We start from the raw sequence: 72,089 nt of genomic DNA on the forward strand, positions 1-72,089 counted from the left end.
GGGACCCTGGCAGTGGTGGGCTGCACAGGCTCCCAGGAGGGGAGGTGTGGATCGTGACCTGTGCTTGCACACAGGCTTCTTCGTGGCGGCAGCAGCAGCCTTAGTGTCTCATGCCCGTTTCTGGGGTCCGCGCTGAATCAGCCGTGGCTCGTGCCCGTCTCTGAAACTCCTTTAACCAGCGCTCTTAATCCCCTCTCCTCGAGCACCAGGAAACAAAGAGGCAAGAGAAAGCCTCTTGCCTCTTCAGCAGTTCCAGACTTTTTCCCGGACTCCCTCCTGGCTAGCTGTGGGCACTAGCCCCCTTCAGGCTGTGTTCACGCAGCCAACCCCAGTCCTCTCCCAGAGATCCAACCGAAGCCCGAGCCTCAGCTCCCAGCCTCCACCCGTCCTGGCGGGCGAGCAGACAAGCCTCTTGGGCTGGTGAGTGCTGGTCGGCACCAATCCTCTGTGCGGGAATCTCTCCCCTTTGCCCTCCGCACCCCTGTTGCTGTGCTCTCCTCTGTGGCTCCGAAGCTTCCCCCCTCTGCCACCCGCAGTCTCCGCCCATGAAGGGGCTTCCTAGTGTGTGGAAATCTTTCCTCCTTCACAGCTCCCTCCCACTGGTGCAAGTCCCGTCCCTATTTTGTCTCTCTTTTTTCTTTTGTCCTACCCAGGTACGTGAAGAGTTTCTTGCCTTTTGGGAGGTCTGAGGTCTTCCGCCAGCGTTCAGTAGGTGTTCTGTAGGAGTTGTTCCACAAGTAGTTGTATTTCTGATGTATTTGTGGGGAGGAAGATGATCTCTGCATCTTACTCTTCCGCCATCTTGAAGCTCCTCTCTAGTACAGTGTTGAATAGTATTGAAGATAGTGGCCTCTTACTTTGTTCCTGATCTTAGTAGAAATGTCTCTAGTGTTTCCCCATTATATGATACTAACTTTAAAATTAGGTATATAAGTTTTGTCACGGTAACAAAGTATTCTGCTGTTCCTGTTTTCTTGAACATTTTCATCAGGGCTTGGTGTTGAATTTTGTGAAAGAGTTTGTCAGCATCTATAGAGGTAATCATATGACCTTTTCCTTATATTTATTAATGTGGTGTATGTTATTAATGGATTTTCAAATTTTGAACCCAAAAAATGTTTTTTAATTTAAAAGGAATTCCCTGGTGGTCCAGTGGTTAGGACTCCACACTTTCACCACAGTGGGCCCAGGTTCAATCCCTGCATGGGGAACTATGATCCCACAAGCTGCACAGCACAGCCAAAAAAACAAAATATTGAACCAACCTTGCATTCTTGGAATAAATCTCACTTGTTTTCTTAATGTGGTTAATATGGTATTGGATTCTGATTGTTAATATTTAGTTTAGAATTTTTGCATCAATATTCAGTGGATATGGACATGGGACCATATTCTTTGTATTCTTCTTATCTAATTTAAATATCAGTGTTATACTTCCTTCATACAGGGAGTTGGGAAGTTTCCCTTCCTTTCAGCACTGTGGAATAATTTACAGAGCATTGAGACCATCTTGGTCTTTGAAAGACTGATAGAATTCCTATGTGAAAACATCTGGGCCTGGTGCTTTTTTGTGGAGTAGTTCCTTAACAACTTACACTATTTCTTTTGGGAAACATGGTCTGTTTAAAAGTTCTAACTCTAGAAGAATTAATTTTGGTAATCTGTATCAAAGAAATTATCCATTTCATCTACGTTTTAAAATTTATTTGTATAGAGGTCTGCAAAATTGTCTCCTGGGTTTTTATTTTAATTTCTTCTATTTTAATGTTTTTTTACTCATCTCATTTATTATTTTGTGCATCTGTGCTTTCTTTTTTGTGATAAATTTAGTTAGTTGTTTTCTCAGTATTGGAGGGTTTTTTTTCAATAAAACAGAATTTTAATTCATTATTTTTTTCATTTTTATTTTATATTGGAGTATAGTTGATTAACAATGTTGTGTTAGTTTCAGGTGTACAGCAAAGTGATTCAGTTATACATATACGTGTAACTATTCTTTTTCAAATTCTTTTCCCATTTAGGTTATTACAGAATACTGAGCAGAGTTCCCTCTGCTATACAGTAGGTCCTTGTTGGTTATCTATTTTAACTATAGCAGTGTGTACGTGTCAGTCCCACACTTCCAATCTATCCCTCCCTCCACCCTTCCCTGCTAGTAACCATAAGTTGGTTCTCTAAGTTTGTGAGCCTGTTTCTGTTTTGTGAATACGTTTATTTGTATCATTTTTTTTCAGATTCTACCTATAAGTGATACCACATGATATTTTTCTTTCTCTTTCTGGCTTACTTCACTCAGTATGACAATCTCTAGTTGCATCCACGTTGCTGCAAATGGCATTATTTCATTCTTTTTAATGGCTGAGTAATATTCCATGTTATAATATATACTATATCTTATTTATCCATTCATTTGTCGATGGATATTTAAATTGCTTCCATGTCTTAGCTATTGTAAACAACACTGCAATGAACATCCAAAAGAAAGTCCTTTCTTTTCTTAAAAATGTCTCAAAAAAGCAGAAGTTCTTATTTTGATGAAACACATTTTATCAATTTTTTCTTTTATGGGGCATAATTTTTGTGTCATACTAAGGAATCTATGCCTAGTCCACAATACAAAGATTTCCTTTTTCTCCTACAATTAAGTATAGAACTTTTAAAGTTTTAGAATTTACACTTAGGTCTAGAATACATTTTGAGTTACTTTTTGTAGATTGTGCAAGGTATGAATCAAAGTTTATTTGTTTGCATATGCATATCCAGTTCTAGTATCATTTGTCAAAGAATGTATTTTTCTATCAAATTGCATTTTACACCTTTGTTGATAATCAATAGTCCATTTATATATGGTCTCTCTATTGTTATTTATTATATTTCTCTCTATTATTCCTCTCTATTGCACTTCCAGAAATTTAATAATCCACTGATCTATTTGTCTTTATTGACAATAGTACCACACCATCTTGATTACTATGGCTTTATTATGTGTCTTGAAATCCAGCAGTTTTAGTCTTCCAAATTATTCTTTTTCAAGGTTATTTTAGCCATTCTAAGTCCTTCATATTTCCATATGAATTTAAGAATCATGAATTTCTAACCCCCCCCAAAAGCCTTCTAGGGTTTTGAGTGGGATTGCATTGATTCTATTGATAAATTGACATGTTAATGATATTGAGTCTTCTGACCCATAAATATGCTATAGCTCTCATTTATTTAGGCCTTTCAATTCTCAGCAATGTTTTGTAGTTTTCATTGCACACGTCTTGTACATCTTTTGACAGATGTATTCCTAAGTATGTCATATTTTTAATGCTATTGCAGGTAGTGTTTACTTTTAAGTTCAAATTCTATTGTCTATTCCCTGTACATAGATGTATAATTGATATTTGTATATTGATATTCTATCCTGCAGCATTACTTAACTCATTTATTCTAACACCGCTGCCTTTTAATTGAAATATTTATCCTATTTACATTTAGTGTGAAGATTGATATGGTTGAGTTTATACTTACCATCTTGCTATTTGTTTTCTATTTGCTCCATCTGTTCTTTCTTCCTTTGATCCTCCTTTCCTAAATTCTTTTGGATTAAGTATGTTTAGGTCATTGGCTTTTAAACTATGCCACTTCTTTTTTCTCCTTAATGGTTATACTATGGACTACAATATGCATTCTTAACTATTCATAGTCTATCTTGAATTATTATTATATTCATATATAAACTAAGAACCACCAACATTATAATTCCATTTGTCCTCTTCCATATTTTATGCTGTTTTTATCATACATTTTACTATTACATACTTTATAAATGCTACACTAAAATATTGTATTTTTGCTTTCAGCAATCAATTGTCTGTTAAAGGAATTAGAAAAATATTGTTTTATATTTATCTACTCTTTCTTTCTTTCTTTCTTCTTTCTTTCTAACTATTTCCAATGCTCTTAATTCCTTCCTATAGTTTGAAGTTTCTATTTAATATCATTTTCTTTTGACCTGAAGAACTTTCTTTAGTATTTCTTATAGTGTAGGTTTGCTATTGACAGATTCTCAGTTTGGGGGTTTTTTTAATCAGAAAATATCTCTATTTTGCCTGCATTTTGAAGGAAGTTTTCACTGGCTGTAGAATTCTAGATCGATAATTTTCTTTTTCAGCACTTAAAAGAGTCACCTCATTTTTCCTTGTTTCCATTGTTTCTTATTAAAAGTCAGCCATAATTCTTATCATTGTTTCCCTTCTGGGACTTCAGTTACATATGTATTAGATTGCTTGACATTATTGCATAAATCACTGACACTCTGTTCATTTTTTTTTTAATCTTTTTTTCTTTTTGTCTCTGTTTGTATCATTTCTCTAAATGTTTGAACATGTTTATATCAGTTTTTAGAGTCCTGGTCTGCTAATTACACTGTCTGAAGCATCTGTGGCTCTACTTCTTATTGTTTTTTTCTCTTCTTATTGTTTTTTCTCTTGATCATGCATCATATTTTCCTGCTTCTTTACATGTCTCATAATATATTTTATATGCCAGACATTGTGCATAGAAAAAGGATAGAGACTGAAGTATATTTTGTTCTGTTCCATTTGACTTTTTCCCCAAGAGGGTGAACTCTTTCTATGTCTGGCATCTGAGGTGAAGAACTGATAACTCAAACTTCACAAGAGGTCAAGTTAATCTGTGACTAAGATACAGCTTTAATAAAGATTCATCTCATCTTGCATAGCCCAATGTTCAATCCCCCTGGGCTGCCTCCACTGAGAAACTAATCCTTTTTATCTTATTAGTATTGAGTTTAAAGGGGTATTACCTGCAGTTGCAGCTAATTTCCATTCATCTTTATATTTAGTTACACCGATGTCCTAGGTTCCAGGTATCTCAAGAATGTAAAAGATTATTCAAATTCTTTATTATTTTAAGCCCTGCCTTCACTGTTGCTCTGTCAGCAAAATTTGACTTGGAGGAAGAATTACTATGCCAAGTAAACTAGTAGTGTGTATGGGGATCCTGCAGACTCCAGTCTGCCCCCATCAGCCCTCATTATTGCTGATAGCTTGATTGGTTTCCTCTTGACCCCACAAAATCTCTCCATTTATCATAGACTTTTTTTTTTTTTGCTACTTGCCTTTGAAGGATTCCCTTTTTCTTTTTCTTCCTTTCTTTCCATCTTTCTTTCCATCTTTCTTTCTTTCTTTCTCTTCTTACCTTTGAAATGAATTCATCATGACTACCGTGCATCTACTACTATTTTTATAATTTTAATTTTGTCTGTTTTTTTGTTTTTGCTTCTTACCATGGGACAAAGTATAATGAGGTTTATAATTTAGGAAAATTCCCTAACAGTTGTATGGACCCTGGATTAAAGTGGTGAGTGGAGACAGTGAAACTTATTATAAGGTGATTGTTAAAGTGTGACCTAAAGGTAATAATCTTAATCAAATCTATTAAGAAAGAATGTAGAAGAATGAGCCAATCTGAGAAATCAGGGTTTATACTTATGGCAATGTGGAAAGCCTGTAGAATGGAAATTGTTAATGGAAAATAAGATCACAAGATTGTCTAGGACCAGTTTATGAATCTAACAGGATTTTTTTAAATTCAGCAGGCCTTGAGAATTTTTGAGGAGAGGAGTTTAGAGATTAAAGTAATAATTTTCAAATATTAGTCTAGAAATGGAAAGGAGAAGAGATTAGAGAGGAAAATAAATTTAAGAAAGAGAAAGTCAGATGGGAAGAATATTGGCATAACACACAGGACTTACTAAATCTCTAAACTAGGGTGGTATAGCAGGAATGGAGATGAAAGAATAATAATGAGAAGCAATAATAATCTTAATAAGTTTATTCCTTTTCATATTATGAAGGGTACACCATTAACTCTCAAAGCATTGATTTGAATCTGTGTCACATTTCATCATTTTCAAAGTTACTATGTACTTCTAGCATTTGGTACCATCTTACTAAGTGATTTCTCAATGGACAATAAGAGAATAAAAGGAAAATTAACGAATTTCAATGATTAAATTTCATAGCATCTGACTACAGTTAGAATCCAAGCTAATAAAGCCTCATAAATTCTAAAAAGTGTTCCCTATTAAAAATAATTTAAATGGGAACAGAATTATGGTTTCAATAATGCAAAAGAATAGTGCAATTAAATATACAACTATAAAAGGTAAAGGATTCTAATCCTGATTTTCAGCTATCATGAGAATATTTTTCTAGATATGGTCAAACTGTTTGTAAACAAAGGCTTTCTCCAGTCTGACTATGAATTCTGGATTATCCTGAAATAGAAAACAATAAGACCGCTACATCTTCTCTCTACAGTGGGGTTTGGCAAACCTTTTTCAAAAAGAGCCAGATAATAAAAGTTTTAGGCTTTATGAGCCATACAGTCTCTGCCATAACTTCTCCATTCTGTCATTGCACCATGAAAGTAGCCATGGACAATGTGAAAGTATGAACATGGCTGTATTCCAATAAATATTTATTTACAAAAATAGGTGGTGGGCCAGGCTTGGCTTGTGGATCATAGTTTGCTAGCCCCTGCTCTACAGAGTCTGTCTATATGGGAATATCCTGGAGACTTTACTAGTATATTCTGAAGCAGTGCTCTCCAACAGAAATGTAATATAAGCCACAGAAGACTGCTAAATTTTCTAATTACATTTTTAAAAATTAATTTTAACCATACATTTTTTAACCCAATATATCCAGAATGTAATCATTTCAACATGTTATCAACATGTTAAATTTATTAATGAGATATGTACATTCTTTTTTTCAAACTAAATCTTCAAAATCTGGCATGTATCTTATGCTTACAGTACATCTCAATTCAGAGCAGCCACAATTCAAGTGTGGCTATCAGCTACCATATTAGACATTTCATTTCTGGAGACTTCATAGTTATCCAAGATCTAATTGCTTCTTTTTTATCCTGGAAATTACCCACTGGTAAGACTATTTCTCACCCAGCAAGGTGTTCCTGGTACCCTCTTCCTTCCCTAGCCTCAACTGCATCAGCCTCACCACTAGAAACTATCTCAAGCATTGCTTCTCAAACTTTAATATGCATAAGACTTACTGGGAATCTTATTAAACAGCAGATTCTGTTTCAATAGGTACAGAACAGACCCTGAGATTTTGCGTTTCTGACAAGCTCCCAAGTGGTGCCAATGCTACCTGTCCAAGGACAGTACTCTAAGTAGCAAGGATAGAAAATACCACTCCCAAAAGGGTAGCCATAACTGGAACTGATGTCCTACCTCCCCCTAAGAAGCTATCAGATCTAATCCCAGCATGCCTAATGTCCCTGTTCAGGCCACCACCAGGAATGAAAGTGTTTAAAGCAGAACCGCCCAACAAGAATATAGTGTGAGCTATTTATGTAATTTACAATTTTCTAGTAGCCACATTTATGTTTTTAAAAAGTGAAATTAATTTTAATAACATATTTTTTTTAATTTTTAAAAAATATTTATTTATCTTTTTATTGGCTGCACTGGGTCTTAATTGTGGTATGTGGGATCTTTCATTGCAGCGTGTGTGCTCTTCGTTGCAGTGCACAAGCTTCTCTCTAGTTGTGGTGCACGGGCTCAGCAGTTGCGGCTCACAGGCCTAGTTGCCCTGTGGCATGTGGGATCTTAGTTCCCTGAGCAGGGATCAAACCGGCATTCCCCACATTGCAAGATGGATTCTCAATCACTGGACCACCAGGGAAGTCCCAATAACATATTTTCTTTATTGCAATATGTCCAAAATATTATTTTAACATTTAATCAATATAAATATATTAATGATATATTTTAAATTCTTTTCTTTTTTTTCTTTTTTTTTTGGTATTGAGTCTTCAAAATCCAGTGTGTGTTTTATATTTACAGCACATTTTAGTTCTGACCAGGCACATGTAGCTAGTGGCAACTGCATTGGACAGTGGAACTATAAGGTCATCATCATGACCTGTATGCTTATTCCTATGTGGCTCTTTACCTTCCCAAGCCTGACCCACTTCCCCATCCCTTTCTATTCCCATCAAACCCTCCTACTATATTTTTTGGAACTACTTGTCTGTCATCAGAAAAAAAAAAAAGCCCTCTATTATTAACATCATCTCAAAAATGTTCATTTCACCTCCTTGCTCTAACTATAAATTGGTTATCCCTTAAGATTCTGTTTCTCCTCCTTCCCTTTCAAGTGGTGGCTGCTTTCTTTCACATATCCTCAGGGCTTTGAAGTGGGATAGATGTCCTCCCTCCACTAATATTTTCCTCTATCCTTTCTCAGATACCCACTATACCACTTCCAAAATCTAGATTTAAGAATTGCACTTCAAAAAACATTTCCAGCTCACTCAAACTTCAGTATCTATATGCCAACAATTCTTCAAACCATTGTACCCACCCATCAGTTGATTCAGCCTCATATTCACTTTTCTCATACAATCAATCCTCATATCATCAATATTATATTTGGTCCATTACTGTAATCATTATGCTATATACTGCCTTGCCCCTCTTTTCCTTATTTAACTTGCTGGTAAACCCAATATTGGTAAATCTATCACACCACCTAGTCTCAGTCCTTACCTAAACAGATAAATGTGGTTAGGGAAAACATGATCATGCTGACTGGTCACATTTAAATTTTTTCACTACAAATGTCAAATCATCCTTTATATTACATACTCTTAGTTGATAATTTCATGTCTTATTTCATTGAGAAATTAGAAACTATCAGAAGAGAACTGGTTCCTCCCATAACCAAATCTACTACCTATAACCTCTACCTTCCCTTCTATTACAATGACTGACTTGTCTTTGCTCCTGTCTAAGGCTAAAGCCTTGACTTAAGGATTGAATCCCGTCCCTTCTTTGGTCAAAGTCATGGTTCCTGCAATTATACACTCTCTCTTACACATCATCCTCTTCCTTTTCTGGTAGGATCGTTCTTGATGGTGTACAAACATCCTATGGTTGCCCCCGACTTAAAACCTTCCTTCATCCCAATATAACCCTCCAACTACCACTCCATTTCTTTGCTCTTCTTTCTGAGAAAACTCATCAGTAAAGTTGTCTATATTGCTTACTCGGCATTTTTCACACCCCATTTGTCCATAACTCACTTCAATCGTTTTTGTCCTTATCACTCCACTGAAACTCTTTTGTCAAGGTGAGCAATGATTTCCATCTTGCCACATCAAATAGCCAATTCTCAGTTCTCTCAAACTCCTGGTGGCATTTTATATTATTAATTACTCCCTCCTTTTTCAAACATATTTTTTGTTGTTGTTTTTGTTTTTTGGTGATGTTTTCTGGGTTTTTCTCCTATAACACTGGTTACTCCTTTTCAGTCTCCTTTGATACCTCCTTTTCTTCTTCCTGACCTCTGTTTTTTGGAATTTCCCAAAGCCATCTTTGGGCCTTTTCTCTGTCTAAAGTTAATCCTGTGATGATCTCATCCAGTTACATGGCTTGAAATGATATTTATAAGTTTGTAATTACAAAATGTTTATCTCTCTTAACTCCAGATTTCTTCTATGGGCCCCACACTATCTATTCTTGGATATCTAATGGTCATCTCAAATTTAACCTGGTCAGAATGAAGCTTTTTATTTCATTTTCAATCTGTTCCACTTTACTCTTCTGCCTCTCAGTTTAAAGGAATCACCATTCTCTTCTTCATCCAATTCCTCAACAAGTTCTATAGCTCTGTCTTCAAAATATATCTTGAATCCCACCACCTCCATTACCACCTTAAGTTCAAGACACCGTAATAATTTCTTGTTTAGACTTCTAAGATAACCTTCTATCTGGTTTCCTTGCTTTCATTCTGCTCCCCTATCTCTACCCTTGAATTTATTCTTTGCAAAACAGCAGGAGTCACCTTAAAGCATAAACATATGACCTTTGATCGCTTCCATCATAGTTAGGATAAAATTCAAGCTCCTTATCATGGCCTTTAAGAGTCTACTTCTGGCCACTGCTTATTTGTCCCAGTACTTTCTCCTCTGTCACTCCACTGCAGCCACATGAGCTGTATTTAAATTTTAATTTGCCGACTTGTTTTGGGCTCAAGGCCTTTACATTCTGTCGGAAACACTCATCCCCAAGATCTTCAGAGGGCTTGCTCTTTTACATCATTAATTTCCCTGCTTGAATGTCAGCTCTGTAATAGATCACCCTGTTTCAAATAATTCCCCTTAACACTCTCTATTCTTTTAGATGGCTTCATTTTCCTTCATAGCACTTATAGCTACCTGAAGTTACATTTTTTTTTTTCTTTTCTTTTCTTTTGCGGTACGCGGGCCTCTCACTGCTGTGGCCTCTCCCGTCGCGGAGCACAGGCTCCGGACACGCAGGCCCAGCGGCCATGGTTCACGGGCCCAGCCGCTCCATGACATGTGGGATCCTCCTGGACCAGGGCACAAACCCCGCGTCCCCTGTATTGGCAGGCAGACTCTCAACCACTGTGCCACCAGGGAAGTCCTGAAGTTACATTTTTAATTGTTTACTTTCTGTTTTTTTACTCCTTCAGTAGAAAGTAAGTTCATCCAATGAAGAGATGTCAGTCTACTCACTATTGTATCTCCTGCATCTAGAACAATACCTGGCACACAGTGAGTGCTGAGTAAGTGAGTCTGAAAGATTTCAGGAGACAGATCAGTTGTCTGACCAAATCAGAATTAGCTGCTTCGCTTGTCTTCTAATGCCGACCTGGGTCATATTAAACCAAAGAGATGTCTAAGAATGAAAGGTTCCAGTATAAACGAATTCCTGTAATCTGCTCCATACCGGGGAGCTTGTTCCAATGCTTGTTAGTATTTGGATGCAGAAATTCTCAGTGATCCCTGCTAATCAGCTAATTTGCCTCTTTCTATCAATACTTACTAGCTATTAGTTTCTCCTGGCCAGTTTCCACCTAAATTTCCTTATAAGAGCTTGCTTTTAAATGAGGAATTTTCTTTGCTTGCTTTGCCATCTCCTTGCTTGGCTTTTCTTTCTCTAACAAGCACAACAGCACGCTGCTGCATCTTCAAAGAGTAAATTAATTCCGTCCGCAAAAGGGTCAAGTGCTAGAAAGTGCATAGCCATGCAGTTTGCATGGCAAGATACAGAAGATATGATGCTAATAAGATTCTAAGATGAGAACAGCAGACTGTCTCTGGGGATTCAGATGAAGGGGTCTGTAAATTTTAAAAGGAATAGTCTCCGAAAACTAATGATGTCTGCTTTCCAATTCATTAATAATGTGGAGTGGGGAGATGGGAGTGAGATCCAGGCCATGCTTTGAAATATCAAAATGTAACAAGGAAGAAAACAGTAAGAGCGATCTCAATGGGGTCATAAAGCTGGGAGAAGAAGGCAAACTGTAAGAAGATGTGATGGTGCTGGTTGGAGGGGAGGGAATCAATCCACCCCGTGTGTGTATATTTATGTGCATATAGTACCTTTATCTATACGTGAGTAGATAAAAAGTTCTTCTGCTACAAAAAAAACCACTGCAACATTGATAAGGCTTTTGCAATTTTCATATTTAAGGTGACTGAGAGTATTTCAAGTATTGTAAAAACACATCTAAGCTGTCTGCCTTTCCATATTTACAAATCCTGCCCTTCACCTCTTTGCATTGCATACAAGGAACTGAGTAACACAACCTCAACCTTGTTTGCAGTTAATAGTGGAAGAAAAAAACCCTCAGGCAAAGCCTAATGAACCAAGGGCAATTCTGAGCTCTCGTCTCTAATATCTGCCGAGACAGTGTCTTTCCAAGGGCTTCCTGGACATATTGTGTGACCTTGCTGCTTTACATCATTAAAATTTCCCATTACTGGAATGGTGTTTGCATGGAAGGGCCGTTGTGCAGATATTATGGCTGAGTTTCTCCCTGCTGCATTCGGAGTTTGTGCTAATAGAAAATGCTTCTCTGCTTGAACAGTTCCCTTGAGCTGGGGGGTGTACAGCAGCAGGAGAGTTTAGCTTTGGCTTTTATTTTGACAAAGCTATTACATTTTGCAGATTGAGGTTATGGTCTTTTCTCCTATCTCTGTATTTTATCTGCATGATATTTTCTGATATCCCTTTTAAACCCCCATTAGTTACGATTGAGGCTCTGAGGTGGCAGCCTGCCTTGGAGCCGTGATACCGTCAGCTTTTCTTACAAGCCACTAAATAGACTGACTGATTCAGTAGTGTTCAGTCATGTGTAACCTTTCCAAGGGGACTAGCTTCAGAAAGGAGACACATATGTGCCAGACAGACACTTGTGTGTTTGTGTGTATGTGTGTGTATGGTTACTGCAACACCAAGGGACCAACAGTCTTAAAAATGAAAGTGCATCCTTATTCTCCAGGGCCATAAGTTCCATCGGCCATGTCTTCCTTCTGAGCTTCCCTCTTCTGCAGGTGGCCAACTGCACCATGAAGCTGTGGAGGCTGACAGCATTGATGGCATTTCCAAACTCCAGGCCCCCCCTCAGCCTGCTTTACTACCCTCCTAAGAAGCTGCTGTTCTGGCTGTTCTCTTCTAAACTTTGTTTCATCCACAGTCATAGTGTTACATGTTCATGCAACTCTAATCTTATAATTTTAGCAGAAAGTTTCACAATAATGAGTGATTTTGCCCAGAGGGAGCAGAAATATTTCACAGTACTGATTATACAGCCATAAACTGTTTAGAACCAACTGAAAGGGTGAGATTCCTTGGCCAGCCCTCCCAAATCTCTAAGCAAACCATAGCCGATGGAGAGATTTTGAACCCAAAGTTAGTGCTCTAATTTCTACAGCAAGATAATGTGACCATTTCTTTCCCTATGGCTTTCCTATTTTAAGTAAGCACAGTGAATTCTTCCCAATAAATCCTTCTGAAACTGGGAGCGTAGCACAGCCACATGCCTTAAACACTTCACTTTGTCCACCTTCTCTTGAAAATGTGGGACGTTGTGGTCTAGAGTGGGGAGTGTCACGGAGAGGGGGTTATAGAGGTGAGGAATTTATTTCCCCAGGAAATCTCATTAGCGATGCAGTGCCTGTTTTTCATTTTCATTGAGGTTTCTGCTCTTCGGCTTTGTTTTCAGCTGAGTAACTGAGCCTGAAAGCCGTCTGGTGACTCACAAAAGGTCACACTGAGAGTCGGGGGCACAGACCGGAGCACACTGCCTACCTGTGATTGATGTGTATTAAAGCTGTCTTGAGCCACTCATAAACACAGCAAGAATCCTGTTCTCTTTTCATCAGTGCTCTTGACCAAGACTTGATTTACTGTTTTGAAATCAGCTGCTCCTTCAGTCCTCTACAATAGCTTCTTTAATAGCTTGTCATAACAGTTGATGACAATTTGGAAAAGCTCACATATTCAATATATTTTTTAAATTGACTTTGCGCTATTCTAGGTACCAAGGCTTTATAAACAGTCTAATTGTTCCCTGAGTGTTTGCTGACCAAAAGGAAAGTGTTGATGAATCAGACCCTCCTTTTCTATCTATGAAGGTATTGAGATGTGTATTCAATATCGTAGCAAATCACTGCTGAAAATTGGTTCCATGTCCCTGAGGCTACTTACCTCAAAAGGTGAAACAGCAGAAGTACCTGTTAGACAAAACCGACCAGCTCTGCTATTTCTTTCTTTCTTTCTTTCTTTCTTTTTTTTTTGAGATTTCTTGATGATATTCTTTTAAAGTTTGTCCTGACAAGGGATTGAAATTGGATGAGTGTTATAAGAGACAATACAGTTTTTTTTCTAGTAAAGAATAATAATAATCATTTATACCCATTGAGTGTGTTTGTCAATTTGATACCTATGGCTGTATGATAATGAAGTTTAAGACTGATGTCAATCTGACTGAGAGATTAGTTGTATAATCTCAGAAGAAATGTGTGCACAGCATACGTAAGATTTAACTGAACACAGCAACAATTTAAAACAAATCTCTATTTCTGATCAGTTGGTTACCTTTTGATGGCCTGGGAAAGTTGAACTGATCCCCGACCTCCCAACAGCCACTTCCACAGCGGTATCCAGGAATGCCTGCTGGGGTGATCTTCAGAATATCTAATGACCAATTTGGCAAGTACAGTGACCAATTCAGAATGGATTACCAGTCACACAGAATAGATGCCGGTGCCACTGTTCCAGAACATCCAACTGAACACCAGCTCTGCTCCTTATTCCTCTCCACGTGTACAGATTCTACCTATCCTTAAATTTCATTTCTTACTTGAAGGCTTTTATGTTCCATACAGTTCTATTTCTTGATTCTGAATTCCTACAATATTACAGCCTGTGCGTCCCAAATGTCCCTATACCATGTACTACGTTCTATTGTTAGTCTATTTTGTACTTCCCCACAGCACAGTGTTGTGCACATACATTTCAAAAATATTTTTGAATATAGAATATTCTGATGAAAATACCAGATGAAAATATCAGAATATTCTGATGAGATGATGTTTGAAAGTGCTACATTTGATATAGAACTAATTTGAATTTCCTTTGTGGACTTGAACTTGGTATCCAAGTGTCCCGTTTTCTTTTAGAGGAGCCACCTGAAAAACATTTCAGCAAAGAATTGTAGCATCAAGACACTGTCACCAGTGCCTTTTCCACTGTAAGTTTTATTTTCTTATGTACTCTACCCATTTTCCGGATGTTGAGACACTTTGCTCCATTATGTTGAATTTGGAGTAGAATTGTGGGCACAACTGCTGTAGCAATGGAAGAGTTTAGTTTTCACCAGAACCTATGGAGGTTTGTACACAGAATAGCTGAATTTATATAAATTAGGTCATAGTTTCAGATTCCAGCAGAATATGTCATTCCTCTAAAGAACAGAAAAAATTACATATTCAGATAAATTTATAGAAAGTCCCCAAGTATTTGGCTTTTTGTTGAAAGTTTAGTTTGATTATTTGGAACTAGGAACATTTTTTCCCCACATAAATGATATCAAGAGAGTCAAGGTTTCAAGCTAGCCCTACAGTGAATCATTATTAAACCCTCCAGCAAAGAAGGGGGCCTGAATTCTGCCAAGAGAGTTTTGGAAAGAAAGGTGGAGATGGATTATCTGAGAAAGACTGTGAGCGTAGCACCTCCGAGGTATTGGGTATGTCCCCAGGTGATGGCTAATGTATTTCTTTTGTAAAGCTAGAGTAGGATGTAAGGCCTCAAAAGCAAATGTGAGTAAGTGGAAAATTACGGGTTGCTTCCTGAAAGCAACAGGATAAGCCATGCAGGGCAGTAAAGTGAACATCAGAACAGAATTAGGAGAACTAGTTCTAGTCCTAGCTCTGCTACAACTTCTCTGGTTGACCTTCAATGTATCACTGCCCCTCTCTGGGCCTGTTTCCTCATCTACAAAATGAAGGGCTTCTTGATACAAGGCTTGTTTCAGCTAGCACAAACCATGGCAATCATCTTTCCTGTAATGTCATCTCTACCCAAATCCTTGTTCTGTCCTCTTCATGTGCTTCTGTATCTTCTTGTATTTATTTCATTCTGCTGAATCCAACCAGTCCTTCCACTTAACGCACTTCCTCTCACCTTCCTTTCCCCACAGGCTAACCATAATAAAATAGACAGGGGAGAAAAAACACCTCCTGGTTATCATAGACCATATTCTATTTATTATAAATATGTCCATGCTTATTCTCTCTCTTAATCTGAAAACCCCTTGGGAACAAAGAATATACCTTCTTTTGTTTATTTCTGTAATATATGTTAAAGCACCTGATGGATGTAGAAAATAAGACTATGATGTTGACATGTTGATGTTGACAGTTTTTTTTTAAAGTATATTTGCAAAGAAAAATGAACAGTGATTCCCTGCTAAAATCATTGAAACCAATGAGGCACTTGGGAAAAACAAGTGGGATTTCAGAGGGGAGAAAGAAAAAAATAAGCTAGTTGGCTTGTTCACATTTGAGGTCTGCATGGCATTCTCCCAGATGAAAAACCTGGCTTACCAAGTGAAACACATCAAGTGGAATTTTGATTCACTTCCAAAATGTTGTATTTGGGGATTACCAAGGGGCATGAGAAAACTTTTTGGGGGGTGGAGGGGTGGTGGAAATTTTTGATACCTTGATTCTGATAGCAGCTATGCAACTGTATAAATTTATAGAACTGTACAACTTAAAAGGGTGAATTTTAGTGAATGTAAGCGATGCTTTAATAAACCTGACATAAAATTAAAAGATTATAAAAGATACGTATATCTATGCTAGAAGAAAGGTAACCAAGTAAAGTGATTTGCAGACTTATTTTTTCACTTATTTTAAACTTACAGGAGCAAACTACAAGAAAAGATAAGATATTATATTTTAAAAATTAAACAAATTGACTAGGAAAGAAGTAGTATCCCTTTTTCTATTATTTTAATATTTCTGAAAGCATAACAGAATATTGCTACTTGTGCATACACTTGTCATTAACTCTGTGCTAGTTCTAGTGGATACAGTTGGTACAAACCAATGCTAATTGCTTTTATGACACTGCTAATTAAAGCCACCTGCAACTATTTGGTTTGAGTTATATGATTTCACAGTGAATTGAGAAGCCACTGAGTTTTATGCCAGTGTGTATGTGTGATTATCCTCCCTTACGGAAACATAGATAGCATTATTGATTCAAGTTGGCTGCTTAGACTGTCAATGGTTACTTGAGTCTGATTGTTGTAGCTCAGGTTTTGGTACTTTTGTCTGATAAGAATGCTGGTGGCATCATCCAATATTTAGATGAATATTTTCAAAGCTCAATTTTTTTTCATATAGGTCCCTTAAGGATTATAGAACAACTTCCAGGCTTGCACTTTCATGAGTAACTGATACTCTTAACTTCTCTGTCATTGTATGTGTGAAAGGTTGCAAGTAATGGCTAATCTGTTTTCCAGATCTGTTCTTTTCTTACATCATAATAGAGTTATAGCAAGTGATGTGGCTAGTCACATTTCCCAGCCTCCCTCGCAGTTAGTATGATTAAATGAGTAAGTTCTCTCCAATGGTATGAGTGGGCATGATGCATACCACTTCTAGGGTGGGCCTTTTAAGAAACCAGGTGTGCCTTCTCTGTGCCCACTTTTTCCTTCTACTAGTTGGAAAGAAAGAGTTGGTGTGCATTTCTCTGTTTTAGTGAGCAGTGGGAAAAAATCTTTCCCAATGTGCCTGTAGAAGACTTCCTCTTACATCTGGAGGACATGGCCATACCTAGCTCCAAGACTATCTGGGAAATTGTGTATCTAGCTATTTTAGCCTCTACAGTTGGAAGTAGAAAGGATAAGGGGGTTAGGAATGGGTAGCCAATAAACAATGCCTGAAATAATGCCCTAAGCACACAATACAATAAATTAGAAGAAGAAAAAAAAACAATTTGGATGGAGAAAATTAAAAAGTTAAAAAGCAGAAAATAATAATGTAAGCAAAAAGACTGAAAGGGCTACTTAATAAAACCATTTCCTGGTTCTTTAAAAGTCCAACATAATTGTACAATCTCTGGCAGTTCTGATCAAGAAAAAATAGAGGAGACTAAAATAAACCACAGAAGACAGGTAAGATAAATATAGACATAGAAAAAATTTTCAAGTGTGAAAGAAAGGTAGGTTTGAATTAATGCTAACATATTTGAAATCTAAATTAAAAGGTTGATTTTTCTAGAAAAAAATATATAACAAAAATTGGCTCAACAAAAGATAGAATAAGGTCATAGAAGAAATTTTAAAAGTAGTCAAAGATCTATCCCTTAAAAAAAAACCAGATCAAATGGTATTATGGGTAAATTATATTAAAATTTAAACAGATAATTATTAGGTTAAAAAAATTTTTCCAGAATATAAAAAGATGAAGAGCTTCCCCACTAACTCTATATGGTTAGCATAATCTTGATTATAAATCCATACAAATAACATTAAATAATAACAGAATAAGCCAGTTTAACTATGAACGTACAAATCCTAAATAATGAAAGTCTACACTGCTTTCAAAGAAAATAATATATTTCTAACAGATATAAGATTCATGTTTTTGAATCTTATAACATAATTAAAATTTATGTCTGGAATGCAAGGATAGTTTAACATTAAGAAACATTAATTTAATACATTACATTATCAAATTAAAGTAGAAAATCACATAATCATATTAAAAGATGCCAAAGAACAGTTTAACACCTATTCCTAATTAAAAGCAGTTTTAAAAATCCTTTGGCAAGCTGAGAAAGATAAAAACAAATACCTTAATCCAATAAAGGTATATATCAGAAATCTGTAATAAACATTATAAAACATTATAATTGAAATGTTTGGCAGAGATGGCTAGCTGTACCCTACTACCAGTTCCCCTCATCTTCCTTAGTAATGTAACCCAGATTTTTAGCCAGGGTTGTGGTTTTCTGGAATAAAAACCACATTTCTCAGTTTCCCTGGCTACTAGGTGTAGCCACGTGACTGGATTAGCTAAGTTTGACCAATGGATATAAATAAAATACCATGAGCAATTGTCCTTGTCAACAAAGATGAATTTCAAAAGCCCACAGTATCAAGTTACAAAAGGCTACACATGTTTTGATACCAACTATGTAAATGTTAAAAACACACCAGATAATAAATATAACTTATAGCTGCACATTAAAATCATAAAAATATTTTAAATGTTCTTAAGGGTGAAACACACCAACATCAGAGTGAATGGGAAGGGAAAGGGTTGGTGCTTTAGCTGTGTTTGTAATATTTTATTTCCTTAAAATTAATAAGAACAAAAGCAAAAAAGTCCTGAACCAAATATGGCAAACAAATCGCTATTAAACTTGGGTCATATTAAATGACTCAGCTATTAAATTAAGGTTATATTATTTTATGTGCTTTTCTATGTGCATAATTTTAAAACTTTAGTTGTATAAAACAAAGACTTGAAAAAAAAGGAGGTCAAAATAAAGCAGCAGGGGTGAATATGGAAAGAAGAAGCCCCATTGCTTTGTTCTCAGATTCCAGAGTGATTGAACATATATGAGCCTCAGGGATTGGCCTAATTGCTTCCTCCCTGAGTAAATAAATGTCCCAAAGCGAAAGCTAAAGGTAGTCTCTTTGATTTGTCATATCCCAGAGATTGTTCTGATGAGGGAATCAATTCAGATGCTCTATTGCTAGCAATAAATTATTAAATGACTACAATCAGTGTAAAGCTACCCTTATACCTTTATTTACTTCAGGATTTGGTTTTTTTCTGAATTTATCTAATAATATTAAATCAAGATATTAGAAAATAAAATGTAATACACTCCTTCATAACCAGAAACACAAAAGAAAAAAAGCCTAAGAATAAACTTAACAAGAAATATGCAAGATCTGTGTGGAACAAAACTGTAAAAATGTACTGAAAATCATGAAAGGAAATCTAAACAAATTGAAAGATCTATTCTCTGAATGAGAACACTCAATAATTTACCAACATTAATTCTCCTCAAGTTAATCTATACATTTAAATTAAATCCAATAAAATGGACCTTGCTAAGCTAATTCTCAGATTCATCTGAAATAGAATCTCCAGGAATAGTTTTCAAAAGACAATGAAGAAAAGTGATCCATATCAAGTATCTAAATACACTACAAAGCTTTAATAATTGAAACAGTGTGGTATTGACAGGTAAATAGAAAGCAGAACTGAATAGGCAGTCTAGAAACAGATTAATATATATGAACTTTTAATATAATAAATTTTGTATTTCAAATCAGAAAAGGGAGAAAAAATAATATATATGCATATATTATATATATGATTATACCTTAACTGTGACATTCACAAATGTAAATCCCAAATGGATTAAAGAGCTAAACATAATGAACAACAAATTTATAAAACCGTCAGAAGAAAATATAGGAAAATATTTATTTTATGATAAGGAGGGTCTCCTTAAACTAAAAACAATATAAAGAATTCATAAATAAAATGTACAGGTTGGGTTTCATAAAAATTGAGGCAAATTGGGAGAACATATTTGCAAGACGTATAATTGAAAAAGGCTTAATAAATAATCAGAATATATAAAAATCAATAAGAAAAAATCCAATCAAATGTGAGAAAAAGACATGAAAATACAAATGTAGAATAAGAACAAAAACGGCCAACATACATGTGAAAAGATTCCCCATCTCATTAGTAATCAGGCAGAATGCAATTTGAAAAGAGTGAGATTTGCCAGTAGATTGGCCAGCACTTTAAAGATGAATGTTCCTTGCTGTTAAAAAGAGGCTGGGGAGATGGACACTCTTGTACCTTCATTACCTCTCTCTTCTACTTTCCCCCTTTCTCACTACAGTCCTGCCATACTGGCCTCCTCATTTTTCTTAGTACACACCAGCTTTCTGTCCTCTTCAGTTACTTTTACTTGCTGTTCCCTCTACCTTGATCCTTTTCCCTCAGGTATATGTGTGGCTTGCTCCAGTTCTTTCTTCACGCTTTTCTCAGAGATCACCTTTTTTAGCAAGGTACCTGTACCACCTAACTTAAATATGCACCCTGTCCCTTTCACTCCTAATAACTTTTGACCTGCTTCATTTTCCTCCACGTGTTAGATAGGTGGTGGGTGGGTAGCCGGGAGGTAGATAGATAGGTAAGTCGGGAGGTAAGTAAGTAGCCACTGTACTAATCTTTTTTGAATGGCAGAAAAAATACTGCCAGTGGAGAGAGTGTAAATTTGTACAGATTTTTGGAATATTTTGCACTTAATTAAATACTAAAATATGGGTACTCTCTGACCTAGCAATTCCACTTCTACATATCTGTTCTTAATAAATACATTTGTACACAAAGAAACATGCACAAGGATGAGCATGTACATTCAGTGCAACATTGTTTTTAATAATAAAAAAGAAACAACACAAGTAGCCACCATTGGAAAGAGCTTAAATAAAATGTTGGATATTTATGCAACACAATACAATGCAGCTGTTATAAAGAACAAGATGGGTCTGTACCCATACATAAAGATATTCCAGTGTTATGATGTTATGTGGAAAACAAATCAAAAAAATTGCTAAAGTATAATCTCATTTATGGAAAAATAATCCAATATGTGTGGATATATAGATATAAAGATACAGATAAACACATGCATACATATGAACATGTAAATGCAAATTTAATATATAAAGGATACGCACCAAATGGTTAATAATTTATTAGCTTCTCTCTGTGGAGAGGAGTTTGGGTGTGGGAGAGCTGGTATAGGAGTATATCCTATATATTTCCATATTGCTTAGTCTTTTACAATGAGAATATATTCATGTATTACATTTTTAATTAAAAAATAGAATGTCTCCAAGGTTACCCTCTTTCAATGTCAGTCTTACTCATTTGTATCCTGAAATGCTCTCTTGGGTGGCAGTGAATGAGATGAAGTAATGACCAGTGTGCTGGGAATCGCGTTTAGAAGAGCATTGTGCTAGGCAACGTTAGTCAGCCACGGGTGCCCCCACAGAAAAAAAAGGTTGAGAACTGTGTTCATGCCCCATTGTTTCATTTCCTCCAGCAGCATCTAGAAACAAAAGAGCCTTCATTTTTCCTTTACTGTGGTCATGATGTGTCAAAAGTGCAGAAGCAGGTTTTGTTTTCTTTTTTTTTTTTTTATTTAGACACATTTCATACCTACAGAATAGTTCTTTGTGCTGTATTCTGAGTAATTTTACATAAAGAAATGCTTCCCTGCTAACATCAAATACAGTGAAATAAATTGCAGGGCTCAGGTTGCATAAATGAGTATGCTGGCTGTCCCGTCTTTTAACTCTCATGTGTGGATCAGAAAATATAATATATAGCACTCTGACTCACCTTTGCAGGAATTTTAAAATGTTTCCTTATGTGCAATTATCCTCAGTTGTTTTATTGGTTCTTTCCAGCTTATACACAAGCATGTGTGTGCTAACACATGAGAACACATACACACACCCATGCGTGCACACACAGACACACTCACACAGCCAGAACTGCCTGTCTGAATCCCAGGCTTTTTTCTGGATAAGCATTGCTTGACCTTGCGTCTTTTCACCATCAACATCCTTTTAATGACTACGCAGGGTTACAACTCACTGACCCATGGGCCAGTGACAACCTTCTGGGGCAGCTCTGTTTAAATCAGATCCCCTTCTCTTCCTCCTTTTCTCCTTGATTTGACAGGATAGAATTGAGTTGATAAGGTAGGAGAAGGAGGAAAGTGATTTCCATTGAGATGTATTAATAATGATAGAAATAACCAAAATAATAATAATATTATCGAGCACTTGCTATTTGCTAAGCCCTATTCTAGGCACTTTATGGGTCTCATTTCATCTTCGTGATAACCTACAATCCAGATACTATCATTAGTATTACTATGTCCATTTTACAAATGAAGAAAATAAGGTGTAGATAGATTAAATAACTTGCTTGAAGGTCACACAGCTAGTACAGATATAGTGGCCTATATCCATATCTCCACACATAGTAGATTATTTTTCCACAAATAAGATTATATTTTAGATAGTTTTCCTTGACTTGCTTTTTTCCATCAGGATAGCTTTTCATATGTGTACATACAAACACATCTTATTCTTTATTACAGCTGCACCATATTGTGTTACATAAATATACCATACTATATTTAGCTTCTGGCCATATCCCTCCACTACCATCTCCCTGATGAAATCTGGGGTGTATCTTTCCTTGACTTTTTCCTTATTTATACCAACATAAAGGTGTACGTATACTTACATAGGTGTCTTATTTATGTATGAATTCCCTTCCCTGTATGGTTTTGAGCTAGGATTGGCTACATAGAAATTTGCATGAGATATGAAAGGCAAAAATGAAGCAGCAGGAATGATTAGATTGTGAAGGTTGGTATAGAGTCAGATACTGTAGCAGTTTATACAAATTTTTTGTGGATCTGGTCTCTCACCTTGTTGGCATCAGGTATCAGCTGAGCCCACAGATTCTGCAGCTCCCACAGGATCTCCTCCTTAAGCTTCTCCTGCTCTTAGGTCACCTGTATGTTCCACTCCATGACTAAGGGCATCATTTCTCCAGCAGGTCACCCATGTCATCAAAGTTGGAGGTTTGAAGGAAGTGAAAGAGCCACTTGAGTTTCAGTTTGTCCTCGTAGGTTCCAATTTATCCTTGGAATGGCATGCGACTTCGTGCCCATCTTTCCCTTCCAACTGCCTATCATGAAGACTTCAGACCCAACACTGGACACAGAAGCAAGTCATATATAAACTGCTTAACCAGCTCCAACCTTGACCTCGCATGAGGTCAAATCCCTGTGATAAATTCCTCATTCTATACGACACCTGGAAGTTCTCCTTCTCTGATCAAACTTTAATACAGTGTGTCTGTTTTTATCTAAATAGAATCAAATTATACACATTGATCTTTAACTTGCTTTCTTCACTGATAGGCCATAGAGATTCTTACATGTCGTTACTTCTCTTCCCCCACTCCCATACATTTCTCCATATATATTTACACACAATCACACTAAAATATAAATTTTTTTCACTCTAAGAACCTGATTCTAGAAATATGATTCTAGAACATGAATCTGGAAATCATACATTTTAAGTTTGCATGTTGATTTATTATTTTTCTTTTTGTCTCTTTCTTCTCACCAACTCCTGCCTTAAGTCCCACATCCACCCACTAGACAACTCGCATAACAACTTTATGTATCCTTCTGAATTTTTTTCATGCTCTTAGATCTATATATGAATTAATATACACTATTGCTTATATAAAATATAGTTCCCCCACCAAATTGAGCTACAAATTTTTCATATGTTAAATTCTCATATATATTATGATCTATTTCAGGATTTTCTATTCTGTCAACTTACCTGTTCTCATGCTGATACCATATTGATTTGATTACAAAAGCTGTACAATATGTTCTTATATACAGTAAAGAACCCCACACACATACACTGTTCTTTTTCATCTTAATTATTCTAGAATATTTATTCTTACATATGAATTTTAAAATAATAGGAGCTATTTTTTTAAATTCTCTTAGGATCCTAATTGGAGATATACTTTCTTTTATATTAATTTGGGAGAATCACCACTTTATCACCTATTTTTCCTACCCAAGAACATGAAATGTTTTTCCAATTGCTTAAATCTTGTTTCATACCCTTCAGTAAGATGGTATAGTGTTCTTCATATAATGCTGTGCCTTTCTAGTAATTTTATTCCTAGTTGCTTTATACTTTTTTCAGTGTTGTGAACAAAATACTATTATTTTTATATTTTTATTCCTAGGTCTATATTGCTAAAATACAGAAAATGCTTGTTTTTAGCATTTATCTTGTATCCAGCCCCCTTAACAGATTATTTTATTAATTCTATCAGTCAGAATTTAGTCAGAGAAGCAGAAAAGCTAGTATCATGAAAAGGGGTTTAATTATAGGAACAAGACCTTACATAATTGTGGGAGATGTTAGGAAATAAAGATCTAAAAAAGGAAGTTGGAGAATTAGAGAAAACTCACTACCCAGCCTTTTTAAAGTCTGTGTTAATGGAAATCTGGAAAGCTAGACATATCCAGGTGCCAGAGAGGAAACATGAAAGCAAAGTGGCAGAAAAGTTTCTGGAAATCTGCACCTCCGCATGGCTCCCACTTCTGAAGTCTTCAGTCAAGCATATGCTGGAGGGCCTGGGGCTACTTTTGGTCAGTGGGTCTAGTAGCCAGAAGGTAGAGTTGAACATGGGTAGAGGAAAACAATGACAAACTGGAATTCACTGGGCACCTCTGCATCTGTCCTTCATCATATCTGACTGAAAAGAGCTTAAGAAATAGTGGCTACTACTCCACTTCCACATTCCAAGTCTCATGTGACTTTAGATTTTGGCCAACTCTTGCACGAAACCACAAAGGGAAAGGCTTCTGAAAAACATAGTCCCCTTTGTAATCTTGTTAATATTAGAACAATCCAGCACACCTGTCTTAGTGGGGTTTTTTCCCAATGCTTATGCATATTACTTATTTTCCTGCCTCCTTGCAGTCACTAGAATCTCCAAGACAATGTTAAAATAAGAATTACTGTCAATGGACCTTCCTAAATAGTTCCTAATTTTAATTTAAATGGATTTAGAGTTCTGTTATTTTAGAATGACATTTTCTTTTGGTTTCTGGAAAACCAACTTTATCACACTTAAGTAGTTCCTTCTGCTTATTACTTATTAGGGCTGACTTTTGAATTGTATTAAGTCTTTCAGTATCTACATACTGATATAGTAATTTTGTTTTTCCTTTTGGATTTGGTGACAATGAATTACGTTGATAGATTTTCTGTTATTAAAATACTTTTATTCCTGAAATAAACCCTCTTGGTCATAGTGCATTATTATTGCATTGCTAGATTCCATTTGTTACTCCCTTATAACTTTTGCTTTTGTATTAAAAACTGAGATTACCCTTTTAACTTTTTTAATTTAAAAATGCGCCACCAGGGAAGCCCACATGTGTCTTTTTTATTGAAGTATAGTTGCTGTACAATATTATGTAAGTTGCAGGTGTACAGTATAGTGATTCACAATTTTTAAAGGTTATACTCCATTTATAGTTATTATAAAATATTGGCTATATTCCCCATCCCGTGTTTTACAGTATATCCATGTAGCTTATTTTATAGTTATTATAAAATATAGTTATTTATAGTTATTATAAAATATTGGCTATATTCCCCATCCCGTGTTTTACAGTATATCCATGTAGCTTATTTTATACCTAATAGTTTGTACCTCTTACTCTCCTACCACTATATTGCCCCTCCCCACTTCCCTCTTCCCACTGGTAACCACTAGTTTGTTCTCTGTATCTGTGAGACTGCTTTTTGTTGTTGCTATGCTCACTAGTTTGTTGTATTTTTTAGATTACACATATAAGTGATATCATACAGTACTTGTCCTTCTCTGACTTATTTCACTTCATGTAATGCCCTCCACGTTCATCCATGTGGCTGCAAATGGCGAAATTTCATTCTTTTTTACGGCTGAGTAGTATTCTGTTGTATATATGTACTACATCATCTATATCCATTCCTCTATCGATGGACATTTAGGTTGCTTCTTTATCTTGGCAATTGTAAATAATGCTGCTATGAACATTGGGGTGCATGTATCTTTTCAAATTAGTGTTTTTCTTTCTGGGGGTGATATACACAGGAGTAGAATTGCTGGGTTACATGGTAGTTCCATTTTTAGTTTTTTCAGAAAACTCCATACTGTTTTCCACAGCGACTGCACCAATTTACATTTCCACCAACCAACAAGGTACAAGGGTTTCCTTTTCTCCACATCCTCGCCAACATTTGTTATTTATGTTCTTTTTTATGATAACCATTCTGACAGGTGTGGGGTGGTATCTCATTGTGGTTTTGATTCGCATTTTCCTGATGATTAGTGGTATTGAACATCTTTTCGTGTGCCATCTGCATGTCCTCTTTGGAAATATGTCTATTCAGTTCTTTTACCCATTTTACGTTCAGATTGTTTGTTTTTTTGATGTTGAGTTGTATGAGCTGTTTATATACATTGGATATTCATCCTTTGTCAGTCATATCATTTGCAAATATTTTCTCCCATTCAGTAGGTTGTCTTTTTGTTCTTTCGATGGTTTCCTTTGCTGTGCCAAAGCGTTTAAGTTTAATTAGGTCCCATTTGTTTATTTTTGCTTTTATTTCCTTTACTTTAGGAGACAGATCCAAAAAATATTGCTGCAATTTATGGCAAAGAGTGTTCTGCCTAAGTTTTCCTATAGGAGTTCTATAGTATCCAGTCTTACATTTAGGTATTTAATCCATTTTGAGTTTATTTTTGTATATGGTGTTAGAGAATGTTCTCATTTCATTCTTTTACATGTAGCTGTCCTTATAACTTTTGCTTACATATTAGAAAATGAGATTACCCTTTTTAGATTCATCTGTGTGGATTGTAGAGTATTTTTCTGGGACACTTCACAATGAAGAATCAGTAATTTGAATAGATCATCTGAGGAAATTATAGGTGACAAGCAGGATAGGGAAAGAGGAGGAGGTTCAATGTTCACTCTCATGACAGCTTTCCCGTTGCTTGACCTCTGAGTTCTGAGATAAATTACTCACTGCACAACTGATACGCAGTCTCTCATGTCTTTCTCTTCAGCATGTTTATTATTTCATTACACACTTATTAATGGGAAGGACCATCTGCTATGACGTTTTCATATAACATTTAATTAGTCGTTCATTTGGTGCTGAGAAGATAAAGGAAGGCATTCAATACAAAATGCTTTTCTAACTGTTTTCTCTGATTTCAGTAGGAAATAAGCACTATTTTCTGGTCATCCCCTCAATAAAATTAATATTTATACAATGTTAAAAACATAACTTTGATTCCATAAAGACCTCACTAGGAATCCAAGTTTTTTCATATATGTCAACCACAGTGATTTCAATAAGTTTGTATCAAGTTCATTCCATGAGCCTGATGTTGTCATTCAATAAAAAATCCGATCTGCTACTTCACGTGTCCTCTAAACATGTAGATTTCCTACTTGAACTACTAAAAGATGCAGGGATCCGTGTACATTTATAATGTGTACAGTCTATTTGATATGAGGGAAAAGGAATAGGTTGCCTTAGTTCTTCTTTCTTGCATTTGTATAGGGAACAAGTAGGTACAGGCTTGTGGGGCAAATGCCAGGCTCATGTTGGAAGGACTCAGAAACAGAGCAAGAACTTTTAGGGGTCAAAGAATCCATAAAGGCAAATTGGTCTGCACCTGCCTCAAGCTGTGGTGTTAATATTAGTAGACAGGCTGCTGTAGAAATGAGAGGGAGAAAACTATAAAAAGTGATATTTAAATTGCTGTGAAGCTTGAATTTGAGCCCTTTTCTACTATTCCAGAATCACTACTAATATGAAGGAAGCAGAGAGACCCAAGCCAATGAAAAGCTGTAGGAAGCTGCAGAACACATGAAAATCCCAGCTGGTGAATAAAATCTATCACGTTGGCAAAACAGTGTGAGTGTAAATCTTTTAAACATGCATCAGCTGCAGGGGCTGGATGTTGAGAAATACAAGATTAAGATGATGCTGGGGAAAACTGAGGGTCACTCATGGTCACCCCTCTAAGAAAAGCTTGCCTATGCTGTATTGAGTCACACACCATCAGGGTGATAAGGCAAGCTCAGCTGCTTGAGACACATCTTTCCTATAATGTATATATCGAAAAACACGGCAGAGGTGTTATGGCTCCCTGAATTGAATAATCTCTAAAATGAAGATTTGCTATTAAATACTTCTTTTGCTATATTATTAGAGTTATAACAAACCTAAGTTATAACAAACCTAACCTATAACAAACCTAATTCCTTTAAATATATTGTCCTTCATATTAAGCTGGCAATACCATGAAGATAATAACTCAGGTAGAATATTTAACACATATTTATAGATCACCTACTATGTACAAAACTACAAAGATAAATCAGAGGTGGTCCTGGACTTCCATGAGTAAAAGCTCATGTTCTAGTGAGGGAAATAGACATACATAAATAAATTTAAAACCAAGCCGATTTTAACAAGAATAATAGTAGAGTAGAATTCTATCAGGATGTGTGGGAGGAGGTGGGGGAGGAAGGGTGAATAAAGATGATAGTTTATATCACATTCCGGTGTGATCTAGGAGTTCTCATCCTGACTGCATTACTAACAAGTTGCATGACCTTCAGCAGGTCTCTGGGCCTTCATTTTCTCACCTGTAAAATGAAAGGGTTATTTTATAATGATCTCTCAGGCCCCACTTCAGAACAAAGTCTCTTTAATTTTATTTTCCTATTCACATAGCAGAATGACATGAGTAAAACTGTTCTCCAAAGAAAGCTTAAAAAAAACATTTTGCCATAAAGTAGTTTTGGTAGCAGAGCATTTTACATTTACTTTGTACTGCATGTGTCTTCTTCCTGTACACATGCAAACCTCTCTTAAAGTAGCATATTAGACTCTGAGGTAAGAAATATCAAAATATAGAAAAGAACAAAGAATAATATCTCAATCACTTATATTACACATTAAAAAATTAAATGCTAATCATAAAGGTAAAGTCCCCATAACCACCATCCCTCTGTCCAAATCTATTCTTCGCACTGTCTAGAGGCAACTACTACAATTTGCTTTAAATCTGTGCTTCAGATTCATTTATCATATCTTAACATACATTTCTATGCACAAATCCATAAGCTATACATAGATTTTCTGGTATGTTTTTAAATATATGTAATATACTCTATTATTTTGCTTTTTTTACTACTCAGTATTGTATTTTGGACCTACCTATTTGATAGTTCATTCTTTTTACTGCGATATAAAATTCCATCATATCATTTCCCCCTTTTATGGATTTTGGGGTTATTTTCAAATGTTTGATACTACAGTCATTACAATGCTTCAATGAACATATGTGTATAAGGATCCTTCTGCACATATATGAAAGTTTCTCTCATATATCCTGAAACGGAACAATTTGTTATAGGGGTGTGCATTTCCAAATTTTATTAGGTATTGCCATATGCATTCTGAAGTGGTCGTACCAATTTACAATCCCACCAGAGATGCGTGAAGTTCCCATATTCTTACCAACATTTGGTATTGTCTGACATTTAAATTTCTGACAGTATGGATGAAAATGGTATTGCATTATTGTTTTACTAATGAAACCATATTTCGGTTGTGTGTGTTTGTGTGTGTGTGCCTTCGTGACCATCTTGGTCATTAGTTCAGCTGGTTTTTCTGATAAAACCTGCTTGATATAACTAGATTTTCTTCTTTTTAGTTTATTTTTTATTGAAGTATAATTGATTTACAATGTTGTGTTAATTTCTGCTATACAGCAAAGTGACTCAGTTATACACATATATACTTTCTGTTTTATATTCTTTTCCATTATGGTTTATCCCAGGATATTGAATATAGTTCCCAGTGCTATATAGTAGGACCTTGTTGTTTATCCATTCTATATGTAATAGTTTGCATCTATTAACCCCAGATTCCTAGTCCATCCCTCCCCTCTTCCCCCCCACCCCACCGCTTGGCAACCACAAGTGTGTTCTCTATGCCTGTGAGTCTGTTTCTGTTTTGTAGATAGGTTTATTTGTGCCATGTTTTAGATTCCACATATAACAGATAATCATATGGTATTTGTCTTTCTCTTTCTGACTTAACTTAGTATGATAATCTCTAGTTGCATCCATGTTGTCGCAAATGGCATTATTTGGTTTTTTATATGACTGAGTAGTATTCCATTGTATATATATACCATATCTTCTTTATCCATTTATCTGTCAATGGACATTCAGGTTGTTTCCATGTCTTGGCTATTGTGAATACTGCTGCTATGAACATATGGGTGCATGTATCTTTTTGAATTATAGTTTTGTTTGGATATATGCCCAGGAGAAGGATTGCTGGATCATAAGGTAATTCTATTTTTAGTTTTCTGAGGAGCCTCCATACTGTTTTCCATAGTGGCTGAACCAACTTACATTCCCACCAACAGTGTAGGAGGGTTCCCTTTTCTGCACACCCTCTCCAGCATTTGTTATTTGTAGACTTTTTTAATGATGGCTATTCTGACTGGTGTGAGGTGGTACCTCATTGTAGTTTTGATCTGCATTTCTCTAATAATTAGTGACGTTGAGCATCATTTCATTTGCCTATTGGCCATTGTACATCTTCTTTGGAGAAATGTCTATTTAGGTCTTCTGCCCATTTTTTGATTGGGTTGTTTGTTTTTTTTCTTTTTGCTGTTGAATTGTATGAGCTGTTTGTATATTTTGGCAATTAAATCCTTATTGGTTGCATTGTTTGTAAATATTTTCTCCCATTCCCTAGGTTGTCTTTTCGTTAATTTTTTTTAAGGTTTCCTTTGCTGTGCAAAAGCTTGTAAATTTGATTAGGTCCCATTTGTTTATTTTTGTTTTAATTCCTATTACCTGGGGAGACTGACTTAAGAAAACATTGGTACAATTTATGTCAAAGAATGTTTTGCCTATCATCTCTTCTAGGAGTTTTATGGTGTCTTGTCTTATATTTAAGTTTCTAAGCCATTTTAAGTTTATTTTTGTGCATGGTGTGAGGGTGTGTTCTAACTTCACTGATTTACATGCAGCTGTCCAACTTTCCCAGCACCACTTGCTGAAGAGACTGTCTTTTTCCCATTTATAGTCTTGCCTCCCTTGTCAAAGATTAATTGACCACAGGTGTGTGGGTTTATTTCTGGGCTGTCTATTCTGTTCCATTGATCTGTATGTCTGCTTTTGTGCCAGTGCCACACTGGTTTGATTACTGTAGCATTGTAGTATTGTCTGAAGTCTGGGAGGGTTATGCCTCCTGCTTTGTTCTTTTTCCTTAGGATTGCTTTAGCAATTCTGGGTCTTTTATGGTTCCATATAAATTTTAGGATTATTTGTTCTAGTTCTGTGAAAACTGTCATGGGTAATTTGATAGGGATCACATTAAATCTGTAGATTGCTTTGGGTGGTATTGCCATTTTAACAATATTAATTCTTCCTATCCAACAGCATGGGATATATTTCCATTTCTTTGAATCATCTTTAATTTCCTTTATTAATGTTTTATAGTTCTCAGCATATAAGTCTGAAAGCATATTTTGGAATATACTTATTAGCCAAGCAGATTTACTCTTCTGTGAGCTGATGCTCCATTCCTTTTGCCATTCTTCTAATGGTAGCTTGCTTTTCCCACTCATTGATGTTTAGGAGATCTATACCTATACCTATACTTATAACTGTACCTATTCCTATACCTATATCTGTATCTATATCTATTTTTATTTCTATATCTATATACATACTCTAGTACCAAGCCTTTATCTTTTTATTTATGGTAGAGATATCTTATAGTCTGTCATGGACCTAGTAACTTTAGATTTTTTTTTTGTATAGAAGTTTGGATTTTCAAATTTTCTGGTTTGACCTTATTTTAAAATTCTTCCTTACCTTGAAGTAACTCTAGTAGTTTGAGTTTGTTTTTCTCTTTAGTTCTTCAGTCCATCTGGAAAATATTTTGTGTGGATGTTTAGGTAAAGAATCTATTTTTAGCCTCCTATGGATAGGCAGTTGTCCAAAACTATATACTGAAAAATCTGTTTATTCACTCAAAGATTTGTGAAGTCACTTCCTTCAAACACCGAGTCCCCATAGCTGCTTCAGCCTGTCTGTGGGCTCTTTATACTAATCTGTTGATCTAGCTGACTCAATTATATATATTTTTTCATTCTTTAGGTGATTGATGGTATTTAGTAAAAGGATACTAGGTTAATGAATAGGTCCTTTTTTTTTTTTAAAGGAATAAATGAGCCTTTTTTCTTTTTTTTTCTTTTTTTGGCTGCATTAGGTCTTCGTTGCTGTGCACAGGCTTTCTCTAACTGCGGCAAGCAAGGGCTACTCTTTGTTGCAGTGCACGGGCTTCTCACTGCAGTGGCTTCTCTTGTTGCAGGGCACAGGCTCTAGGCATACGGGCTTCAGTAGTTACAGCACCTGGGCTCTGTAGTTGCATCACGCAGGCCCTAGAGCATGCGGGCTTCAGTAGTTGCAGTGTGTGGGCTCAGTAGTTGTGGCACGTGGGCTCTAGGGCATGCAGGCTTCAGTAGTTGTGGTGTGCTGGCTCAGTAGTTGTGGCTCGTGGGCTCTAGAGTGCAGGTTCAGTAGTTGTGGTACACAGGCTTAGTTGCTCCACGGCATGTGGGATCTTCCCAGACCAGGGATCAAACCCATGTCCCCTGCATTGGCAGATGGATTCTTAACCACTGTGCCACCAGGGAAGTCCTGAATATGTTCATTTCTAATACCTCAGTCCAAGGATTTCCCCCCACTCTGCCCTTCTGGGTATCCAAAGTGTCCTGGGCTACTGTGGAGAGAAGTCCTCATAAAGTAGGCAAATTATGACAGAACAAAGACTGTAGCACAAGTGGGGCATTGGACCCACTTGCAAGGTAGCTAGGTGGCTTGTCAGCAAGTTCAGGCTGGAGATTGGACAATTCGAAGACAAAATTCTGATCTAAGGGAGTTCTGGCAGTTGCAGTGTGCCGCTATTGGGATCCTTCTTTGGTCTTTTCCTGGCAGCTCCTGGGCAGTAGCCCACCCTCAAATCATTCTCCTGGTTAAGGGTCTTTGGGATGGCTTCTCTTTCTTCCTTCATTTTAGTCTCCACTGCTTCCTTGCTATATCACTCTTTTATCCTCTCTCCAAAGGTTCTATTCTCTTCTTTTCTTTCACAATAGTCCTTGAGGGACAGTTAGAAAGACCATCAGAAATAGAGCCTTGAACAGCCAAATCTCTACAATACAACTAGTTTCCCCTTCCTTGAGGATAATAAAGAAATTTCCAGGAACAAAACTGCCTGATCTCCATTCCCTGGGGAGGAGAGAGACAGTGTTTTAACACTTGCTTGCAGGATGGTCTAAGTAACTTCTAATTCACAAAAGAAAAGACCAAAGCAACAAAACTGACACTCAACAAATAGTTTACATATTAAAAAACTAGATTGAAAATTCATTTTCTGCTCCATGTGGTTTAGAAATTTTTCAGGAAGTAGAATGTTTGTTCTGTTGGATATTCTAACATTAATATAGGAAAAACCACTTAATCCTTTTAAGAGAAATTTCTACTCCACTTACACCTCTTACCAAATCCTTTCAAACTCTTGGACCCCACATTTCTGAAAGGGAAAGTATCTTGATTGACTCCCTTTCCATTCAACAATGCACTTCCTAGAGTCACTTCCAAGAAAGCAAGTCCTAATTGTACTGCTCAATACTATATAACAACCTAAATGGGAAAAGAATTTGAAAAAGAATAGATACATGTATATGTATAACTGAATCACTTTGCTGTACACCTGAAACTAACACAGCATTGCTAATCAACTATACTCCAATATAAAATAAAATGTTAAAAAAAAAGATGGAATAAGAAAGTTAAAGTTGTAATGCCTACTAACAGTTGCCGAAAGTTTGTGAAGATCGGCATCCCTGAACAAGTACAACTACAGTAGATTCAACCCCATGCAACATCCAGGGTACACATGAAAATGTTTACACCTGCTCCCATGATGGTAAAGAGCTGGGCATCAAGATTGTAACATACTTTGGACTTATTGAAAAAAATCACAATTAGAAATTAAAGTACTATTATCAATTTCCCAACTTGAATTATTTAATATATACTTTACTACAGGATACCCATTTACTTTGTTTCTGTGAATTACTGATTTTACAATACCACATGAAGATGTAGACTTACCAGCAATGGATTTTTCTTCACTAGTTACAATAATTAAAATAATATTTTCCCTGGAATTGGGAAATATTTTTAAATTGGGAATTGGGAATGGTATATTCTGAATAAATTTTTCATAACTGGGCACCAAATTTGCCATTGCCAGATATGTTTTATTTGTAAAAATAGGTACAAATCACAAACATTTACACTTACTTATTTGAGTCCATTTATACTTATCAGGGTTTTCTTTTAAAAATCATAAATGACAAAACCAAAGACACTTGAGTTAAAATAACATTCCCACCTCTCTCCTTCCAGAGTTCTCTAACTCAGCACAGTGGTGCTTTTCTGTATGAGTTTTCCTGGGGTCTGCTTTAAAATAAGTGTGGTAAAAACATAAGTGTGGCCAGCTTATTGCCTGATGGAAATTTTTCTTCATGATAAACATGTTCCCATTGTTCTAGAATTGGGGCAGTATTATAACTTTCTTTCACTCACCATTTCTTAGACTATTCTTGAATCCACCCTATCTTCCATCTTCTTTTTCTCCTTATTATCCTAATTGGCTTTCTAGAAAACTTACAAGAAGCAATTTGAACTCAACAGAATACACATGCACATAAAAAGTCATTTCAAAGGATTAGAGAAAAGGCATTTTAAGACCTCTGGACAGATTGTTTTTTTCAAAACATACTTTTTTGGTTTCTTTTGCCTTTTTCCCTGTTTGATTTCTAAAACATTTATTGAATTCTTTTTCAGGGCACTTTGCTAAGCAGCGTGGGAGATATTAAGTGAACAAGTTGCATTCTCTACCTTTGAAGAACTTTCCACTTATTGGGGAGGTAAAGCATTATATTCTGGCTTCCATTATCTGTATATTAGTGAACTAAGAGAAGCACAAACCAAAGAAATTTATAAAAAATACAAAACTTCTAATTGGGAAAACAAGGGAACATGTAACTTAAACTGGGTATTAGGGAGTTTTAAAAAGCAGAAATGCTAGAGGAAGAAATGGGATTAGCTAAGATATTGGCAGAATAGAAACAAGGGCTTGCAGGAAACAGGGAATAGGGCATTTTGGAGGGTAGGATTCTGCAGAGCAATAAAGGTTTAAACCATTGGGAGCCCAAGTTCAAGGGAGCCAAGTGTAAATCCACAGAAATTTTAGGCAGGGAATAACAGGTTGGAACTCTGCTGTGGAACAACTGATTGGTAGTGATGCATGAAGTGATATGAAGGGGGTTTGGGGACTTTACTATATCTTTGTGTGAGATAATGAGGGTCAGACAAATGGCAGTGTAAGAACAGGGAAGAGAGAGGAAGACTGAATGGGGATCTGTGCCAAGGTGGTAGAAGTAATAAAGCATAATCCAGTTGCCTGATGGGCAAAAATATTTTTCTGTTATGCCAAATATTTTTTAAAGGTCTCTTTGCTGTGAGTTAAAAATTACATAAATTGTCAGTGAAATGCTATTACTATTTAATACATTTTAGTTGTCATTTTAACTTCTCTAAGTCTGAGTTTCTTGTAAAATGGGAATGATGATTTTACCTTTCTCGTAAGGTTGTTGTGAGGATTGCAATAAGGTGATGCATGTACAGTCTGTTACTGTGCCTGGCATTCAGAAAGTGCTTGATGAATATTTCCTATTATTGTTTAATAATAATAATATAGCATTAATATTAGTAGGCTGTTTTCAATATAAGGTATATTTTTATATTTTCAACAAACAAAACTGATTTATTGAATGTACACCAAGTTACTTTGGACAATGTCTGCAATTGTTGACTTCGTTTGCAGTTTTTAATATTGACTAATATAATTTGATCATTATGGGTGATGTTGACACCAAAGTAGTAATTTTAAGTGTTTTTGATGGTAGATATTGATCTAATCATGTGAACAACACTGATAATAACCTGTCATTATGAGTACTGGATTGATATTTTAACCCATACTTAATAAGGAACAAATAATTTCTACTTCGCTTTTGTATCAATATCTGGAGTTCTTTTCTGTGTTTTCTAGGTTCTATAAAGGAGGCAAAGGTTTTGAAGACTATCAAAGACATCACAATGGTATCTTCCTAAGGGATTTAGAGGCTCTTCATCAACCAAAGGAAAAGCATCAGTGAGAGTCAGGATGTGATTCCAGGCAGGTGCCACTACTTATTTAAAATGTGTCAAGGTAAGATGCCTATATATGTTCAGATCTGTGCCAGCAACCATGAAGACGCAGAGACTGGAAAGAAGAAACACAGCAGTTTAGTGAGTACTAAGTGTTGTCACATAGGCCATAGCATTTAATCCTGACAATAACCCTGTAAGGCAAGGCTTATTAGGCCCAATAAATGCCAGAAATATGGGTCAAATCCAGGTTCAAAGTTGATACTCTTTCCACAATACATACTTCTCCTCATAACAGGCATACCAATGAGTGCCTTCCTGGAGGGTATTGTTGCTACATGACCTATTCTCTCAGACCTGCCAGATTTTCATCTCCATGCATGTTATTTTTCACCAAAATAAACATGATTTACAGAGAACTGAGCCTAAGTAATTTTGCTCACTTACTCTGTATCAGGAGTTGGCAAACTGTTTCTGTAGACAGATGGCCAGTAGGTTAAGCTTGGGGACCAAACAGTCTCTATTGCAATCACATAATTCTGACAGCCATAGATAATATGTAAATGATTGGGTGGGCATGGCTCCATTCCATAAAACTTCATTTACAAAAACTGACAGTAAGCCATATTTGGCACATAGGCTGTAGTTTGGCCAATCCTTGCTCTATACCAAAGGTAGTCATTTTTTACATCATTCAGTCTATATAGTTTCAGGGTGTCAGAGTGTTCTGTCTCCTATACTCAAAATCTCCTTAGTACTATATGCAGCCATGATTCCCCAGTGTCCCTCACCATAGAAGCCCTCATGTTTTATTACAATTCATCCTTGGAGAAGGGTGTGAAACAAGGACCCAAGCCCGTGCCCATCACAGTGAAATTTGTGTCATTAGAAGAATATTTATAAAGGCTCTCAGAGAACTCAGAGTTGGTGCCCCACTGCCAGTATCAGAGCTGGCCCCGTGGTAGAAAATCTCATGCAGAGGGTGGGCTCTAATTTCAGAGGTTAAGAACCTGGCCTCCCATGGATGTCTCCATTGGAACTATTGATTATGTAGTAGAACAGGATGAGATTGACAACACTTGAGCCACCAGCATCTAAATTCTGTGTAGGAAATTGTGTGCCAGTCAACTACACTGATATACCTTCCCATGCTAGCGTGTGTCTTTAACTTTTTTTTCAATTTTTTTGCGGTACGCAGGCCTCTCACTGTTGTGGCCTCTCCTGTTGCAGAGCACAGGCTCTGGATGCGTAGGCTCAGCAGCCATGGCTCACGGGCCTAGCCGCTCCGTGGCATGTGGGATCTTTCCGGACCAGGGCACGAACCCGTGTTCCCTGCATCGGCAGGCGGACTCTCAACCACTGCGCCACCAGGGAAGCCCTAGCATGTGTCTTTAAACACCCCACAACTCTACCAAATTATTCATGTTGACCTGATTTTTCCACTCTTCCTCCTTTTCTAGCACTTTTTTATTTTATATGTATGCCTAGTTGCTTTAGAGATATTCTGCAATGTTTCTGAACTTGGCTTGATCAGGGGTAGTAGGCAGGCTGTGATTGGAATCTTAATAACCTGTCAAAACAGAGCATTTAAATCCTGTTCGTGTTATTTTCTTTCCTTCCCATGGAGCACAGATAGCCAGAAAGACAAATAGGAGAGGCCCCTTGGTATTTTTCCCTTGTTTGTGTGATCCTAAGGGTTTTGATGAACTGGCTTTTGCAAGGTGCGTTGAGACTGTTCAAGCCAGTTTCAGCTGGATGTGACTTGCTTAATGATTTGGCAAGGATCTGAGGCGCTGGAAATCAAAACAAAACAAAAAAGAAAAAAGAACTCAGATCAGATCAGCATACGTCATAACAATAGAATCATTCAGCATCTTATCTGGTTACTTATTATAGGTTGTGCAGTGATAGAAATGGAAATAATTTACTCTGGCCACTCTGTGTTACTGTTAAATCATTTATGTGCTATGAAAGGGTTTGCAAACTGCCAAAGATTCCCTAACTGCATTCTCCCAAGGAGTTCTCCAACACCATCCCTGGTTCTGTTTCATATTTTAAGCATTTTCTTAGAATGTGAGCTTTATCATCCATGTTCAAGTTCAGCAAGGCCTACTTTTCCAGATAGATCACCATCAAGAGATACGGAAATATAAAATAAAGCTACTTCTGACATTTTGATGGTGAATGATATATGATATAACATGATATATTATGTTCCTTGTAATAATTTTTAATTTTTGAAATAGCTAATTCTTTGGGGGCCATGTAATATATAATTCCAGAGATTTTAGTGATATCAGGTATCTTTCAATTATTTTATTTGAGCTCTGGGGCTTTTTGCCCCCATCAACTGTGAATCAGACAGGAGTCCATTAAACCCTATTGAGTGACAAATCATAGGCCAAGGAAAAATTGGTTCAGAAGTCATGCCTGAAGATAAATAAGATTCAGTCCCTGCCTTCAAGAAGCATGTGGTTAAATAGAGAGAGAGAGAAAGTATACAGAAAACTACAAAGTAAAAATGTTATGAATTTAGTAAGAGGCAAAATGTCATAGGAGTTAGAGAATGAGTAATAACAATTATTATTATAGCAGCTACATTTAGTGAGCCGTATTTATTTACTTACTATGTGCTAAGCACTCTTTTTTAAACTTACATATTTTTTTTTAACTTTGAGATATAATCCATTGTACAGATGAGAAAAAGAGGTCCAGAGAAGTTAAACAACTTGGGCAAGGTTTATAGCTATTACGTGGTAGTCCTGGGTTCACTAAGCAAGACAGTGAAATGATGAAAGTGCATTCCAATACTGGAGAGATTGTATCAGGAGAGATTTAGAAAGGGAGTCTAGTTAATGGAATATTGAAACAATCCATGAGAAATTAAAAAGACAAGACCAGAGTAGTGGCAATGGGGACACCAAGGGGTAGAGGATAAAAAAGGGTGGGATTTCTATGAGATTTTTGGAAAAAAGGATCACAAATGGGATTTGGTAACTAGTTTCACAATACGGAATATAGGAAAAGTGAGTCAAAGATGACTAAAGTGAGGGCTTCCCTGGTGGCGCAGTGCTTCCTGCCGATGCAGGGGATACAGGTTCAAGCCCCGGTGCGGAAAGATCCCACATGCCACGGAGCGGCTGGGCCCGTGAGCCATGGCCGCTGGGCCTGCACGTCCAGAGCCTGTGCTCCGCAATGGGAGAGGCCACAACAGTGAGAGGCCCACATACCGCAAAAAAAAAAAAAAAAAAAAAAAAGATTACTAAAGTGTTTTGAGCTCCAATGATTAGAAGTAGGGAGGGGAGATTTTAGGGGATTAACCAGATCACATTGTGCTCATTTCTCTTTTCCCAGCCCTCTTTGCATTGTATCTGTAACTATTTGTTTCTGGGTCTCTCTCCTCCATTAATTTTGAGCTCCTTATGCCTCATGATTTATATAGACCCAGCACTCAGAACAGTGCTCCAGGCATAGTTAAGTCTTCCATAAACATTCCTTTGGAATAAACTTTAAACATAGTATTTGGAAGTCCTCATTGAATAGACAAATATGAGTGTTTAGTACGCAGTTGGAAATAAAGAAAGGACATTTTAAAATGGTATCAGAGCTGTAGAAGTAGATTTTGACTATCAGAAAGAGACAATATTTGAAATCCTGAAAACGGGTTAATACTTTGGATGAGAATATGAAAGAGACAGCAAACTGAGTAGAACTGAGGGTTAAAGAAAACAATAAGAGGCAAGAGGAAGACAGGAATCAAAACAGGATTCAAAAAGAGATTTTATTTAAAGGAATGGCTAATCATTAATGTCAAATGCTAAAGCTTCTGATGGTCTGTAAGAATCCAGAGGAAATTTCTGTTTTCTTATTACCCATTTTATACTTGCTGTAATGGAATATTATATTTGAAGAGGTAGTACAGATGCTATATTAATTAGAAGGCTTATTAGAAGGCTTATTGCTCCCTTTTAATAGATGTGTGTATACTCCTCAGGGAAAAGGAAAACATTTGCATAGATAATCAGTCAGATGAAAAATAATTAATACATTACTGAGCTCATCATAAGCTATCCCATTTCAAACCACCCTCATTTAATCACCAGATGTGAAATAACCATTAACTTAAACTTACTTGAAGTTTACCATTGTGACTTTCGTACTGCCTACTATATTACAATGCCACGTATTCTCCATTAAAGAGCTCTGTGTCTGATCTCTTAGCATTTCCTATACATTTTCCCTTTTAGAGAAAAGGATTATATGTTTTAGATGAGTTCTGAAGTCATTTATTTGGAAGAAATTCAGCAGAGTGACTATTTAAGTCTTGTATTTGCATTTGAAATACTTAAAATGTACTCATCGTCCAGCCCTCTTTAATGTACTGAATTATGAAAACTGACTCCAAACGTCCTGCATATGTTATTTTGAAAATACAGTTGTTTTGTTGCTGTTCTTTTCATACAATCACAAAATACCTCATCTTCTTAGTCAGCTGTGAACTCAGACCATTAATGAAAAAGAATAAGTAAAGTTATTAGCATTATAAGTATATTATTCTTATAATATATCATAAGAATAAACAGTAGAGGACTTTATTAGGTAAGATATGACATATCCACTCAGCTATGTCTTGTCAGATAATTGATACATTATAAGAAATTATCTCTATCCCTATCAGACTCAGAATAGAATCCCTAGAATGATTATCTTTTAAAAATCTATTCTGCATTATAACTAAAATAACATATTAATAGCTATAGATGGAAATTTTAACAACTCAATAGGTGGAGCAAAATCTAGGTTACACACTTCAAAGAAATAATTAGTGATATGGAGGACAGTGGTGAGATATTCACAGAAAAACAAGGAAATAACATATAGGTAAAAACAGTTAAGATATAGAGGATATATTGAGAGGCTCCAAGCCACATCTAAAAATAGAGCCACAGGAAATGAATAAGAGGAAAGAAGGAAAAAACTATATTTGAAGAGGTAATAACTTGTAAATTTCCAGAATTCAAAAATCAGTGACCTTCACATTTAAATGTACCTTGAGGGACTTCCCTGGTGGTGCAGTGGTTAAGAATCTGCCTGCCAAAGCAGGGGACACAGGTTCAGTCCCTGGTCTGGGAAGATCCATGTGCCACAGAGCAGCTAAGCCCTTGCCACAACTACTGAGCCTGCGCTCTAGAGCCTGTGAGCCACAACTACTGAGCCCACACACCACAACTACTGAAGCCCACACACTCTAGGGCCCACGCACTGCAACTACTGAAGCCCGTGCACCTAGAGTCCGTGCTCTGCAACAAGAGAAGCCACCGCAATGAGAAGCCAGTGCACTGCAATGACGAGTAGCCCCCGCTCACCGCAACTAGAGAAAGCCCGCATGCAGCAACAAAGACTCGACACAGCCAAAAATAAATGTAAAAAAATTTTTTTAAATGTACCTTGAATAGAGAGCAGGATAAATAAGTGTAAAACCACATCAAGTCACATTATAATGGATCTGTAGAGCATAAAGGATAAAGAAGAATCTTAAAAGCTACCACAGAGAAAAGGTAGATTACCTTAAAAAGGAAAATCAGTTTAGACTTCCAGAAATCTTCTCAACAGAAACAATAAATGCTAGAATATAATGGTGCTGGGGAGAAATAATGTTCAATTTAGAATTTTATACTCATCTGTATCAACATTCAAAAAGGAGAGCAAAAGTACAGACATTCACTACACAACCATAAAAAGATACAATATATAAAAAACAAAGTTAACCCAGAGGGAAACATGGGATATACGAAAGTACAGTAAGCATAAAAATTGATAAATGTTATTAATGGCCAATCATAGAAAGACTTAGTAATTTTTTAGTTTCAAAAAGCTTCATCCAAAATTATAGACAATAATAACAAGATGGTGGATGGTTATTGTTTAATGGGTAATTAAAGTACAAAAAGATCTATGTCCAGGACTTCCCTGGTGGCACAGTGGTTGAGAGTCCGCCTGCCGATGCAGGGGACACGGGTTCGTACCCCGGTCTGGGAAGATCCCACATGCCGCGGAGCGGCTAGGCCCGTGAGCCATGGCCGCTGAGCCTGCGCGTCCGGAGCCTGTGCTCCGCAACGGGAGAGGCCACAACAGTGAGAGGCCCGCGTACTGCAAAAAAAAAAAAAAAAAAAGATCTATGTCCTATACAAGAGGAAGAGAAACACATCTAAGAACTTGATATTTTAGACCTTAAGAAACTTTATTTATAAATTAATGTTATAGTTTTCAAACCTAAAATGGAAAAAGGAGAATGAGGGAAAATTTATCAATATTGTACACAGATAAAAAGGAGAGAAAAGCAAGGCAAATAGAAAACACAAAATACTGCTCAGAAATGAGGTCAGATATATCAGTAATCACAATAAATATGTAACAGGTTTATTGAACATGCTGGACTCAGTAAAATGAAATCAAGAAATAGTCTTGTTTTCCTTTCACTAATTCATTTCAGACTTCTGTCTGATCTGCTTTCTCCTAGATAGATCTCATAGCTTTTTGTCACTTTCAGATATTAATAGATACGCTTCATTTTCAGTAGTAAAAAAGCCTAGTCTACTCTAAATAGAAACTTCAGTCTCTCATTCAACTTAAAGCTTCTGTCCCTCCGCTATCCCTTCTGCAGCTCAGACCTAACCAAGACATAGGAACTTGCAGTGGGGGAGTAGTCTCATATTTTGTTCTTTTATGATTCCCCTCTGCTCTTGTTCCCCTTCCTTTTCTCTGGGCTACCTTAGCCCCTCCAAGGCTGAAGTGGAAAGATATAGTGAAAGGTAACAGAGAATTCTATTATAGGTGTCACATGCCTGAGCATAAGAGATGTCGGAAGGCTGGCTGGTTGGCTGTCATAGAGTGCAAAACAGAAAACAATTAACAAAATGGCAATGGAAAGTATTTTATCTATCAATAATTCCTTTAAATGTAAATGGATTAAACTCCCCACTCAAAAGGTATAAAGTGGCTGAAAGGATTAAAAAACAAGATCCAGTGATATGCTATCTACAAGAGACTCACTTTAGATATAAAGACACACATAACCTGAAAGGGAAGGGATAAAAAGAGAGGATTAAAAGCAAAACTACAAAGGAAATTTTAAAATATTTAAATATGAATGCAAATTAAAGTACCATATGTTAAAATTCATGTACTATAGGGACTTCTCTGGTGATTCAGTGGCTAAGACTCCTGGCTCCCAAGGCAGTGGGCCTGGGTTGAATCCCTGGTCAGAGAACTAGATCCCACATGCTGCAACTAAGAGTTCACATGCCACAACTAAAGATCCTGCATGCCACAACTAAAGTTCCTGCATGCTGCAACAAAAATCCAGCATGCCGCCCAGCACAGCCAAATAAATAAAATAAATATATTTTTTAAATTCATGTACTATAACTAAATGGTAGTCAGATGGAAATGTATGGCTTTAGATGGATGGATTTGTGAATAACAAGACAGATTGAAACTAAATGACTTAAGTGTTCCACTCATGAAGCTAGAACAGAATAAACTGAAAGAAAGTAGAAGGAAATAATATAATACAGATAAAAGCAGAAGTTAATAACATTAAAAACAGAGAAATAATAAGAGGATCAACAAACAAAAAAATAGTCTTAAAAATACTAAAACAGAAAAACGTATAGCAAGAATAATCAAGAAACCAATATAAAAAACATAGATTAATAAAAGGATAAAAATAGAACAAACGTATGGATATATAGAGAATTTTAAAAACACTTATGAATAACTTTATGCCAGTACGTTTGGAAATATTTTGAAATGGACTTTTTTAGAAAATACAAATTATAAAAATGATTCAAGAAGAAATTAAAGTTTGCATAAACCAATAATCATTAAAGAAATTGAATTGGTAATCAAGGACTCCCCTACAAAAGACTTCAAGCCCTGACAGTTTTACCAAATATTTAAGGACAGTTAGTTCCTATTTCATACAAACTTGTCCAGAAAATAGTCAAAATTTAAGGTATACTAAATTCATCTTATGAAGCTAGAATAATTTCGGTACATAAATGAAAAAGACTGTGTAAGAAAAGAAACTGTTAGTCCAATTGCATTTATGAATATGAATCCAAATCCTAAATAAAACAAAAACAAATCAAATTCAGACAGGCAAAGTAAAGTTTATACCAGGAATACAAGGATTGTATAATATTTGAAAATACAGTGGTGGTGTTTATCATGTAAACCAAATAAAGGATAAAAGCCATACAGTCATCAAAATAAATGCAGGAGAAATGTCTATTTAGGTTTTCTGCCCATTTTAGGATTGGGTTGTTTGTTTTTTTGATATTGACCTTCATGAGCTGCTTGTAAATTTTGGAGATTAATCCTTTGTCAGTTGCTTCATTTGCAAATATTTTCTCCCATTCTGAGGGCTTTTTGTCTTATTTATGTTTTCCTTTGCTGTGTAAAAGCTTTTAAGTTTCATTAGGTCCCATTTGTTTATTTTTGTTTTTATTTCCATTTCTCTAGGAGGTGGATCCAAAAGGATCTTGCTGTGATTTATGTCATAGAGTGTTCTGCCTATGTTTTCCTCTAAGAGTTTGATAGTGTCTGGCCTTACATTTAGGTCTTTAATCCATTTTGAGTTTATTTTTGTGTATGGTGTTAGGGAGTGTTCTAATTTCATTCTTTTACATGTAGCTGTCCAGTTTTCCCAGCACCACTTATTGAAGAGGCTGTCTTTTCTCCATTGTATATTCTTGCCTCATTTATCAAATTAAAGTGACCATATGTGCGTGGGTTTATCTTTGGGCTTTCTATCCTGTTCCATTGATCTATACTTCTGTTTTTGTGCCAGTACCATACAGTCTTGATTACTGTAGCCTTGTAGTATAGTCTGAAGTCTGGGAGCCTGATTCCTCCAGCTCCTTTTTTCTTTCTCAAAGATGCTCAACATCACTAATCATTAGAGAAATGCAAATCAAAACTACAATGAGGTATCACCTCACACCAGTCATAATGGCCATCATCAGAAAATCTACAAACAATAAATGCTGGAGAGGGTGTGGAGAAAAGGGAACCCTCCTGCACTGTTGGTGGGAATGTAAATTGATACAGCCGCTATGGAGAACAGTATGGAGGTTCCTTAAAAAACTAAAAATAGAACTACCATACCACCCAGCAATCCCACTACTGGGCATATACCTTGAGAAAACCATAATTCAAAAAGAGTCATGGGGCTTCCCTGGTGGTGCAGTGGTTGAGAATCTGCCTGCCAATGCAGGGGACACGGGTTTGAGCCCTGGTCTGGGAAGATCCCACATGCCACAGAGCAACTAGGCCCGTGAGCCACAACTACTGAGCCTGCACGTCTGGAGCTTGTGCTGCGCAACAAGAGAGGCCACGACAGTGAGAGGCCCGCGCACCATGATGATGAGTGGCCCCCGCTAGCTGCAACTAGAGAAAGCCCTCACACAGAAATGAAGACCCAACACAGCCAAAAATAATTAATTAATTAATTAATTAATAATTTTTTAAAAAGTCATGTACCACAATGTTCATCGCAGCTCTATTTACAATAGCCAGGACATGGAAGCAACCTAAGTGTCCACTGACAGATGACTGGATAAAGAAGATGTGGCAGATATATAAAATGGAATATTACTCAGCCATAAAAGGAAATGAAATTGAGTTATTTGTAGTGAGGTGGATGGACCTGGAGTCTGTCATACATAGTGAAGTAAGTCAGAAAGAGGAGAACAAATACCATATGCTAACACATATGTATGGAATCTAAAAAAAAAAAAATAATGGCTCTGAGGAACCTAGGGGCAGGACAGGAATAAAGACGCAGACATAGAGAATGGACTTGAGGACACTGGGAGGAGGAAGGGTAAGCTGGGAGTGAAGTGAAAGACCGGCATGGACATATATACACTACCAAATGTAAAATAGATAGGTAGCGGGAAGCAGCCACATAGCACAGGAAGATCAGCTCAGTGCTTTGTGACCACCTAGAGGGGTGAGATAGAGAGGGTGGGAGGCAGATGCAAGAGGGAGGAGATATGGGGATATATGTATATGTATAGCTGATTCACTTTGTTATAAAGCAGAAACTAACACACCATTGTAAAGCAATTATACTCCAATAAAGATGTTTAAATAAATAAATTAATAAATGCAGGAAAAGCATTAAACAAAAATAAAACCCATTCAATTTTTTAAAAATTAGAAGATTTCTGGGAACGTCCTGAACCTGTTAGATTATCTGTCAAAACTGGCAGTCAATCACCATGTAAAACAGATCTCCCACCCAAAAAATTATCTCAATACATGAAGAAAAAGTATTTAATGAAATTCACCTCATTCGTGATTTTTTTTAAAAAGCTCAACAAGTTAGGAATAAAAGGGAATTTCTTCAAATGAATAAAGGGCTCAACTAAAAGTTACAGCTAACCCTATTCTTAATGCTGAAAAACAGTGCTGTCCTCTTAAGATCTGTAGCAGGATAAGATAGTGCTAGAAGGATAGAAGCTAGAAGCAGGATAGTGCTAGAAAAATTAGACATCCATATGCAAAAAACCCTCCTCAGTCCTTACTGCATACCATATACAAAAACTCTTAGATTAAAAAAAGATTTCTAGATAGAGCACCAAAAGCATGAACCACAAAGGAAAAAAGTGATACATTGAACTTCATCAAAATTTTTAAAATTCTACTCTTTGAAAGACACTTTTGAAAAATGAAGACAAGCCACAGGCTGGTAGAAAATGTTTGAAGAACTTATATCTGATAAAGGACTTGTAACCAGAACATGTAAAGAACTTTCAAAACTGAATAATTTAAAAATAAGATTAAAATGGGCATGATTTGGACAGCCACTTTACCAAAGAAGATATACAGGTGGTTAATAAGCACAGGAAAAGATGTTTGACATCTTTAGTCATTAGAGAAATGCAAATTAAAACCACAGTGAGATGCCACCATACTCCTATTAAAATATCTAAAATTAAAAATTGATTATATCTAGTGTTGGCAAGGATTTGCAATAACTGGAATTCTCATAAACTACTGGTTTGGAATATCTACTGCAACAGTCACTTTGGAAGACAATCTGGCAGTTTCTTAAAAAAATCAAACATATATCTACCCTATGACCCAACCATTTTAGTCCTAGGTATTTATTCAAGAGAATGAAATAAAAGCATATATCAATATAAAGACTTTTACATGAATGTTAATGGTGGCTTTATTCATAATAGCCTAAACCTGGAAACAGCTCAAAAGTCTGTCAACAGGTGAATGGATAAACAGATTGTGATATGTCTGTACAATAGAATACTACTCAAAAATAAAAAGGAATGTGTTATTGAAATGCAACAACATGCATGAATCTCAAAATAATTATGTTAAGTGAAAAAAAGCCAGACACTAAAGAGTACATATAGTATAATTACATTTATACAAAATTCTAGAAACCACAAACTAGTCTATAGTGATAGAACGCAGAGCCATTGTTGCCAGGGGCTGGAAGTAGGGAGAATGAATATACTACAAAAGGTCATGAGAGGGACTTCCCTAGTGGCACAGTGGTTAAGAATCCACCCGCCAGTGCAAGGGACACGGGTTCAGTTGTGATCCGGGAAGATCCCACATGCCGCGGAGCAACTAAGCCTGTGCACCACAACTACTGAGCCTGCGCTCTAGAGCCCATGCCCCACAACTACTGAGCCTGTGTGCCACAACTACTGAAGCCCACGCGCCTAGAGCCCGTGCTCCGCAGCAAGAGACGCCACCACAATGAGAAGCCTGCACACTGCAATGAAGAGTAGCCCCTGCTCGCCGCAACTAGAAAAAGCCCGCGGGCAGCAACGAAAACCCAGTGCAGCAAAAAAAATAAATTAATTAAATAATTTTTTTAAAAAAGAAAAAGGTCATGAGAGAATTTTTTGGATGATGGAAATGTTCTGTATTTGATTTTGGTGGTGTTTATACTATTGTATACACTTACCAAAAGTGTATACTTAAATAGTGAAGTCTACTGTATATAAATTACATCTCAGTAAATCTGATTTAGGAAAAAAAAACTATTGCAGATATACTGAATGGTTAAGTTTTAGAAGCAATCATATTAAAATTAATCTTTAAAAAGATATCCACTATCACTCTTAATATTCACCATTTACTAACTGATATTAGGACTTACTATAAAGGAATAAGATCACCAATGGGGGAGAGAGAAAGAGAAAGGGAGACAGAGGGAGAGAAGACATGGAACAAGAGACTAAAAGTACTTCATTTGAAAATGATATAATTATTTAAAAGATCCTATAAAATTTACAGACAAAAATACTGAAACAAAAAAAATTCAACAAGTTTGCTGAATACATATACATACAAAAATTAAGAACATTCCCTTTCTTCAGTATTAACTAACTTAAGAAACTGAAAATTAAAGTACTACTTATCAAATAGAATCAAAAAGAAGCTCAAATTATAAGGTGTCTATGAATAATTCTAGCAAGAAATCTCAAAACCTTTATGTATAAAAATGGCAAAGCATTATTGAAGGACATGAGAAGATTTGGATACATAGAGGAATATATCATGTTTATGGATGGAAAGTCCCACTATTATAAAGGTTAAATTGTTCTCCATATTAATGTACCCATTTGATGCAATTCCAAGCCAATTACAAAAAGACCTTTTCATGAAAATTGTCAAGCTGAACTTAAAATCTATATAGAAGAATGCAGAGTCAAGAACAGATAATACTGTTCTGATGAACAAAGTTGTGAGAGTCTTGTCCTAACAGGTATCAGAAATTATTATAAAGCCATATTAATCAACTCAATGTGGTATTTGCAAAGGATCATGGGAACATAATAGAAAGTCCTAAAACAGATTTATCCATACATAGAGACTTGCTATACAGGGAAGGGAAAATCATGGACATTTACATTAATGGTGCTGGAGCAATTAGTAACTCATATGGAAAATAAAATTTGATCTCCACCTCAAATGACAACAACAACAACAACAATACAGAAAGGGAGCTCCCCTGGTGGCACAGTGGTTAAGAATCCACCTGCCAATGCAGGGGACATGGGTTCGAGCCCTGGTCCAGGGAGATCCCACATGCCGTGGAGCAACTAAACCCGTGAGCCACAACTACTGAGCCTGTGCTCTAGAGCCCGTGAGCCATAACTACTGAGCTCGCGTGCCACAACTACTGAAGCCCGCGTGCCTAGAGCCTGTGCTGCACAACAAGAGAAGCCACAACAATGAGAAGCCTACGCACCGCAATGAAGAGTAGCCCCCGCTCGCCACAACTAGAGAAAGCCCGTGCGCAACAGCAAAGACCCAATGCGGCCAAAACTTAATTAATTAATTTAAAAAACCCAGAAAGATTGATGACCTACATGTGGAAAGTGGGGTAAGCAAAGCATTAAAATATATGAAGAAAATATAGGAGGGTAGTGTGGTAAGAAAGAACTTAATAACTAAAATGGAAAAAGCACAAACCAGAAAAGATGTTAATAAACTTGTCCACACTGAAACTTTTTAAATGTCCTGTTCAGCAAAAGATGCCACAAACAAAATTCAAAGATAAGACACAGATGGGGCATTTACAACATATACCATTGATATATAGTCACAATATACGCAAAAGGATTCATAACCACTATATTTAAAATGTAGTGAACAGTTATTCTTATAGATAAATAAGAAAAAAGACAATTAACAGAAAAGTAAATAAAGGATAGGAATAGACATTTCACAGAAGACTAGACTTAACAGAAGACTGAACTCAAATAGCCACATTAAAATATGTTCAGCCTCAACAAGTAAACCCAGAATTGCAAATTAAGACAATAATGAGAAAATTTTTATTAGATTTTCAAAATATATATAATTTGATAATCACAAGTGTTGGCAAGGATATGGAGTTAAGAAATAGTGAGCTTATAAATTGGTTACATCAAGTGGAGGAGCCATCTGGTAACATCTAATAAAGATGAGGATTTGTATATCCTATGATACAGTTTTGTTACAAATGGGAATATATTTAGAGTGGTGTTTCTAGCAGTGGACTTATTTGATTTGGGATGGGACAATTCTTTGTGCGTTGCCACCCAACACATTGAAGGACATTGAGCATCTCTGGTCCCCAGCACTGCAGCTAGTAGTACTTGTCCTTGTAATTTGACAATCCAGAATGTTCCTAAACATTTCCAGGTACTTTTTGGGGTGAGAGGGATACAATATCCTACCTAAGCTGAGAATCACTGCTCCATCAAAACTCCTTCTCACGTGCAGAAGGGAACACGTACAAGACTGTTTGTCTCAACATTGTTTATAATGGTAAAAACTGGGGAATAAATCAACAACTAATTGACAATAGAAGAATGAGTAGAAAGTGTGGTTTATTCATGTAATTAAAAACTTTTCAACTACAGGTATCTATAAGGATAAATCTCAAAAACATCACGTTGCATGAAAAAAGAAAGTTGCATAATTATATAGCTACTGTTATTCCACTCACTTAAAACTTATAAAATGCATAACAGCCCTGTATATAGTTTATATATATGCACACATATGTGAGCTACATATATGTGTAAAAAGTATAAAAACATGCTTTGAATGGTACACACCAGGGCAGTGGTCACCAGTGGAGATGGAAGAGGAGATGAATGAGGTCATGGAAGGGTACAGAGAAGGCCTCAACAGTATCTGTAATGTATTATTTATGTAAAAGAAAAGAATGACTGAAATATAACAAAATATTGATTTGTTACGGTTGAGTGCTGAGTGGGCTACAGTTTCCCTCTGATTTCCTTGAGAAGTTATTTTTCCATAAACACTCTTCATTTTCAGCTCTACCCCTTTGTTCTTTCTCAGTAGGAGAGAAAGTTACCTGATTGGTGTGTTTGGAGAGGAACTGGACATTCCCAAATTAGCACCTCTCTCCTCCTCTCTGCAGAGAGCTTGTGCCCTGGTCTGCTGTTGGCTACAAGGTAAGCATAGTGTTGGAAACTGGGGAAAACTGTGTCCACTTGGCTACAGGTGCCTAAGCCGATTGCTACTCCATACCCAAGCCATGTTTTCCAAACTTACCAGAAAGAAGCTGCAATTTAGAGCCCTATCTGCCTGTCTTTGTCTCTCTTACTTGTCATTTAGAAGTTAGAAGGGAAGATGTGTTGTGTGTTTCTGCACATACCTAGGCCATATCCTCCAACATAGACTTTATTGGCTGTACAGCATGCTTTATTTCCATTTGCCTGACTTCTTTGTCTCTCTCAATTGAGTCAGAACTTGGGTAGGGAGGATGAGGGATGAAATTTACTTGCCCTCTCAAACCTCAACGGTAAGTACAAAGATGTTTCTTATATTATTCTCTATATTTTAAAATAATGAACAAGTTTTTTAAAACATATATGTCAAGGTTCTAAATAATTGTGGAGATATATATGTATGTGTATACACACAGAGACACATACTCAATAATACACACACACACCTCTCAATAGCTTGCTTTTCAGAATAGATTTCTCACAGTTATTTAAAATCAAGTAGTAATAGTTAATGAATTGGAAAGACCTGGCTGAACAAGTACTGTACTTAAAGCAAAATCAGAAATTCCATGCTGGAGAAATAAGTAAGTTCTGCTTTTCTATCCACATGAATCAAATAAAAAGAACACTCTGGAAGCAAAGGCACCCATGTTTTGAGCCAACAAGGACTATGTCTGTATCATTTCTATTGTAAAAATATAAAAGAGGGACTTCCCTGGTGGCGCAGTGGTTGGGAATCCGCCTGCCAATGCAGGGGACACGAGTTCGAGCCCTGGTCCGGGAAGATGCCACATCCCGCGGAGCAGCTTAAGCCCGTGTGCCACATCTACTGAGCCTGCGCTCTAGAGCCTGGGAGCCACAACTACTGAGCCCACGTGCCACAACTACTGAAGCCCACGCGCCTAGAGCCCGTGCTCCGCAACAAGAAAAGCCACTGCAATAAGAAGCCCGCGCACCGCAACGGAAGAGTAGCCCCCGCTCACCGCAACTAAGAAAGCCCGCACGTAGCGACAAAGACCCAAGGCAGCCAAAAAAAAGAAAAAAAAAAAAAATATATATATATATATAAAAGAAATGGAAAATGGGTTTTAGAGGTAAAGATTTTAACTTTTTACGCATCAGAATTATGGAGTGTAAGAAATTAGTACAACAGGTATCAAAAGAGGTGCTTGGTTAACATAACATTATACTGGTTAAATTCACCAAACTTATTATCCCTTCAGGTTTGCTAACTCCTTAGCTTCAAGTCTCCTACTTTGTTGTTTTCCTTTTGACCACATTTCTATACTTTCAGGACAAGGGCTTGCCCTGCAGAAAAAGAACTTAGCTGAAATTAGAGGGTTTAATCAAAGCTTTTCTAGACAGCATGAACAATCAACAAACCCTGAACTGGGCAAAATGAAATGCCATTCAAATGGAAACAGCTAGAGCTTGCAGATTTCCCCAACAAAGAACATGATTCCAATCCTAACTCCCCCTCATCTCTTCATTACATACTTTTTTCCAGTGTTAGATGTGAATGAAATGTGGGTTGTTGGGAGAAAGGGGGTTGTGAGGGATGGGGGCTGAATAGGGAAGAGTCACACAACATTGCTTCCTTGTTGCTGCACAGAACGCAAGTCATTATTTTTCAATGACAGTATACAGAGACAATTTGAATTTGTAGAGGTGCCTCTCTCTTGTGTCTTTTTTTCTTTTTTTTGGCAACAGTTTTCAGTTCCTAGAAATTGGCTCATACTTCAGCCTGTAGACATGTCTCAATGTGTCATTTTTTTAACCACTATGAGAGAAACAAAATGTGCTTCTGACTTTAGAAAGGAAGTCAGAGAAGTAAGAGCATATGTCAGATGGACCTCTACATCTAGATGAAGAAATGAGCACAAACAGCTTTCTTTCCCAGCAGCTTGGTGTATTGTGTCATATTCTCAGCACTGTGGATTTATTAATTATGATTCATGGATAGGCATTCTATACATTAAAAAGGCTGAAATATAATCAATTAAGATGACCCAATTATATTGCTTCTAGAATAGACTATTTTCAAATAGCTTCTCAAATGTTATGGCCAGCAATGGGAAATCCAACAAGAGTGTAATAGATGTCAGATTATTTCAATAGTAAAACCACTAATTCTTCTTTTGCAGATGAATTTAGAAGAATAAATCTATATCCTTCCACCTGGACTTTAATGCCTGAATGCTCATTAAAATAGAAAATAATCTTTACTCCTGAAAAGGTAGGATATTGTGTTTTTTAGGGTTTTTTTTGTTGTTGTTAAATGAACTTAAACTCACATTTGCTTCCTTCTCAATCAAATATATTTCACACCATCTTTACTGAGTACAGCAAGGGAACAGGGGTTTATCTTAAAATAATGTAATCAATAGATTAGGTGGAGAGGTATGTGTAGGGTTAAAGGAAGCAAGGAGGAATGGTGAGGTACTCAGAAACTAATTACAGTGGAAGCCATTTCCACCCACCCCCAAGCCTGAAGGCATCAAGGGAAGAATGGAGTTTACCAGAGCCCCTTGAGCACTGAACACAGAAGAAGGGTTGTCAGATGGGAGCTTTAGCCATGAAGGACCTAGCCCCTGCCAGAACACCAGAATGATGGCAAACAAAGATAGAGTAGGAGGAATAAATACCCAGATCTCCTCTTGCCCTTCCACCTCCTGCTGGTGCCTCCATTGCGCAAGGAAGTCCAGATGATGCAGTCGACAGAGGTCAGCTTCTCAGACATAGAGCTAGAGAAGAACAAAGAATGGATCTGAGAGTTACCAGAATAGCCAGTACACCACTCTTAGACAGTTACATTCATCCATACATACATTCACATCTTTGTTCATGCCAGCGATTGTCTCAAATATTATGAGAACATCATAAACATAAATCCCATTTCTCATTCATTCTAAACACTATACTTCAGCCACACAGTACATCCCAACATCATACATTTTGGCCTCGACCTACCCATCCAATCTAACCCCTGCTAACAATTTTGAACTTCATTCTCTAGATAATAGACAAAGTCTTTAAAGAGACTTAGGGTTGTTTTTTTGTTTGTTTGGGAAAATGAATCTGGAAACAGTTGAAATATGGACTTGAGTGGAAAGACATTGGCGGCAGGGAGAGTATAGCTGACACTCAGGCAAGAAAGTTCATGAATTCTTCACTAAAGTGGGCTTAGACAGGATGAATAGATTCAGGAGTTGTTGTTGAAATAGATTCTGTATGATTTGGTGACAGATTTGAAATGATGAGGGAGGAAGAAGCAAGAACTGAGAATCAAGCTGATGTTTCTAATTTTGGAGGCTAGATCAATTGTTATAACATTCATCAAGTTAAAATAAATATAGAAGAACAGGTTTTGGTGAGAGAAGATAATGAATTTAGTCCTAGACATGTTAAATTTGAGATGCCCGAAGGAAATCTCTGAAGACAAATTCAGTGAGAAGAATTCTGGTCAAGATGGCTCTATAGGGATTTCCCTGGTGGCATAGTGGTTAAGAATCTGCTAGCCAATGCAGGGGGCACGGTTTTGATCCATGGTCTGGGAAGATCCCACATGCCGCAGAGCAACTAAGCCCGTGTGCCCCAACTACTGAGCCTGTGCTCTAGAGCCCATGAGCCACAACTACTGAGCCCATGTGCCACAACTACTGAAGCCTGTGCACCTAGAGTCTGTGCTCTGCAACAAGAGAAGCCACCACAATTAGAAGCCTGAGCACCAAAACAAAGAGTAGCCCCTGCTCACCACAACTAGAGAAAGCCCGCACGCAGCAACGAAGACCCAAAACACAGCCAAAAATGAATAAAATTTAAAAAAAAAAGATGGCTCTATAGTTTCTTTTTTTGAGCACTGCCCCCCAACCCCACTGCACACAAAAACAGCAATTGATCAGATATTAAAAGAAAATTAGGAACTTCCCTGGTGATCCAGTGGTAAAGAATCCACCTTCCAATGCAGGGGACGCATGTTCATACCTGGTCGGGGAACTAAGATCCCATCTCAGCCCATGCGCCACAACTACTGAGCTTGTGCCCCTCAACGAGAGAGCCTGCATGCCGCAAACTACAGAGCCCACGTGCTCTGGAGCCCACGCGCCACAACTAGGGAGAGAAAAACCCTCACGCCACAACTAGAGAGAAGCCCGTGCACTGCAACTAGAGAGAAACCCGAGCAGACCGTGCTCTGTAACGAGAAAGATCCCTCATGCCTCAACAAAGATCCCATGTGCCACAACTAAGACCCAATGCAGCCAAAAAAATAAGGAAAATAAATAAAATAAAATAAATATTAAAAAAGAAAAGAAAATTAAGAGATATGGTGTATTCATAAATGAGATAAATACCCTTGAGACCAAAAAATGAAACAGAAACTTAAATTAGTGAGTGGCAAGAAGGGTTTGAATCCATGGATGAGGAGGGCTCTGGGAATGGAGACAATGATGACTGGAAGGCCAGCCCCTAAAATAGTTGTTCCTTGTTGTGGGAGGGAGTGGGAAACAGGAGCCAAACTGGATTTCTGAAACCAGGGACTAAGGTGGGGACTCCCCACAGCCCAAACTGAAGGAAGAGCTGCTGCCAAGTCTTGCCAGGGGCTTCAGGAGAAGCCAGACAACCTCAGTACCAGAAAATAAATGTCTTCTCACTAGCTCAGTGACTATATGGTGATGTGCCCAATACCGCGGTGGCACAGGGGTCCTCAATCCCAAATTTAAGTCTTGGTTTTGGACTTGGGGTCCTGAGAGCTTGCCTGAAGTCAATTACAAACCATTAGACAGGAAGGAGGGAGGGGAGAGAGAGGGAAGGAAAATAAAGCAGTTAAAACCCTCCCCACTGAAAGACCTGGCAAACTGAAGTTCAAAAACATAAATCTGTGATAAAAAAAAATAGAAATAAAATTTAATCAGAACACAAATTAATTCTAAATGATATTGATTTAATAGCCCAGTTGGACAAAGACTTTAAAATACCACTACGTTTATATATATATCCCACCCCCATAGGAAAATGTCCTTTAATGCATGGCATAAAACATCCATTCTTCTCCTGGTCAGGAATAAAAGGGTTTCCCTTTCTCAGGAGTTTGAAATCTGTTCAATCTAGTGACCTGTTGGAAGGGCCCTTTGGGAGGGGTATAACTGGGGTCCTGGATTTTTTTCTATGAGTCATAATTGTTGAACCCCTTAGGAGTAGGGGTCTGCTTCTTCATCTGTTGTTCTTTCCACCTTTGTTCCTGGCAAAGGAACTTCTGGGTCTCCAGCATCACCCTGGCGTTGAAGCCATGTACCATTGAAGCTAGGTAGCCATTTCTGGAGCTGGAGAACCTGGGGTTTCCTGTGACATTCTGGAAGCCTTTCCCAGGGGACTAATTGTGCTCCCAAGAATCCTGGGAGACAGAGCTGGCATTTCTCCTGCTTTGCTGAGGAAGAAAATGGATAAATTCCCTTATCCATTTATTGACTGTGTGGCCTTGGACAAGTTGTTTAATCTCTCTGATAATCCAGTTTTCTTAACTCTAAAATGGGAATACTACTACTTACTGTGGCTACTGCCCTCTGGCACATAGTAGGTTTTTCCTTAAAGCCTGCACCACCTTTTTAAATTTAATTTCATCAGTGTTAAGGTTTTCTTTGAGGGAGGATTTGATATTTTTTAAATTGGTAAAATCCACTCATAGAGAAGTCTTGTAACATGGTGAGTGATTAAACTGAGTAATACTGTCTAGGATTTTTAAAAATGGGGTGTTAAGAGGCTTATTTTCTCATATATCTTGTGTGCTGACACTGAGAGCAATTCTGTAAGAGAAATTTCAAAAATGCTTTAGCAGTGATTAGTGCCGGTAAAGTTAGTGTATAATCTCCCAAGGTGACAACTTTGCCGTGTGGTGTGTAAATTCTGATCTCTTGTTCTACATCATGTATTTCACCAAATTTGTATAGAGCCTCTAAGTTTATGCATGCCTACTTCTTTCTTTGTCTTACCAAATATTTTCCCTAATGGATTTTCATTTGAGGTGGTAATTTTTTTTTCTGGCCTAGAAAAGCCACTATACCACTACACCCAAGAGACAGAGATAGAGCAGCTATGTGCTCCTACACTCAGATTCGGAAAGTGTCAGTGGAGAAGGGAGGGGCAGGTCAGAAGACAGGTTGTTATTTCCATTGCTGGCAATTTAGGTTCAGAGGCATTTCATCTGCAGTCCCCTCAAGTGTTGAATTGAATAAAAGTAGTAGCAGAAACAGTGGGAAGGGTGGTTGGGGGAGGGGCTGTGAACACTTCTAGCTAAACGCAAAGAGACAGGCAGCTCATAAGCATGCATCCTCGGCTTGGAATAAGAGCCACAAGAAGCCTGAGAGCCAGCTTTTATTGAAACAAGATGCTGCTGTAGTGAAACAAAACACAGACTGAAATCCATCTACACTGGCAGAGTAGTATGGTTATTGAGTATTTGCTTCTCCAGCCAGAAGGGGCTGTGTAGACGACTGTGTGAATGAGAGGAAGAATAAAGCACTGAAGCATTTGCATCTTGCCTAACATGAATGATTTAAGAATAGTCATATATCACATGCGTCTTTACTAAGAATATATGTGCCTATGAAGATTTACTGCTTATTTTACATTCAACTCAACCAGCATTCTCATTCGCATTGAGCTAGACACCATGCAATACAGATTGTGTATGAGAAGCTTATTGTTTACAAAGATGTGATATCCCACATTCCATTTTTAAGCCAGTTTTAGAAATATTGTTAAGGGTGGTGGGAAGCATCATAAGCTAGCCCTCAATTGTGTTTTTGACAAATAATATACCTAAAGTAAAAGACCAATACAAGGAAAATGAATTAAAAATAATGCTGCAGGAAACGTAGAAATTTAAACAGGAAAAGAATAATTGGATATTGATTTATTTTTCTTGTTTGTAATCTTGAGAAAATGACTTAATTAGTAAAATGAGGAAAAAGATGAAGACTTGTAAGTCTATGAAGGACATTTTAAGGTACTTCAGGAATTGCAGAGTTTCAATGCACTGATGCTTTATTATACCTAATTTACCTCAAAAATATGACTTTCTTTTTCATTGATATAAATTTCAGAGTCATATAATAGATATTGATTAAGCCTGTTATATACAAAAGGTACTGTATTATGTGCTGTAAGAGATAAAAGAATTGTCCAAGACAAGTAACCCTTTATCAAGGTGCTGGCAATTTATTTGGGGAGATAAAACATACATGGTACAAAAGTGTATATAATCAATACCATGTGCAGAAATACAGACCAACAGGGAGATACATCATAGAAGCATGAACCTCAAAGACATAGAACCTTGGTTTTTAATACAGACTCCACTGCCTCCAGCTAAATAACCATGAGCAAATTTCTTAATTTCTTAGAGCTTTGGTTTTCTTACCTATAGAAAGGGGACAAAGTGGTTAGGAATGTTAAATGATATAAGGCAAATGGCATACCTAATAAAGACACAAGGTCAGTACTTAACTGGTGTTGGTTCTCACCCTTCCTGTGGTTAACAGAGGAGTGAAAAGACTCACTCTACCTCTACCTGATGGATTAGCGAGGAGTAGATATTTGAATAGGACCTTAAAAACCTGGTGTAATTACACTTTATTTTATTTTATATTTATTTTATTTTTTAACTACCCAACACCTAAACTCCCTTCTGATAACTGGAGCATTCTCTTCCTTATGAGTTTTGTGGAAAACACCACACACTCATTTTCCAAATCTCTTTCCAGGTAGAGTTGGTCAATCAGCCGTTGCAACTATTAACAACATTCTCATATTTCGATATTAATGTTTCAACTCTAGGTGATACCTAATAGACTCCAGGCTGAGGTTCTTTATCCATTCCCGCTATATTCCATCTTGTTATGTACACCTCGTTCCCTACCCACAATTTTCTTTAGCTATATGTCTTAAATTCTTCTGGTGTTTGCCTTTATGATTTTAAATGATTATTTTTAAAAACTTATTCCTTGATTTATTATCCTATGAAAGTATTAAAAAAAAAGTTGTGAAAATACTGCATCAACCCCTCCTTCCACCACTTCTCTCCATTGTCCCATCAAACTTTTGGTAGTTGTATAATTTTTATTTTGTCAATGTTTTAACACTTATAATCTTAGTCTTACAGGCATTGTGCATAAGGTGACTCTAAAGACACCGGATAAAATGCAGTTTTTACGTGATGATTGTATAGTCACCGTAGAACCATGCAGCATGATTGAATCAATAGAGAAAGACATTTAATCCTAGATCATTGAAAGTTTGTTATTCGAACGAGAAATATCTCAAGCACCAAGATCCCTACTCAGTATTTTTCACATATCTTTCTATCTCCCTTTACTTCTCACTGTCATACTTAGTTTCCATTGTGTGTGGCAGGGGTTTTATTGTATATAATCCTCCTCTTTGTGTTCCTTTGTCATTTACTCAGAATAATCTACTTAAGTAATTTTTAAATATAGGATATGTTGGTGTTAAACTCTCAGAGTGCTTACATGTCCAAAAATTTAGTTCCACATTCATACTTAATTGATAGTTTGGCTAAGTACAGATTTTTTTTTCCTGCTAAGGACTTTGAAGGCTTTGCTTCAAAGTCTACTAACATCCAGTGTTGCTGCTGAGATATTTTATATCAGTCTGCTTTTCATTCTATTATAGCTAACCTTTCCTCCTTCACCAAAAGCTATCAGAGTTTTCTCTTAATTCTTCAAGTTCTGAAATTTTACAAGGATATGTCTAGGAAACAGAAAATAGCTCTGTTTCCTCTAGGATAAGGAGAAATATTTAGATATTTGCTACTTTCTCTTTTGTTAGATATTTGCTACTTTCTCTTTTGTTTTGTTGATTTTTTCAAATAGCTATGTTCCTTTCTTGTCCATGCATCATTATGAATCAGGATCGTGGTTTCCTCTGTGGTTGATATATACGTTTGCCTGGTAGGCCTCACCAATGGAAAAAAAAAAAAAGGCTGATTTCCAGTTTCATGTAAATGGCTGACTAGGTTTTGACTGACAGGTAGGAAGCAGGCAGGCTGGTTGGAAATTCCAGTGATTGTAAAAGGCAGGGAACCTTTCTACTGGAGGTAAGGCACTTTTGCATGCACCATTTCTGAATGGAACTGTCCTTTTTTGTTTCCATGTCTTGCTTGGTAATACAGAGGTGCTCAGTCTCTGCTCTGCTTCTCTCTTAATCCCCAGTACCCTCCAAGGAATCATCTCTGAGCAGACAAATAGCTTTATTCAGAGAGTAGATCTCAGGCTTTGACCACAGAGCAAAAACTTCCGCTAACAATTACTTGATTTGGACAGAGAAAAGAGAAAGAGCCCAACCAAGCTCAGAATGCTGTTCTTTAGTAAATTATCCATCACCTACTATCTGTAAATGTTCAAAACAAGCCCACATGTCTCTGGAACTGTGGGACTTTTTTTTAATCTACCTATCCATCTATTTCTTTTTCTACTTACTTCCATATCTATCTATGTATATGTATATATATGTATATTCATATATATTTATAACTATTAGCATTGTGTACCTTTTTATTGTAAAATAAAGCTGAAATACAGAAAACTATATGGAACAAATGTATACCTTAGTAAATTATTCTAAGGCAAACACCACCTTGATCAAGAAATAGTACTTTTCCAGCCTCCCAGATGTCCCTCCATGTGCAATCACAATTGAAGCTTTCTTCCTCCCTCCTGACTGTGATATTAGACATTTGCATTTCTTTATGTTTTTATGACCCATGTATGCATCTCTAGACACTATTGTTTAGTCTGCTCCTTTTTTTACCTTGATATGTCATTGAAGTCTCTATAGATTACCCCTTCTTTCTTTAAAATCTATTTGTTGAAGAACCCGGGCGATTTGATCCATAAAATTTCTTCTTAGTCTGGATTTTGCTGATTTCAGACTCATGGTACAGCTCAGTGTGTTCCTCTGTCCCTTGTATTTTCTGCAAGTTGGTAGTTGGATCCAGAGGCTGACCTCTGGAGATTCAAACCCTTTGACAAGAATTGTGTTCTTCCATCAGTAGACACATATGGCTGGCTTTTTTTGCTTTTGTTTTTGTTTTGTTTTGTTTATAAATTTATTTGTTTTTGGCTGCATTGGGTCCTTGTTGCTGCATGCAGGCTTTCTCTAGTTGTGGTGAGCGGGTGCTACTCTTCGTTGCAGTGTGCGGACTTCTCATTGTGATGGCTTCTCTTGTTGCAGGGCACAGGCTGTAGGCACACGGGCTTCAGTAGTTGTGGTGCATGGGCTCAGTAGTTGTGGCTCGCAGGCTTTAGAGAGCAGGGTCAGTAGTTGTGGCACACGGGCTTAGTTGCTCTGTGGCATGTGGTATCTTCCCAGACCAGGGATCGAACCCGTGTACCCTGCATTTCAGGCAGATTCTTCACCACTGTGCCACCAGAGAAGTCCCCTTACTGTTTCTTAAATATGTCAAGCATGCTCCCATCTTTGGTCTTTGTATTTGCTGCTCTTTTAGCTAGTAATTTTAATTCTGTGAACTGTCTGGCCATGCACTTTGCCTAATTTTCTATTAGGTTGATGGTATTTTTCTTCTGAGTGTTCTATTATAATTGAAACTGCTATTCCAAAAGAAACATCATGAGTGGTGTGCTGGTAATCGACACTGGTGTGCTTTCACTTCTAACACTGGTAGAGAAAGGAGACAGTGAAAGGGACAAGGGCTTAAAGGAGAGATAGAAGAGCTCTCCAATTGCAATATCTTTGGGGACTTTGTTTTTTGCATCACTGATTTTCCTTATCCAGATCATTCTTTCAAACCATTTTCCTGCCAATTCTAAAAGGCTTTGAATTTGTTGAGCAACTATTATGTGACCACCACTAGGACTTGATACATGTCTGACCTCATCTTCTGCTATTCTTTGTTGTTTTCCCACTCCAGTCACCTGACCTCCTTCTGTTCAATGAATAGAACTGCCCTCCCACAGAATCTTTGCATTTGCTGTTTCCTGTGCCTGGAATGCTCTTCCTCCGCCTATCTACATGGCTGTCCTCCATTTAGTCATCTTCCAGTGACATCTTCCCTGACCACCCTACCTAAAATTTCAGCACTTGTCCCCGAAGTTGTCTATTCTCCCTTGATTTATTTCTTCTCCTTGGCCCTTGTCATTATCTAACATTCTAAAATCTTAACTTACTTATTGTTATATCTTTTGTCACCTCCTTTAGAGTATAAGCTCCAAGGGGACAGGTATTTTTGTCTGTTATATTCACTGCTTTATCCCTGAAGCCAAGAACAGTGACTGATGCATACTTGGTACAAAAACTCTTTGTTGAATTAATTAATGAATCTAAAAGTGAAGGACAGAGTCTTTGACCTTCTATGAGTTTGTACTCTCACTGAAGAGAACACAAACACTAATCCATAAATAAAACACCTAAAGATATAAGTGTCTAGTGATGATGGAATGGAGTACCTAGAGTAATGTAAGAAGAGATTGCTAATTTTGCTTTGGAATTAGTAATGGGCAGGGGGAAGTCATGCCTGAGTTGTGTCATAAGATATTGATAAACCTGGATTGGAAGAGAGACATATGAAGGCATTCCGGAAAGAAAGAGTAATATGAGTTGGGTTAGGTATACAACCAATTACGCTGTTCTGATTAGAAAGAGGAACCAGGTAGAAAGTAGTAAGAATTAAGTTTAGCTAATACCTGAGTATATCAGTCAGGGTCCCAGCAAGAAACAGCTGTTATACTCAGAGTGAGAATTCGAGAAGGGCGTACTGAAACAGCTGCTTATAAAGGTTTAGGCAGGGGTGCAGGAAATAGCAAGGAATATTGCAGTATTCTGGAACTGGAGCTAGTAACAGAACAGGGTAGCTGTCACCACCCTAACGTTGAAGGTGAGGAAGGAGAGAGTTGTGTAGACAGGACATCTTGGGAGGTGTTGTGACATTCCATCAAAGGACATAGCTGCCCTCAAGTGATCTACAGAAAGGGAGCAGATCTCCTCCCTCCCACTGATGCCTTAATTGAACCAAGTGGAAGCCAGAGCAAGGGGCCAGTTGATGCATTCAGTTCATAGAGGTCAGGCTCCACAGCATGCAGCCGAGTGAAGAAGGACGCAGAGTAGATCTGGAGGGGCAAGTGGAAAGTATCCAGCACCCTGAGGTTAAGATAACCTAAAAACCCTTGCTAGGAAGCCTTGAGAACCACTCACAGAGGTCATCATCCCTTTGGTTGAGAAATGTTGCAATTTTTTTCCTGACTGTATACAAATTATATCCTTCTTACAAGACTGTTTTAACCACATCTTCATAATGAAAACATTGCTCAATCTGGCATTTGATTAGTACAATACATAACACAAAATTACAGAGGTTCAAAGCATATGAATATAGAAATGTTTTTAAAAAAAGAAATCAGAGCACCTGCCAATATATAGGTGACTCAATGACCAGTGAAACTCTATGAGGCAAAGCCATTTTTAAAAATTGAGTAATAGCCTCAGTAAAAATGAACTATATTCTCTTTTTTGAGCTCTGTTGTTTATATTCTACCTTCTAACGCTCTTCTATTCCAGTAGTCAACTCTGCCTTTTCTTGTTTTACTTTTATTTCTTCAAATCTTCACCTATATTAGCCATTGGTATTTACCTATTTCTGTGTATATATTTATAGTTATATAAAATAAATATTGATTATGTACATGAAGAAAAAGTAGACTTTAGCTTTACCAAAAGAAACAGACCAAATACCTATAACTCCTTCCAGCCCATACCTATTGTGGAATTCTATGCCAGTTCTTGGTAACTGTTCCTTGACAAAACATTGTGTCACAGCTTCACTATCAGGGAACAGAGAAAAAAAAATTGGATACATGTGCAGACAACCACTGTCTTTGGCTCCATAGCTGTCTACCTTGAGTACTTGGAACAGGGTCTCTTTTCTAGCTACACATCTATTATGACCTAGGCAATTGTTCAAAATTTATCTGTACTGAAAACATAATTAGGTTATCCACAATAGCAGCTGTAAGCCCTCTCATTATTTAGTGATTCTTAAATTGGCTTAACTCTTATTTTCAGTTTCTTTACTCCTGCAATATTATTTTATTCGTACTGTAGTGCAGGTTAGCCTCAAATAGTTCGGGACCTTAGTACAAATAGTAAATCTTACCGTTCTTATATAATAACTGTAAGAATTCAAAATTCTTTCAGAATTCTGGCTCTACCCAGACAGTATTCCGAACTTTCTAGGAGGTACAGGTAATTCATGTAACCTTCAGCTCCTTTTTGAGATAAGCCATTTTCTATGGTTGTTTTATTTAAATTAATTTGAAGCTATTTATTCATGCCTCCGTATGCAAACATCTGAATGTATCCAAAGATGAACTGTACCCACCCTCTACCCTTAAGGAGCTTACAGTCTAATAGACAGAAAAAATATCTTTAATACAAATAGTGAATTATGTTACTCAGAGCTGAAGCAGAGTGATGTGGAATTTCAAAGGCTGGGGAGATCACGTGGTTCAAGATTAGCTAAAGCGGTGAGTAGGATTTTAATAGGTAAGGACCAGCTATAGGCAAGAAAGTAACTGCTTTAAGCTCCTGTTTATTCATCTGTAAAACAAAAATAATATTATTTACCTCACTGAGTTTTTGTGAGGATTAAATGAAAGAATGAATATAAGGTACTTTGCAAAGCTCATGAAAAGAGCACAATAAATGTTAGCTTTAAAAATACCCCTCTCATAAAATAGCTAGCTAATGGGAAGCAGCTACATAGCACAGGGAGATCAACCAGCGCTTTGTGACCACCTAGAGGGGTGGGATAGGGAGGGTGGGAGGGAGTTGCAAGAGGGAGGAGATATGGGGATATATGTATATGTATAGCTGATTCACTTTGTTTTAAAGCAGAAACTAACACACCATTGTAAAGCAATTATACTCCAATAAAGATGTTAAAAAAGAATACGCCTCTCAAAGTTCTAGCAGCAGGAATAGACAGGTGGTGTTGGGAGAGTCTGACACTACACCTGAGCATAGGGTTAGTGGAGAGGAGTAAGGAGAGATAAGGCAGCAGAAGAAATTTGAGTGAGAACTCTCATTCAGCAAACATTTATTAAATACATTTTGCTTCCTGGAAAAATAGGGGGAAATGGGGAAATGGTATTAGAAACTAAAGCCGACCTGTTAGGGCGAAGACTCTCTTTGCTTGTTTCGCACTGTGTCCCCAGTGCCTACAAAACAGAGCCAGGCACACATTTGATGTGGAATGACTATTTGTGGGATAACTTTACCTTGTTGGAGAGATGATGAGAAGAGATTCCATAATCCTCAGCATGAGGAAATGAGACTCCACAGAGACAAGTGGAGGAAGAAGAAGGAACATACTCAAATCTCAAAGCCTCTGCTAGGAGAGAGAGAGAGAGAGAGAGAGAGAGAGAGAGAGAGTGTGTGTGTGTGTGTGTGTGTGTGTGTGTGTGTGTACATATGTAAGTGCATTTCTAAGGACGGTAGATGTGCACAGTGGGTATGTGGAGGCCGGCTGGAGCAGTGGAGGGGGTAGAGAATGCTATTGCTTTCCGTAATGAAGTAAGCGGAGCTAAGTTGATAGGGGAGCCAGATGAGTGGGGGAGCTGCAGAAATGATAGGGAAGGAATTTTGGAAAACCGAGAAAGGGCCAGGAATATGGTGATGTAAAACCCCTATCTCTCCAAAATTCAAGGTGTTCACACGCACACCCTTTGTGGGTGTTTCATACAAACCAAGTGCCAAGTACTTGTGTAGTACCAAGTACCACACCTGGATTGGTACAGACCAGGGGGAACGGACAGGCCAAAAGAAGTTCAATACCAGTGATGTGTGGTAGGAGCTGGACTTCAAGCCCCTCGAACCCAGGAATTTACAAAAATCTGGAGGAGGGCATTGGACTTCCCATCAAATGAGGGTTAGGGAGATCAAATCATTTGAAAAATTAATGTCAAATGTAAGGTAACTTTGGCTGCTTTGGTCATTGTAACTGATAACCTGCTGGCTAATTTTGGCCCAGGAATCATCTGCTCCAGAACAGGATCCATGTGATTTCCTCCCAGGTTTTGTGCTCCTCCTGGGTATTCCTTCGTCACCTTTATTATGGTCTTTCTCCTGTATTGTAATTATTTATGTTTCTGCCTCCCCTATAAGATTGAACATTCAAGACTGCGCAGTGTCCAAGCTCATCAGCATCAGTGCAGCTGGGAGGCTACAGCTGGAGTTACACATGTTTGTAAAAAGACACTGAGGCCCATTAGAGAAGGGAGTCAGAAATATAAAATCCAAGCCCAGAATCCACTAGTTAGGAACCAGAACAACCAAAACAAATAAACAAAAACATCAGAGACAAGGCTTCCCTGGTGGCGCAGTGGTTGAGAGTCCACCTGCCGATGTGGGGGACGCGGGTTCGTGCCCCAGTCCAGGAAGATCCCACATGCATGGAGCGGCTAGGCCCATGAGCCATGGCCACTGAGCCTGCGCATCCGGAGCCTGTGCTCCGCAACGGGAGAGGCCACAACAGTGAGAGGCCCACATACCGCAAAAAAAAAAAAAACAAAAAAAACATCAGAGACATTATCAGGGGCTCAGTTGTAATATTTTGACATAGCCATCCACATAGCCACTTTTATCTCCAAATATTTTTTTTTCATTCAATCATTTATTCAACAATATGTAGGTTAAAATTTTCTTTCAAGTCATGAAGGATTCCCCCACCCTTCCCCAATAAGTATTTATAGAGCAAAAAAAAAAATGAAGGATTCACTTTTATAAGAATTGTTCTCCCACTGTAAACAACTAGAAAATAAGATAAAACATATAAAACAACTGTTTTCAGACATTCTATTTAGGTAGTACAGGAATGTGATCTCTGAGAGACAAAAAACAAAAGAGGTGAGCCCTGTGATTGGTCCAGATAACTGGCTGGAGTCAGTTTCCAAGACACAGTCTGGGAAAAGAGAACCCACAGAAAGGATGGTAGTCTTGCTGAGCTGAGAAGCCTGAGATTGATATCTCCAAATCTTTAAAATAAGGTGCTTTGGGATCTTTTTTGGTTTGCACTTGGTTTATCTACCACCACCATTTTCTGAAATTTTCAGAAAAAAAAATTTTTTTAAATTTCAACAATCACAACAGTGGAAAAAATTGGTATTCCTTTTTCTGAAAGGCTGTATTTATTCTTAAGTGTCCTAGAAAGGATGGATGTGAGCTTCATGCACACAGTTAACTACTTAATCCACAAAAAGAAAAAGAAAAACTTCTAGTGATTGTTAACACAAAGCCAAGTGTCTGTGCTCTGCCTTTGTGTGGATGACAGGGTTTGTGAGGGTATTTTTCCCTCTTTACTTTCTTGCCATCAAAGGAGGAACCAATTAGGCCAAATAATAATATTTAAAATCTGACAGCCCTTGGGAGCCTGAAATGAAAACCTGAATCTGCCATGTGGATGCTTTAGAGCCTGTGTTCTAAGTGTGACCAGGGACTCACCCCAGCCTGAAGCCACACATACTCCCAGTGCCTGGACATAGCAGAACTAATTAGAGAGCTAGGATTCTCTGCATCTGAATGTCACTCTTTATATTTGTTGATGCAAGTTAGAATCCCTCTTCATGTCATATAAGAACAAAAACAGAATAGCCTAGAACACAGTGAATAGTATAGAATACTCAACTTGTCCTTGTGCCTACAACAAAGCAAAAAGGGCTTGAGAGGAATTTTTAACATGTGAAGTGTTTGTGCAGAGACTTAGGACTTCTGTGACTGCGTGTACAGAAGAATTAAACAACAAAAGCACAAATTGAAGAATTTGTGTATTTTGCTGCTGTGACTTCTCCCTGTATCCTCTTCTCTTTTTTTTTTTTAACTTTAGATGTCTCTTTTGATAAAGGAATAAAAATTAAGTCTTTTATAAAGGAAGGTAAAAACATAGTTTTTAATGTAAGCCAGATACTATACATTGCTTTTATTGAATTAGCCAGAGAGTACAGTATTTTGTGTGTGTGTCACAGGCAGCTCTGTGTACCTGTACAGTCATCAGGACTAGAGGGTGCATGGATGTTTTTCTGCATTGCCATCATGTGTCCTAGCACAACCATGTGTGTAAGTTTGTGTGTGTCTAAGTGTGGCCGTGTGCAAAGGAAAGGGACTCCTGCTCCATTATTCCAAGCAATTAAATTCCGACAGCACTAGGATGAACGGGAGGCCCTGATTTTCTTTTCCTCTGCAGTAATTGCCTCAGCAATCATCTTTGATCAGGGAAGAGCAGAGGAGGAGAGACCTGAAAGTTGACATCCCCGGTATAAATATATACATTTACATACACAGGGGCAGCACAGCTCCACAGCTTTTTACTGACGTCTCTGACCTGAAACCATTGTAACTCCATTGACACTTCATTTAATTGAATCCTTCCCTAGCAGTGCAGAAGCCAGAGGACTTGAAAGGGGGAGGGGAGAGGAAGGATGGGTAATCAAGGCAGACTCTTCTGCTTGAATGTCTAGAAATGACAGGGAAGTAATTGCTTTTGAAAAGCAAAAAAACCGAAGTAGCACAATTTGTTCTATTTAGCAAGATGATAAAAGGGGATAAAGATATAGGGGTTTTGCCCCAAACATACCAAAATCCCTATTCCTGAAAATAAAACTGATTTAGATTTCTGTGCAAATAGGAATGAAATGGTGTTTTTAAAAGAAGAAGAAAGAAAATACAATCCTAAGAAAGAAAAATCCAGAGACTTTCCTCGTTCAAAATGGCCAGAGACAACGGTAAGTTCATTCGGAGCCCAGAGCGACAGCACAGCCCCTTTTGTCAGCTTCAAATCAGTGAGCTGGAGGGTCAAATCAGTTTAACCTGCCTCCGTGAAACATCTCCCACCCGCCTGACCCCAGAGCGGCCTCATTTTTATGGATGCAGAAGCTCATGGTGTAATTCATTCCCCTGCACACCCTGCTCGTTCAGTCGTCTGCTTTTACCACAAAGGTACACTGCATATTCTCTGCCGGCTGAACAGATGAGATATCAGTCTGCTTCCTGCTTAATGCAGGAGTTACCCTGCCTTACAGCTGAAGAGTAATGTCCCTTACCCGGCATCAATCTGGGGACCTAGATCAGCCATGCAAATTAGCACATGTCCACAAACTCAGGGTTTTAAAGAAATCAATCTGGATCTGGAGGAATCAGGAAGCAGGTTTAGGAAAAATAAAACGTGAAGGATATTTAATAACCTTTGCCTCCTTTGTCATCAGCTCTCCATATTTTCTTTTTTGGTTATACGTTAATGAGAACATGAGAGTGTGTGCACAGCAAGCAGCTGCTTTGCCCTCTGGTTTAGTACAGGGTCTGAAAACCCCAACATAATAACAATATGTTTCTAGTATATAGCACCTTTACAAAGCACTCTCACGTACATTGTTAAATTTATCTAGACTTTTCAACAACCTTGAGTAGTAGCAATAGCATCAGCTTTATGACCCCTTATACAGTTCAGGAAACCAAGGCCCACATAGTTTAAAACACTCACGCAATTTTTCACTGTTGACAAGGAGGACAGAAGAGATTTCTGAGGTGCAGCAAGAGGAGCCCACTTCTGGACCCCATATTAGAGGGCTCTGCTCTGGCCCTTCTCTGGCTACATCTCATTCCTTCCCATTGCTTGAGGATGGGATGAAGGGAGGGTACCCACTCCACTTACCAGTCCTCCCCACCTCCAGATCACACTCCACTACGCAGGACTCTCGAATTTCAAGTGTGCTTCCAAGACCTGTATGTGACTCTTCCCTAGGGCCTTCCTCTTGGTTTGCACCACTAGGCCCAAGGAGTAGCCAAGGGACGACTGTTTGCAGGAGCAGGGAATGAATGTTAGATGTGCAGGGAGAGTGTTCACACACATGTTCATGAAATCATTCATAGCAAGGAGCAAAAGCAGGGTAGAAAGAGGAGGGAAATGGGTTGGAGTCTGGGGACTGTGAGCTAATCACAGCTGTGATCTAAAGTCCAAGGATTCCTAACTAGTACCTGGCCTTCCAGAGTGTTATGAAGATATATATATGTGTGTGTGTGTGTGTGTGTGTGTGTACATGTATATACATATGTACACAAATATACAAGTAGGAAGATAGAACATATTTTATGCAACCATTTGATATATAACTTTTAAATATTTAGATATATGGTATGTACACCTCCATTTAATCTTTCACCCCAGATTCTGCAAATGTTAGAGGTAGGCCAGTTGAAGTAGCATTGGTGTATATGGTAGAGATAAATGAAAATTTGGAAGAGATTATGTAATCTAGATCGGCATAAATTTCCATTAACTCTCTTTAAATGCTCAAACAATTTATTGGCCTTCATAATTCCAGCAGTTTTTCCAACAATTCATTAAAATCTGAAGTATCAATGTCTTCAATAATTAAGGGTACTAATGATGGATCTGATGACAAAGTAAACAAGAATTTTGTAGGGTTTTTTGGTGGGTTTTTTTTGCGGTACGGGGGCCTCTCACTGCTGTGGCCTCTCCCGTTGCGGAGCACAGGCTCAGCAGCCATGGCCCACGGGCCCAGCTGCTCCACGGCATGTGGGATCTTCCCGGACCGGGGCACGAACGCGTGTCCCCTGCATCGGCAGGCGGACTCTCAACCACTGCGCCACCAGGGAAGCTCAGATTTTATGTCTTATAAGTGTATTAACACAAGCTTTGGGTTAATTACTTTGCCAAGCTCCTAAATAATACTATATTGCCCTGAAAATGTTAATAATATCTTGGATAAAAGTGAAACATTTCCTCCAGGCAATTACTAATTCATCAGCGAGAGCAGGATTAAAACTTTGCCCCAGATTCTTGACTAAGTTGATCGGCTAGAGAGCAAGAGAGTCAATTCTGAGAGAAGGAAGGTAGCCCAAAGCAGATGAGAAAATGTATTCATGTGTCTCCCTTCAGGAGTTCACATTTGGTTTCTATAGAGATCCTCCTGCTAACCTAAGGGACAAGCTAAATCTCATCTCTTCCGTGAAGTTCTCTCTCCTAACACTGAACTTCCGTAACACTTTGTATGGAGATTACATGAGGTCACATGTGTAGGCAGAGTCATGAAGCCTCTAGTATGGAATATGGGTTTTCTTCTGGTTGCAGTGATGAGTTCCTGGAGGGTTTTCATCATTGGAAAGATGCTATCCAGTTTACATTTTGTTCATTTCCCCATCTACCTCTTTATGCCAAACCACGAGACCCTTCAAGGGATAAACTGTCTTACTTACCCTCATATCTTCCAGTGTCTGAGCAAAGGACCTGTTTCTTAGCAGGCAGTTAATAAAGAGTTATTGAATGAATGAGCCTCTAATGAATGTCTGCACCTAAGCCTAAGCAAACTGCTTCAAAAAGAGACACAAAAAGTTCATCAAACAGCTAGATATAGAATTAACTGTATAAGCCAGAAATCCCACTCCTAGGTATATATCCAAAATAATTGAAAAACAGATATTCACACATATATGTGTACACGAATGTTCATAGCAGAACTATTCACAAAGCCAAAAGGTGGAGACAACCCAAA

This window comes from Phocoena phocoena, chromosome 20 (assembly GCF_963924675.1).
Source record: "Phocoena phocoena chromosome 20, mPhoPho1.1, whole genome shotgun sequence".
Classification (NCBI taxonomy): domain Eukaryota; kingdom Metazoa; phylum Chordata; class Mammalia; order Artiodactyla; family Phocoenidae; genus Phocoena; species Phocoena phocoena.